Source organism: Dermacentor silvarum, chromosome 10 (assembly GCF_013339745.2).
Source record: "Dermacentor silvarum isolate Dsil-2018 chromosome 10, BIME_Dsil_1.4, whole genome shotgun sequence".
In the NCBI taxonomy this organism is placed as follows: Eukaryota; Metazoa; Arthropoda; class Arachnida; order Ixodida; family Ixodidae; genus Dermacentor; species Dermacentor silvarum.
In genome coordinates this window covers 71613992-71686080 of record NC_051163.1, presented here as the reverse complement: position 1 = coordinate 71686080, position 72089 = coordinate 71613992, and the positions used below count along the sequence as shown (strand labels likewise).

Sequence of the window (72089 nt, the reverse complement as noted above, 5' to 3'; positions counted from 1 at the left end):
ACGTGACGTCTCGATTGAGCAGGGAACAAACCGAAATTCCACATGTACGAATAACACTAATAAAATAAATTCATGAGCCATTCCACTCTGACGGTGGATGACCAGGTAAGCTGTTTAGGGCATGACACAAAGGTACGAACATGTTTATTGTCCCGATTGGTGGTCATCGTGGCGATAAGTACACACATACATTCGCGTATCACCTCTATTATTACATCTGTCTATCCCGTAAGACCCCCTTAAGCAATGGCTCATACCCCCGTAAACGCGGCCTCCTCATTACGACGACAGAAGAGGAATGAAATTCTACGCTACAATGATGAGTGGCAACTTAGCCAGCTTAGGAGAAGACGACGACGAAAGGACGAGCGCGTTCGCGCACTTGCGCCGAGTGCGCCAACCCTTTCCCCTTGGTCACCTTATCAGGCCAACTACGTCACACACTACGTCTTACAGTCACAGACACATCGTTTTAGACATAGGTGGCCGTTAAACCAAGCTACGATGTGAGCGGCCATAAGAGGGGAGATTTTTTCCGTGCGGACGCTATAAAATCACGTATGCCAACAATAAACACCTTCGCTGTAATAAGCGCAGGTTCTTTAAAGCGATGCTTTCTTTGCTTTTACAGCCCGTTTAGCGCCAAGCCAATGGACGAGCGCAGGTGGACTTGTCTCACATGACTACGTCGAGCGCTCGCCGTTATGCTCCGAGAGCCTGTAGAACTGCAAAAGCTATGGACTCCTCGACCAATGAGCAAGGCGAACACATCAGAAACATATCCCTCCAGGTTCTGTCATCTGCTACCCGCGCCGCCACCGACGCCTGCAGTGTCCGCACGGCCCTCAGCGTGCGTCATTGTGTAACGTAGCACAAACACCACCGAATTATATTTTAAACGCGAAAGAATCTGCGTTCACATGCCTTGTGGCTTCTTTAGTTTTGCGGAGCGCAGTTTATGAGACGGTATAGACGGCGGACCGTCTTCAAAGGGTATTTTCTACTATCGCGAGAAACAAACAGCTCCACTCGTCCACTTGTGAGCAGCAGAAGAAACCTTAGACAAATAACAATCAAAGCGTGCTCTTCGCAAGTAACGTGAAGCAGCAAGTAACGAAGCAGCAGGTATGCTGCTTCGAGATCCACGACGCCGGGTGGCAACCATGGGACACGAAAAATGCGCCGAGCAATTGTAACCACAGCCGAAAAAACTGACGCGCGGTGGCTATGACAGATAACTGTCGGTGGGAGTGTGTGTGTGTGTGTGGTTTTGTACACAATTCCAGTTACGCTAGCATTTGCGTACACATTTGCGTTATAGAGAGTTTCACTGAACATTTATTCTCACAGGTGCGTGGCATATCCTGCAACACTGCGTGGGTCTCGATTCTGCTGCGGAGGAGTGCTCTGAAAATGCGCCTTCAACGCGTCGGAGGAGATTTTTTTGTTAGGTGATCGTTTTATTGCTGCGTCCGGCGGGTTCATAGTTGCTTCAGTTGTTCATAGGAACAGTAGGCATGTTTCACGGGGTAGGTGTAACCTTTTATAATAATGCCACTGGGTACGTGCCACTTCCCAATGAGTCTCCTTCGCGCCAGCTTTCCTGCAGTGCATGGGGTGTGGATTATTTTTCCACAGAAAAAAAACCCCCACTGCCAGCATTCAAAGGTCAAGGAACCGGAGGACGACGAACTTAGTGACACGACTTGTGGACGGCCATGACCACACCACTTTCTAGATTCATCGTCTTCTCGCATCATCTATGGCACGGGCGCGGATTAATACGTCGCCGACTGACAGTCTATTCATTGGGTGCTCAGATTGGTTCACGCCGCATGGAACTTTCATTACACTGTAGGATGGTTTTGAGCTGGAGCATAAGTTTTTAAACTTCTGCCGATGCTTGCGATTTACGGGATTTGCATGCAATTATGCACGAAGTGTATAAACGATTTGGTGGTGTCATCAGCTAATTGAAGGCGCCCACTAGTTTATAGCTGCTGTCATGCCTCGTGTACACGCGATGTTAAACAATGTCGTACAACATTTGCAGTAAAATGCGTCTGAATGCTTGTGTTCGAAAATGTTCATGATGTCCGTTTCCCCTACGTGCATAGGTACCTATATATATATATATATATATATATATATATATATGTAACCGAGTATAAAGGGCGAACGTTGCCTTGAGCATATTTTAATATGGTTTTAAGTTAGCGGAGCGACAGACTTGAGTTGGCAGCTCCTCAGGGCATTCGTCATCAATATGACGAGTTAAATGATAGATCGGACTCTCTGACCCTCTGTAAAGGTAATAGAACGGAATACTTGCGCATAACACGACTGTCAATACGGGATGCTGCTTCCTCGCTTCCAAGTCGCGTTGGTCGTCTGCTCTTAAGAGAAACACGGTATGATCCAGAAACCGAACTAGTGGACTAGTCAACTAGTGCGAGACGAAGGATTTCTTTGTATCGAATGAAGCTCTCCTCCTTTGTCCGCAATGGCGAGCTTAGCAGCGCTGACTGAACCGCAAAACTATGCCTTGGCATCCTTGTCCGTCTCCCTTTGTCGCGTGGTTAACACTCGGCTTGAAGGTGAAGCAACTAGCTCAGTTAAGCGCAGGCGTAATACTTCTATATTCTAGAATCATTACAGTCCCGGTTTCTCCGCAGGTACAGAGCGCTTCGCATAACCTTTCTACGGCATGCCCATTAGTTTCATGCATTGAATTTTTCACCGCAGTGTAACTCTACCGCATGGTATGGACGGAAAATGCAAATTCACACTCAAAAGCGGTTTGCGTGTTATTCAACCCACCTTCAATTTTTGGGAGCTTTTGGCTGTCAGTTCGACATCCATTAAACCATGTGAATTACTGAGTTTCCATTCGTGGGTATTCACCATTCCTTCGAAAAACCTCTTGTCGTGCTCCTCTGGCATCGTCGTTCCAGTAATCAACATGTCTTTTAATTTTTTTATTGGCTTCAGGGGTTCCTGCTCTGTAATACAGAATCGAGGCACAGCATGGTAAACAGGGGCCATGTTGCGCGCATTTGAGGCCACCTTTCGACGCGCAGGCTCGCCGATATTGAAGTCATTGACTGCATGCATGTTAATCGTAAAAAGTTATCGCATACAGACCTTTTAGGTTTAGAGATTTTAAGAGCTGAGACTACATTACACTTCTCACACAATGGTTTGTAGCATCCCATGCAAGCACTGCAAAATAAGCAAATACCCCCGTGGTTCAAGTTTTCCACAGCTTGCGATCTCACTCAATTCCTTAAAGCACAGACACCACCCCGACCCATTATTCAGAAATTTCTTGCACTAGAGGAAAAATACAGCAGTTTCACAAGATTTTATTGTTATTTTTCTTTATTAATTCGAAAACGATCCAAGGGAACAGAGAAGAAACCGTTAGACTTCCGTAGTGTATATGTATCTTCACTGCTGAATGTTACATCATTTCCATAGCCGTGGCAAAAATATTATGGAAGGACCTCACAAATAGTATTATATACACAGACTCCCTAAGTGTCCCTATTGAGGGACATTATACACAATGTAATAAAAGCCACCACACAGTGACAGAACTTTCCGAGTTCCGAGCCACGTCGGAATTAGCGGCAATATTAGATCAGATGTACACGCGGCACAAGCACGGTATAAACAAATCAAGACAATAAATATACCTCCTAAAGACTACATCAAGTTCATACATTGTAAACTAAGGGATCAATGACAGTCTGCTTGGAACAATGAACTAAATAAGAAACTACACTTTGTAAAGCCCGTGTTAGGCGAACGGCAATCTTGCACACACCAGGAATGTTTCAAAGAAGTGATTTTATGCCGCCTTCGCATAGGACATACACACCTCACACATAACTACATGCTAACAAAGCAAGACTAGCCCCAATGTGAAACAGGTGGAGATGAACTAGGAGTAAATCAAGTCTTATTTTAATGCAGAAAACTTGGGACACCGAGAAAAAAATATTTTACTCTATTTTACAACGAACACATTCCTTTTCACCCAGCGTTGTTTTTAGGCGAACATGCGATTCTTCATATGTCATACGTTTGTAGCTGTTTAAAGGAAGCCGGTGTTCTCGAAAAACTCTGAATTCCCACCGTGTGCTTCGCTACTTATTGTGCTACACCTCATCCACCTTATCTCCGGAAGAAGGTCGAGGTCTTTGTTTAAAGGTCTTTGTTTAAAGACAAGGACTCCCTGAGCTGACGCAACCTTTCGGAACAATTATATCTTGTGTTTGGCGCATGATAGCCTTAGCTGCTTATGTGCCATTAACACGAACAACAGCAAAATAAGCAATTTAAGTAACGGTCACAAACAAGTGAATTATTAATGAGCAAAGGTGGGGCGCTGTAACACAAAGGTATTCCAAACTTTTATATTCCAACTTCACCTGTCTGTCACGCGGCATCACGAAAATTGCGATAGCTCCCCATCTGATATGACGTGTACCCACAGATTACGCATGATTAAACCCAACAAAAGCAAAGTAGTTATTCTTGTTTCGACGCTTTTTTGCTATGAGCCCTCTGTTATTGGTCCAAGGTTTTCGCGCTACGCCCACTTCGCCTGTTGGTCATGCGGCGTCATAAAACCGCGAAAACTCACCTTCTCAATGTGACGTGTACGTTTTAAAAATGCGTTACTTTGCCGAAGAAAACTGAATTTTTTTTCTGAATAGCCAGAGAGTGCCTCGTAGCGAAAGAAATCAAAGATGGCTGCCCGCCGGTCGGTCAGGCACTCGACACTAGCACCTGCCGGTCAGCGTGGACTTCCTTGCGTATAATAAACCTTGATGCGTGGCAGTAAAACGCTATCGAGTCCTTTCGGCAAGTATACGACATTGCTCTGCCAATTCTTTCTTGCTGAGGATCCGTTTAAGTGGCGTTCTTAACCTTCTGTTGCACGCCGCCGCGATTTTCGACCAGCAGCCACAGGTTAAGGTTCGGTTATCTATTTTCACTCCGCTGGCTCCGCCCCATCGAAACCCTCTCCGCTTGAGTGTGCTCCTCGCCTCTTGTCAACCAATTAAATAAGAAAAACCGCCCAGTGTAGGCAATGGATATTCGTTGTGAATGCTAACAAAAGTGAGCAATAAACGAGGAGAGCATTTGATTGGGCTGTTCAGACCACACTGCGGGTCACCGTCGATGATTCCGTAGTCGGTTACGTAAATTTCACGTCATGAGATTGAAATAAAAACAGATTGGAATAGTTTTACGTTATAGGGCCCGTGGTTGGCTCACTGGAAAAGATCGCTGTGCTAAGAGGTTTATTAGCAATGAACGCAGGCGAACGGGGAGCAGTCACAAGCATTCGGCCAAGGACACCAACCACGAGCTCATGCCGGTGGCGATGCCGCGGAGGCGCAAGCTACTCTTCTTCATTAGAATCACCCTCCTCAGAAAAAGGCGTCATCCTGGCGGCTTAAGGCGAAGACACTACTATTGGGTCGTAGTACGGCTTAATGCGGCAGACGTGGACAAGTTCGCAGCCGCGATGGCGCAGGTCTGTCGATGGCGTGAGGGGCTCCACGAGGTAATTGGCGGAGGACGTTTGCTCCAGAACGCGGTAGGGTCCGACATATTTTGTGACAAGTTTGCGGAAAGGCCGGGTGTCTTAGCGGGTACCCGAAGCCAGACCAGAGAGCCAGGGGAAAATGTTGGTGGAGAACGGTCAGGGGTTGATGGGATTGCTGCTTCCACTGGTACTCGGTGGAAAACGAGCAAGCTGGCCGCATTCCTCAGCATGTCGAACTGCTTCAGACAGGGGAGTACTTTCGGACGCATCAGGTTTGTATGAAAGAATTGTATCGAACGTATTAGATGGTACTCGTCCATATAGGAGAAAGTAGGGGGGAAATCCAGTAGTTGCTTGGGCCGCAGTATTGTACGCATACGTCACGAAAGGGAGAACTTGGTCCCAATTTGAATGATTAGAGGCGACGTACATTGAGAGAATATCACCAAGAGTACGGTTGAATCGCTCTGTCATGCCGTTAGTTTGCGGATGGTACGCTGTACTTGTACGGTGAACGATTCGGCATTGGTCGAGTAGTGCCTTCAAAGCATCAGAAAGAAAGGCTCGGCCTCTATCCTTCAAAAGAGCGCGAGGGGCACTATGGCGCAGAACGAAATGGTGTAACAGAAACGATGCAACGTCGCGGGCGGTGGCAGTATGGCGCAGAACGAAATGGTGTAACAGAAACGATGCAACGTCGCCGGCGGTGGCAGTCGGCAGAGCGGCTGTTTCAGCATACCGGGTCAAGTGATCCACTGCAACAATAATCCAGCGCTTCCCTGCCGGAGTGTATGGTAGCAGTCCGTATATGTCAATACCAACACGATCAAAGGGTCGACTAGGGCAGGGAAGGGGTTGGGACTGGTAGACTTGTCCGGGAGGTAATTTTCGGCGTTGGCACTGAGCACAGGAGCGAATGAAATTTCGCACGTAGTTATACAGCCGCGCCAATAAAATCCGCGGCGTAGTGGAGCGTAGATCTTGAAGAGGCCGGCATGCGCGCACTGTGGGTCTGCGTGGAAAGCTTCACAGATAACGTCACGGAGATAGCGGGGTATCACAAGGAGCCACTTGCGACCTTCAGAAAGGGAGTTTCGACGATAAAGAGGGTCATCGCGAATGCAGAAGTGGGTAGCCTGGCGGCGAAGAGCGCGAGGTGGTGAAGAGGTGGATGGATCAGAAAGGAGGCTGATGAGAGCACTGATCCAGGGATCCTTGCGCTGCTCGGACGGCGTGTTGCGCAGTGCATGGGTGGAACTGTGGGCTCAAAGGCGGATAGGCAAGCGCTGTCAGCTGAGACCGATGAGCGAGAAAGGGCGTCAGCGTCCGTGTGTTTGCGGCCGGAATGGTAAAGAACGGGGATGTCGGATCCTGTAGCTTAAGGGCCCAGCGAGCAAGTCGGCCAGATGGGTCCTTAAGGGTGGACAGCCAACAAAGGGCATGGTGGTCAGTGACGACGTCGAAAGTGTGACCATATAAATAAGGGCGAAATTTCCCAAGGGCCCCAATAATGGCTAAACACTTTCTCTGTAACCGAGTAATTAGCCTCGGCTTTTGTCAGAGTGCGGCTCGAGTAGGCTACGACATATTCATCGAACCCCGCTTTCCGTTGCGCGAGTACGGCGCAGAGTCCGACGCCGCTGGCATCGGTGTGGACCTCGCTGGGGGCTGCAGGGTCGAAGTGACGGAGGATAGGTGGCGAGGTTAGCAGACGGCGTAATTTCGTGAATGCGTCATTGCAGGCGAGCGACCAAGCCGAAAGTACTTTGTCGCCGCGTAGAAGGTCTGTCAGGGGTGCACTTATGGATGCGAAATTTCGAATGAAACGTCGGAAATATGAGCATAAACCTACGAAATATTGAAGCTCCTTTAACGTCGTTGGTTTGGAAAAGTCGATCGGCGGCTGCGCGGAGCTTGGCTGGATTCGGAAGAATGCCGTCTCGCGAGTCAACATGGCCAAGAATGGTGAGCTGTCGGGCACTAAAACGACATTTTTTAAAGTTTAGTTGAGTCCCGCATCAGTGAGGCGATTCAGAACGTTCTCGAGACGGCTGAGATGTGTGCGTAAATCAGAGGAAAAGACAACTATGTCATCCAGGTAGCACAGACATGTGTTCCATTTGAGGCGGCGTAAAATATTATCCATCATCCTCTAAAAAGTGGCTGCAGCGTTACACGGGCCGAAAGGCATCACGGTAAATTCGTATAATCCATCAGGTGTCACAAATGCTGTATTATGTCGATCAGATGGTGCCATAGGGACTTGCCAGTAGCCGGAACGTAAATCCAGCGAAGAAAAGAACTCCGCTCCCTGCAAACAGTCGAAGGCGTCGTCGATCCGCGGTAACGGGTAAACGTCCTTGCGTGTAATCTTGTTCAGACGTCGGTAGTCGACGCCAGAACCGAATATAACCATCCTTTTTCTTAACAAGAACGACCGGTGACGCCCAGGGAATGTTGAAAGGCTGCACAACGCCGCGCTTCAGCATATCAACCTGGTCGTCAATTGCACGGCGCTCCGAGGCGGATACCCGATAAGGGCGTTGCCGTAGAGGTGAATGACTGCCTGTATCAGTCTGGTGAAAAACGTCGACGTGCGACCCAAACCGGAAGCAGGGCTGTCAAAAGAAGCGCGGAACTTCGGCATTAGAGTGAGCAGCTGGCTTCGTTCGGAAGAGGTCGTTTCATCGTGAATGGAGCGGTGGAAAGCGTCAAGGAGGGACCCATGAACCGCAGAGTCACAAGTAAGTGCGCTAAGGTCCGTAGAAGTAGAAGCGGCAGGAGCGCCAAAGATGCAAAAGGTGTCGACTGGCTGAACGAGGCCTAGGCATTCGCCATGAAATAAAGGTAATGGGCACGCCGTGGGATTGTCGACGAGCATCTTCGTGAAGCCACTGTGAAGGGTAAGGAGAGCGAAGGGCAGCGGAGAACGTTCGGAGCGTGAACACTTCAGAGGGCGTAAAGAGAACACTGCCATCAGAAATAGCGAGCCACCCGCCGCGGTAGCTCAGTCAGCTAAGGCGTTGCGCTGCTGAGCTCGAGATCGCGGGATCGAATCCCGGCCGCGGCGGCCGCATTTCGATGGAGGCGAAATGCAAAAACGCCCGTGTGCTTGCGTTGTAGTGCACGTTAAAGAACCCCAGGTGGTCAAAATTAATCCGGAGCCCTCCACTACGGCGTGCCTCATAATCAGAACTGGTTTTGGCACGTAAAACACCAGAAAGAAGAAGAATAAATAGCGAGCCAGGACACAGGCACAAGTAGGGAAGAGCACGGAGGAACGGCATTGTCTTCGAACACCAACAGTTTAGCACTAGAAGGGCGGTTGTCGATTGTCTCGAAATCGTGAAGTGCAGAAAGTTCGAGTTCGGTGTGACAACAGTCAATAATGGCGTTATTTGCAAGGAAGTCTCAGCCCAATATAATGTCATGGGAACACGAGGGCAGCACGACGAATTCGACGGTATACAGAAGTCCTTGAAGACTCGAGGAGTACAGGCAACGAGAGGCGTAATGTTTTGAGCATTCGCGGTTCGAAGGGAAAGGTCGAAAAAAGGGAGTCTTAGTACGCAATACAGTTGGGCGGAAATTACGGATACGGCGGCTCCTGTATCGACAAGCGCCAGGACGGCGATCCCTTCGACACACTTCAATTGCGTTGGCTGGAGAGGTACGAGGACTTGTGCATTGCGACGGGGACGCAGTTCGTGCCTCGGGAACTGCGGCCATCAGTTTTCCTGCTCGGCGGGTCCGGTACGGCGACGCATGGGGGAAAGCAAGTGACGACGTGGAGACGGTGAGCAGCGGGTAGACGCGGGTAGGCAATCAGGGCAAAAGGAAGAGGTAGAAAGGCTGGAGGCGAAGAGGAAAACTGAGCGGGGAGGTGGCGCTCGCCAGATGTTCGGAAAAGGAAGCATATGCCGACGGCAATGGCGCGCCACATGACCAGCAGCACCACAAGAAAACATATTGGGCGGTTATCGAAGGTGCGCCATTGTTGGGGGTAAGCTTCGGCTCGTGGCTGAGAAGTCAGAAAATGCCGTCGGTCTGGTAGCGGCATGGGTGGCGGCGAAAACGTCGGTGGTCGATGCATAGGGGGTGGCGAGAGCATTTGTGGACGAGGCCGGGCTACTGCTTCTGCGTACGTGAGAGGTGCAGTGACTGGCGTCGGATCATGGGCTGGAGGAATTGCTTGGGAAACTTGCTCCTGGATGTAGTCGCGGATCGTAGGCGCCAAAGCGGGTGGTGATTCCGGGACGCAAGATATCATTGATAGCTGGCGAGCGACCTCTGCTCGAACAAATTGCTGAATCTTGAGTAACAGAGGAGCATGGTCGTCGCCAACTCCAAGGCAGGACAGAGTCCGCGGGCGCAGAAGATAGGGGGATCTCGCTGACGCAAGACACCCGCACAAATCAGGGTGGGCGGCGCTGGTGGAGGAGTTGGAGGAGTGCCGCTTGCGTCGTCAGGCATGATGGGGGGCTGAGTGCGACTCGAAGTTCCAGGGTGGTCGAAACCCACCCAGGCGAACGGGGAGCAGTCACAAGCATTCGGCCAAGGACAGCAACCACGAGCTCATACCGGTGGCGATGCCGCTGAGGCACAAGCTACTCTTCTTCATTAAAGCTGTTGGGTTATTTGTTACAAAGTCATTTGGAACGAACGCAAATCACGCTGGCGTGTCTGTCTTAACCGTTTTTCTTCGACCATTGAACTTTGAGCATGACGGCCATTTACCCCAAAATGCCCTCAATGACTATTTTTACTGTATGTATTTGTTTTATTGAGAATTAAACTAAGCTTCAAACTGGTGCACTAAATTGCTAATGATACTGACCTTCGCAAGTTCATGAATGTCAAAACTTCTTTTGCTTCTTAACGTTTGGTTGCGATGTTAACTGCTTTACAAGTGGCCAGTTGCTTGAATACAAGAAATGCTCATGATCTACGTGAATGTTCAGCGAGAAAGATAAAAACCGCGGTAGAAAATCAGTCTCGCCGTCCATACACACATATGTAGTTTGGGGAAACCGAGCAGTAGCAAGGTTGCGACGTGGCGCCGAATGCGTACACCTTTACCCCTTTCGTACTGCCGACTACACCGCGCTTTATCAACTCGTTACACCATTCAAGTCAATATTCACCACAGAGATGTGGAAACGGCAGTATTTGAAACTACGGCTTTAAAAAGCGTCATAATTAAACATATATCATCATTTCTCGTTTAATTATTGCAAACAAGTGTCTCCAGGATGATCTACACCAGTAGTGTAGTCTATAGTTGCTTGTCTCAACAGCAACTATCTCTCCGCACAGCTTCCCCAGAAAGCTATTGTGGTAAAGCTTGCAAATATACCAAGTGGCAACTTTCACTGCAGCCTCTAATGCAAGCATTCGCATCTGATCCACAATGGCTGATTCACTGCTGTTGAGCACTTCGTGATGCTTGAGGTGCAAACGAAGTTCTATATCCTGAGTGGCACTGACTAACCTTCGCTGTAGTACATACCCACACAGAGAAGTGGACATAGAACTGCCGCTGTCGTGGGTCCATTCGTAGTGCGTCGCAAACCTTCCCACCTTTTTTGTTCTCTGGGGGGGGGGGGGGTGCAGAGCGCAGAGCTTTTTGGGACAGAGCGAAGAAGTTGCCAGTTTATCCCCCACATTCTACGATTTCAACACAAAACGTTCCTAGTTGCTCCTCTACTTAGCTTCATCGACAGGTAGCTTCGCGTGGTCCTTGGCTGCTCGCCGCTTTCCCGTTAGCCCGCAAACAATTTGCAATACAGTGTATAACGGCACCGACTAAACGGCAAAACTAGACGAAAATAGGGCGATTCGAAATGAGGATGCCAATTTATAAACAATTTTGACTACTGCGTATTGGAAAACTAGGTAGACTTTTAGCGCTAATTTATGTTCCCGAATATTCTGTTCCAGCAAAACAGAACGAGAAGTTACAGCTGGATTTTTGCACAAAGAGTGTACTTACCTTGCCCTTCGTCTTCACTTTCTTCAGAGGCATGCTCTGCTTCTTTTCTTGGGTCAGAGCTCAACAAAACTAGAACTTTTGAACACTGCTTCTCAAGACCCTCCATGATGTGTTGGAGGACCTCTTGTTCTTCTATTAGCTTCGTGATGCAGATAATTGCACCTGAAACATTTTCGTAAATGTAGTTCACATCCGATGTTGCAAGGTGCCCTCCTCCCCAATCCCTTATATATCAGTGCACAAAAAGTAAAGGAAAGTTTTCATACCAACGTTGCCAGAAGACGAGAAGATTATTATACGCCAGTCACCTTAATTCTCTTCCTATACCCTCACACTTTTCCCACAATGCGAGAAGGGGGATTTTGTACCACGCTACTTTTTAGCACCTGCAACTCAACGTTAACTGTAGGAATAGTTGTGAAACTAAGAAAATATAGCGCTTGTTGACAAATGTGTATGCCCGTTTCATTTACAAAAAATAATTGTGTTGTTTTCAAGCAAGTACTTTGCTAAGCGACGTATATGCTGTAAACCGGAACAGACAATTTCCCTACGCTAACCACATCGTGCCGAATAACATTCAGCGTGTGTGAAAAGCAGTACGTATAAAGACTGCCGAAGCTGCTTCAGATTTAGTGTTCTTGAAGGCCAGTGAAAGTACGAAGCTTGTCTTTAACTTCGTACGTTGAAACAAAGAAACCACGACCATTATTTAGTAGCTGAAAGGGGGAAATAAACAGGTACTAGACCGTATACATTGGGAGGGGAGATATTTTCAAAAATACTTAACCTGTGGCAAGTACTGAAACCCTAATGCGTGACTCGGACTACTACAAGAGACATTCCATTCGAGGTGAACTGGTTTTATTGCTCAAGCCAGTAAGCAATTTTTAGAACTACTTTTTCTGTCGGTGTTTAGTCTTTTTGGAAATGTGTACGGTCAAGACTGGACTACTAGAGGCGATGACACTGCGATTCCTGAAGGGAGAAACACAAAACGCATCGGGATTTTGACTGTAATCGTAATACCCATCTTCGGCATGTAATCAAGAGTTTTTTTTAAGAAATAGTCTTTCTTGGCCTACCTATACGCGAAAAACGTTCTGTCTGTCTGTGTTTGTCACTCGATTCAACCGACCGGCCAAACCCAAGCGAGCTACTAGCACTGGTGGCACGGGGTCATACACGTCAACATTATACAGTGCAAAAGAAACCTCGCGCCTATTTGAGGCAAGATTTGTGTACATAACCGTGATCCGCAGCATTCATTCTATTAAGTATACACATTGGACTGGTTTTTACGTCAGTAACTGAAAAATGAACGGGTTAGAAATGGTTGCAATGGAAATGGCTATGCGAAAACTAAACACCGACACAGTTATAGACACGGATGAACGCGAACTTTCAACTGACAATTTTTTTTCTTCGTTGTCAATATATACTCGCAATTACGTATGTACAACAGCGGTGATCACATGACACAGATTACAACATGCCCCGCAAGAACATCATCTCAGTTTCCTTGTAAAGAAATTGATGTATCACTTATACAGGCATCTCCTTTTGACGAAATATAAAAAGCTTCCAACAGTTCACGGGCAGTGGTATCACGGCTTTTGCCCAAAATCTTGATGCCTCGGAAATTCGGTTCGCAAATGCAATGCCAGATCTGCGCAGGCAAATGCGCATTCTTTTTAGTGTTAATCAACAGCTCATGTTCCCTTGCACGAACGTTGATGCACCGGCCAGTTTGCCCTACGTACATCTTTCCACATAATAGCGGAATTTCATAAACAACGCCAACCGCGCATTTTACGTAGGGCAGCTCGTGCTTTTTGCCGCATCCTCCAGGAATCTTCTTCCTATCAGAACATATCCTCGGGCAGAACTGACCCTCCCTGGAAGGCAGAAGTGAAGTTAAGGTCCTTACGGACCTTTACTGCTCGTATGGTCGAAATTTGGTGGACAGCCTGCCTGAGAGAAAGATGACAAGAAAAGAGGGATGTCTGAGGTTTTGCTTCTAGGAGAGGATGCTAAAATCCTAGATAACGTTGAGTGCCTGCTCAAGAAAGGGCCGAAGTATAGCCTTGAGCCCGTTGTTCCACCTCATGAGTTGTTGGCGTTCAACAGGCGTATAGCTAATAGCACCTCAGGATCAACGGTCATGTTTGTTGGTCTTATAGCCTCCAAGTGCAAATGGCATTATTGTCATAATTCTGCGCAGTCTAAGCTAGTCAAGCGGGAGATTGTGAAACCTTGGGTTCTGCACACAGGAAATCGTGGCCACATGCTGTGCAGGATAGTTTTATTGTCCATGTTTGGTCTGTGTTGGATGCCGGTTACCCTTGCACGGTAGTTACGGCAGTTGCAGAGGCTCTTCTGCGAGAGTCAAAAGCAGCCCGCTCTGCTGCAAAACCTGGCACGCTTTAAAAGGACAGGGAATTTTTTGGACATCCTCAAAGAGACAGCGCCTCCTACCATTCAGACAGTGATGATCGCGCTGCTGAGCGTCAACATTTCAAGAAAGCCTACTCGCCGATATTGCCGTAATGGGCTGGATTATGTTAATGGTGTAACATCCTCGCATATGCGCCTTTGCAAACGAACAAGACCAGGAAATTGGCTTTTTTAGACATTTTATAAACACAGCATCACCAGTTAGCAAACGCTAACTGGAAATATAAAAGCATTTATTCTCTGCCGCAAAGAAAAGTTATCATAACCGCTTAAAATATAGTAAACATTTTACCTGCACCGGTTTTGGATGAGGATAGTTTTTATATGGCATCCTGTTTGTTGTAACCTAAGCTGAACGACAGGGACACTGACAGGCATATTTGACAAACACACAGCGCTGTGTGTGTGTCAAAGTATGAGGCTGACATACTTCCATTTTTTGTCACTTATATTGATATTTTTTGTGCAGTCAAGTAGAAACATGCGGATTAATACGAGCCAAATAGTGAGCGTTGCGAATAAGTTGTTAACGGGCCCTAATTGGTATATTACAGAGTCCGACTGTGCGTGCCCTATATTGAACGTTAGGATATATTACCTATATATAACCAATATATTACCAATATATTACCAAATGTACCAATATATTACCAGAAGCGCACGTTCAAAGTAGGACGGAACTGGGAGAAGGTGGACCTAATGCAACGGTCAGATGACTGGAAAAACAGTGCGTCCACTAAGGAATAGCTGCGCGCAGGTGCATGTCATGTAAAAGTTAATTAAAAGTGAATGAGGGGAATAATAATACGGGGTGGCGCTTTTGGACCATCTGTGCTCTCAGCACCAAATTATCGAAAAAGAACAATCCTCTTACCGGGCAAGAGCAGGCCGTGGTTTTCCGTCTCCCCTACTTCTTATTAATGCTCATGTTTTAGACAGTGATTCGTTAATGCACATCACGGCAGACTGCTCGCATCGTCTAGCTGATTATGAGTGCTGCTATGTTTAGGCACGTCACCATATCATATTGCCTGCGTTCCCTCCAACCAGGCTGGACGGCGCAGGCGATGTGTCTGTCTGCCCGATATAATGGGTAGACCACAGATAGCAGCAATGCTTTCTCTTTCTATGAGACCCATTGTCACTATCTCGGCGCACTCGCATTCTTATTGAAGGAAAACACGATGCAGTATATCATGTGTGCTAGCGAAGACCGCCGAACATTCTTAAAACGTTAGTCTGAGTATCAGAGCAAGTGCGAGAACCAAATAGTCGGTAATCCATATCGCTAGCTTTTCTCTATTGATAAGTTGATTAGTTACAGTAGTTAGATAATAACAAATGAAGGTTTTCTGCTGCTGACAATTTACCCCGCATTAGAAGAAAGATAACAAATTCAATTTACTGAGCACTGCGGAAAATCTGTAATCGAAACTAAGTAGCTGGTGAGCGCCGTGAACTAAGTGTGAAAATATCTGGTGGTGCTATCTGACGTCTGGCGCCCTCTGCTACGAAAAGCGCACCGCCTCTTGGCTGATGAAAAGGAAAGCGCTAGAAAAGCCTGTAGTGCCATGCGACGCCAAGGAGCTGGTAATATTGAATTTTTTAGCATCGGTGTATTACAGAACCACCTCCATGGAAAGTTTCGCTCCCGTAATACGGGTGTTTGCATTACAAACACCTTAGAGAAGGGAGCCTTTCAACAATGAATCTGAGAAAGTAAGGAAACAAAACAAAACGCCGGCATTGTCGCTTGACCGCATTCTCAAAACGATAAGCACCACTGCGGTTTGGGCACGTGTGATCATTTACGCCTTATCCTATAACCACCAGATGGGCGCGTTTTCTTATGCACTAGATATTCCTAACAAAAAATTGAACATTTGCCTACCTTTCAGCCTTGCCAACATTGAGTCAGTAATTACTCTTATTTATAAGCAATTTAGCTTACAGTAAACATTTAGTATAGTTGACCCTTAATGAACACGAAAACAAATAATCCGCCACCCTAACACGCGTGCAAACGTTGTTTACGAAGGGCAGACGTTAAAAAGTGAAACGTCTTTCCTAATCTTTATTCCAATTGGCTTTCGTCACTGCAAGTTTAGATATTAGGCTGAAAAAAACAACTACGGTTTAGCATTATTGAAGATTCGCACAAACCTGATGGGCTAAATAAAGCTCTCCTACCAGCATATTCTAGCCACCACGTATGCTAGACATTTTAGCGAAGGTGGGCGACAAATGGCAAACAGTACTCAGAAAAGTAAACCGTTCTTAGTTCGGCACGGTCGCATAAAGAAATTGTTTTCGGATGTGTTTGATGTACGCACAATCATATGGGGTGTACAGGACATTATCTATATCAACGAATTTTTTTACATAACCTAATCAAGCTTTTTTCAGCAGCGCAAGCATATGCTCCAGCACGAAAAAAATCTTGACTGACGCGAGATGGACAATACTTTTTACGTAATAGGAAAGTGTTGTGTATTTAACGGAGCATTCAAAATAAAAGTCCTTTTATATTTTTTAAACCATTACAGATTTTTACTGGCAGAAACAGGAGCCCAAAAAGTGCCATTTCGCGATTTTCAAATGTGCGTTGCATATGCGAGTTTCTCTCCAGAATTGTGATATGCATACTTGACTTCATGGTGAATTACTGTGAGAGCGTATATAGTCTATCTCATGCACGTGTTTTATTTGGAGCGATCTTCAAAACACTATAAATTCTGTTTCCACACAGGACATTACGCATACCCCTTCCCTTTTGCTGAAATTTCCCCCAGATCATCTCTTCACGTCGGTATTCTATATATAGAGAAACATATTTTATTATTTGCCCAGACTGCAGTTGAAAGCAGTGAAAGGTGATTCGGGGTTCAGCACCCAGAGGCCTTTTTTTTAGCATCGCGTAACCGGAAGCCAGGTTCAAACATTGCTTGCGTAATTACCGTTCCATGAATTAAGGAGCAACATGAAAGCGCTGCAGAAGAAGCATGTGATTTTATGTTACATAACATTAGCGCTGAGGATGTACCAGCTTTGTAGTGCACGCAATGTCCACTGTAGCTCCGTAACCGTCGTGGTATGCTAATAGGGATGAACGAAATGACGCTCCTGTACTTGGATTTTGCAAACAGGTGGTGTGACATGAGCCATTTTAAAGCGCGACGTTTTTTTTTTGTTTCTTTAGACAAGGTGTTGAACCGAGGGAACGAATTATATGAGCAATATCATGATCAGCCTATATCTTTATGTCCACTGAAGGACGAAGGCATCACCCTGCGATCTCCAATTACCCCCGTCTTGGGCTAGCCGACTCCAGCTTGCACCTCCCTCGCTCATATCAGCTACATACTCCACAATAATGTGTGAAAGTAGGAAATGTACATAAAGAAGTAAGAATTCATTCTTCAATTGCGTATTTTAATTCCATCGTGTATGCTCTATCATGACGCAAACAAAATGAAGCTTAAGGACATAAAAAGCCAGTGACTGTGATTTAGGGAAATTCGTAAGTACGAAACAATGTTGTGCGTCACGTGCAGCGCCATTGCATTGCGCCAGCTCTGCAGTGGCAGAGCTGGCAGAGCTGGCGACAGCGTGCCGGGACAGATAGCTCACTAACTCGTGCGGAGTCTTTGAAGGCGCTGCTTTCTGATGCGGGCGGACGGTTAGTCACGTGGTATTTTTAATTTCAGCCGAGAAGAATAAACCGGCAAAAGTTACTTGGCTGCAAACGTGCCAGTATTCCCTTAGAATTTCTACAATTTCTTCACCGACCGCAAGCCATTCAGAGCAGCATTGAAAAATGTGGCTACTTGTAATTCTTAAATTGAACGGCATCAATAAAAACTTCCGCCTTCTCTAGCTGTCGATGTGTCGATTCATCAGACGTCAGCGGTAATGGCACACTCCACTGTGCTCATCAAATGAATTCGCTGTATGTATAATGAATGCAAACGCCCTGGGCAGATAGTGTACATCAAATGCGTTAAGGAGTTTTAGTTCTCGTCTTGAAGCAATTCAGTAGGAGAATAGTTTCATGTCAACAGAAGATGATTTGATTGCGTTACACAGACCACGAGAAGAGAATAGTGCACTCTACTTAAAACTGTTTGATTGTAAAAACAAATATATGCGTATTCATAAATAACGAGCACTGTTCATTTTTGATCAGTGTTTTTCTCTGTTCTGTGTGCCTGTGAAGTGCAAAAAAGCAAGGACAAGAAGCCTCTTTCCTTGTACTGCGCTATCTCGCGCGCTTGATATTTACGATTTGAATGTACACTTACATTGTGTGTCTCGTCTGTTAGTGTTAAGTTATAACACCAGAAATATTGCAACGGTAATAGACAAGGCACTTCACAGACACATGGAACAGCGACAGACACGAACGCTTCTCGTTATTTTTTATGAATATATATATATATATATATATATATATATATATATGTATATATATGTGTGTGTGTGTGTGTGTGTTTACAATCAAACTTTACGGTGTTGGGCTGCTGAGCACGAGGTCGCGGGATCGAATCCCGGCCACGGCGGCCGCATTTCGATGGGGGTGAAATGCGAAAACACCCGTGTACTTAGATTTACGTGCACGTTAAGAACCCCAGGCGGTCAAAATTTCCGGAGTCCCCCACTACGGCGTGCCTCATAATCAGAAAGTGGTTTTGGCACGTAAAACCCCATAATTTATTTTTAATTTAGACAGTGTTGGGGTATATTTGTGTTCACCCACTTTAAATGCACGTAGAGCGCTCTATTGTTCTCTTCTCGTGGTCCGTGTGTTTTCGCGCTGGTTATTTATATATATGATGCAATCAAAACTTCTGCGCTTCTACCATAATTTCACATCATTTATGTAGCATCAGAGCGAGTCGCGAGGTGACATGCACCGATTTCAAGTCGGGACAGATAGCTCACTAACTCGTGCGGAGTCTTTGAAGCGAGTCAGCCCCCGTTCTTGGAGGTTTGCGATCTGCTACAGTGCTCAAGCACATGGTTACCTTTAATGAATACTGATATCGTTCTTTTAATAAGCAGCCGATCTCATAGTCAGTTTTTCGCTAATGCACCACCCAAGCAGGCTGCCATGCCACGACCCCGTACACGAACGCAACAACGTTCGTTGCATTTTGTGGCGCATTCTTTACCCTCAGCCACTTCCTCTTCATGCTTGAACCCTTTGCATTATTTGCATCGTGCCTCAAATAAAAAAAAAACTAGATTGTGGGGTTGTACGCGCCGAAACCACGATGCGATTATGAGGCATGCCAAACTGAAGGACTCGGGATTACCTCGAATCGTCTGGAACTCTTTAAAATGCGCTCAATGCAGGATGCACGGGTGTTTTTGCATTTCACCGTCATCGAAATGCAGCCACCGTAGCCGGGGTCCGATTCCGCAACCTCGTGTTTCGCAGCTTAACTCCAATGCCATTAAGCAACCACGGCCGGCATGCCCAAAATCAACAACACCGCTGTATGAAATACCGCAATGAAGGCTATGGAATATGCGATACCACCAGTCTTTCTTTACGCTTCGCTCAATAAAAGTACAGGCGCTTATTTTCGTCTGCTTGCAGAGCAGCACAGCCAGCACTGAAGGAAGTTGTACCCACGCCATTGCGTTCAGCAGGACAAATTCATAGAAACTGAGCTACCGCAAATCAACGTAGCCACGTTTTTGTATTAAAAGATTGACTTCAAGAAAAAAAAAACTCGCTGTTCTGCAGCGCTGCTGGTTGCTTCTTCGGTCATGGAAGAAAGGCAAGCAGTGTAACACATGTCACTCTTTTCACGATATTGATGAGCGGGCTGGCCAGAAGGGGTTGAATTGGACGGCCGATGTGAGCGAGAGGAGACGCATTCGAAATTCCATGGATCGACACCATGCGCATGCTTCGTTGCAAGTTGGCTAGCGCAAGTTGGCAAGTTGCGAGTTGGCAAGCGCTCGCCGGTGCCGCAATATTGAGTTCCCGCCTGTTGCCTGTACCTATATATTGTCAATTATGTTATGGTGTTTTACTAGTGCAATTGTGAACGCACTTGCATGTAACGAGCTTGAGGTAGATTTGCATGGATATATAAAGGAACCAGAGTAAGGCCTAACCAATATACAAATCAAAGTTATACATCAAAGTTATACAAAGTTATACATATCATTGAGAAAATGTTTAGTAAGATCAAAGCAAATGTTTCAAATGATGACAATTGGTCCCGTAAAGCAAATGGCCGTGCTGAGCTCGTCTGAAACTGCAATATTTTTTTTTTTTGGAACCACGCCAATCAGCACCGGATCGCTCGTACTTAGCACACTAGTAAATGCACATGCCGTGTCCGTCGCTGCTGATTTGGTTAAATATTAAGTTTTCTTTGACGGTTCGCCGTTAGTGGATAACGGCTGGGAGACCAACGCGAAATGTGCCTTGAAATGCAACAAGAAAAGAATACCAACATGAAGACAATTTCTCACTATAGAAAGCCTCCAAATAACTTCTATAGTTATTCGCAAATAAAAAGGTAGTGACGTTTCACTTCGTGAAAGCGGGCTACGCGCAAGCGTATGAACGACGCGAACATGCACAGCGAGCACCATGGCGTCGAAGCACGAACGACAAGGAACCAAACCGGGTGGTTCTGTTTCTCTTCTCCACCTCCAGGCGCCTTCTTCCTCCGGGGCTTGCTTCCCACACGGTCACGCATAGCTCGCCGTTTTCACAGAAGAGGGGGGGGGGGGGGGAGGTCTTATACGCTCGCGCGTAAGAAAACAACACTGCTGCACGGGATCGCATTTGATGGACAAAAGAGGCACATACACGAAGCACTATGTGTTGTGCATGGGCCCATCTATGCATGTGCTCTCTGTGTTGTGTGGATTAACGTGCCGTCCATCGACACGTTTGCGGAACCCGCCACAATCTAATTCCCGCTAATATTTATCGCTCCATGGTTCTTTGCGATGCGTCGTGTTCTCAACTCTCACCTGGAATGTCTGGAGCCTTCGTAGTCGTAGGGTTAGTTGTTTCCAGCTATGCTGGAGACCCCGCAGTCGTGACGGCAGTCGATGTCGGGCCGGCACCTTGAACGCAATTGTGAAGCAATATCGATGCCTTTTCAATATAGCAAGTTATACGACGCCTTTTCAATATATTTCCAACCCGATATACGTCAAGATGAAAATTTTGTCCATTTTTCCTACACTACGGAGGCTCAGTTCATGTACTGGAGGTAGACATGCAATCCCCACGAATCGGACCGCAGCAGTTGCTAATCCTACACAGTTCCTTTGACCTCGAACACCATGATATTCCCGTTTTACCAGAAATAAGGTGTGTTCCGTCGTTAACCAGTTCTTGAAGCGCAAGCCTTAAGGCCCTATAGAAGCCGGACACAAATTTCTTAAAACAGACAAACAAATATCTTTTGTGTATCTTTCCACTATATGCCACTATCTCTACCGGAACTCTCGGTAACGTTGGAGGAGCTTTTAGCAATGCGTGAATTTACGAAATAAAATGTCTGGTAGAAATAGCCCTTGGAAACTAGTCACCTACTATGTGGCGATGCGTGCCTTTGGTAATCTGGCCGTTGGGTGTAGATTTTTGTCAGACTCAGGCCGCGCGGACCACAATACGCATCACATCGTTAAAAGTAGAGGTAGCTGTATCGCTTCCCTTCCTAAAACGCAATATGCGTTTTTTTCTGGTGGTGCACTATTCGGAAACTGTTGCAAGGTTCACGAAAAACAGATAACCTATACATAGTACTATTACAGCGCTCGTCCACTAATTTTATTATTTTTACAATATACAAATTTAGAAATCTTTCAAGAAGACAGGTCACATTCCCTTGAAATAGTCGCGTTTCTTTGAACGGCTCGTAGGTAAAAAAGAATGCGAACGCTTGCTGGATTCCCGAACTACTGAAAACATTCATTATAAAACGCCTCATTTCCGGCATTTTTTTGAAAGCAAGTTTGAAACCATGCAGTGATATTCACCAGAACACTCACCATAACACACCAGAAACGGGTTTAGATACACAACTTCCAGTACTTCCTAGACAACCAAGTTATAGTTAATACAGTTATAAGGTGTTCCCTATAGAACCGTGTTCTTGAAACTGAACCCACTGTATACTCTTAAAAGCAATCTAAAGCAAAGCACATATGAGCTCCAGTTATTCGGGCTTAATAATGCGGGAGCATTAAAAAGTTTCACTCATTCGATTTGTTTTGCAAGTTTAGGTTGTGTTATGTTAAGCTTAGGTTAGGTTAGGCACCTTGCCGACAGTAGTGCGATAGTCCTGGTATGCTCGTACCACGTGTCGCCGACCAGCGGACAAGTTCATTTAAAACTATTCACAGGGCCTCCTAATTATTGCTGCGTCAGCGACCGAATGAACAAACTCCTAAATGGCGCATCTGCACAGGAATAAAGCGCCTTCTTTGTAAAGATACACCCGCCTTCATGACACCCAGCCCGCTCTATACTCCGGAAGGCCTTCGTAAGCACAGAACGTAAGGGCGTCATCCAGCCATTTGCGCTCGTTATCGTGGCACACGTTCATGTGCAGAAACTTGTGGCAGTCTACCAAGCGACACGTAGCGTTTAAGTCGTACACCCCTCCCCTCCTTCATTCCCCCTACCTCTCAGTCAATGCCGCATAACGCCGTTTAACGAAGCTTGAAGTTTTTGACTTACGATCTGTCGTCGTGAAGATGTAGCCCAGCGCCAGGGCTCGATGCACAGCACGATGACTGTGCTGGCCACGTACTGCGAGCGGTCGCTGCATTGCCAGTTAACAACAGTAGGTTAATTTAGCTTGCAACACTTCTCGACGGAGGCTGCATTTTGCATGCATCCCCGTCGTAAATCTAGCCGCCCCCTCTCATGTACCGACGGTATTACGTTGGGCCATTAAACCAGGGAAGGAGATCTCAACAGTTTAGGACGCTGGGAAGCTGCGACCACCGTTCGTAAACATTGGCGATGATTATTGATGGATTAAGGGACATACCTGTAGTGCTGCACTGCCGATCCGGGCAGCATTGCATGTGTTGCGTGCGTTGGAAAATGTGGCCCGACTATTACTAACTGAATGAACAAGCGTGGTGTGAGCGCGCGCAAACAAACAGGAATAGATCACACTGAACGACTGCAGACAACGACTGTCAAAACGCTGGCAGCGAGCGTATATACGCCGCAGCGGGCGAAGGTACGTACGGTCTATCGCTTCAACGGAAACTGAGCGGCGAATGCACGGCGCATAAACGTCAGAGCCGTGTGGAGATACGAGACGGTGCGGACGAGCGACGAGCGTGGTTGTTGGCAGCGTAGAAGCGCGCGTCCCCGCACGCTTCCGCTCGGGCATACGGCGCGCGGCGAAGATTTTATCTATAGGGAACCTCACGGCGACGGCGACGGCGACGGCAGAAATCCGGTAGAAGTGTCCATATAATTGCTATCGCAATAAAATCTGCAGACTTCAGTGACCCCTTCGGTAGAGTCTTCTATCAACGGCGTGTGAAAAGCACGTGAGTGATATGTGTCTCAATATTGATTCTCTTTCCAGTAGGCAATGCTAACGACTGCCGACAAAATAAAGAAAAAAAAGCTCTTCTAATTATTTACAACTTTTACGCGTTAGTGATGGAAACATCGCTTCTTGCATGCAGAGGCCATAAATAAGGGGTGTTCCAGCAAACACTTTCAAAAAATATTTAAAGGTTGCCTGTGGCAGATAGCATAATTCTAGTTCATGAGCTGGTCTACTCGAAGAGGTGGACGTTACTTGCACAAAAATTGAAATGCATAATCGACTAATTAAGAAAATCACCAATTAGGTTGACCAACTTATGGCTCGTGTGGCAATTTACAAGTTCTAGCCGTGGAATTCGCAAGGCGGATGCTCTAGGAACTAATTCTCAGGATGGCACCAGTTTCCGAACTCGTGTAAGGGCCACACTTTTCCGTCGCAATTTTGACGAGCCTTTCATGGCACCGGGCCATGTGACCTCATTTTTCCAACTACGCGTATGAAATCCGCCGTAAACCTCCACGATCGCCTCCTCTCGACAGTCCAGTAGCGACGCGCGAAAGTACGCTGCGTACTTTCGCTTGGTCTAAGAGTACTATCAAGCAGTTGCGCGAAGAAAAAAAAATGAATGGCAAACATAAATGAATCTGTGTAAGACACTGCGACGATTATCGTCTTATCGGCTGTGGGACGATACCATATTATCGGCGAAATGACGTAAGCTGCTGCTTTGTAGAAATGCCAGCTTGGTGGGAGTGCCACAGCTAGTGGAAGAGCGCCCCCCTTTCCCCTTTTGTTTTTCACAGCGCCATCCCCGTATCGCTCAAACCCTGTTTCGAGGGTGTTTGCTACGCGTTCCTGCGTTCCCTTCCATATTGCTCATAATAGTACACGCTGGCTGGTCAACTAACTATTAACAGCTGCGCTGCAAAATTCGGAGATCATTCAACACATCCTAATGGAATGCGAACGGATTTACCCAGTGACACCCGTAAGTAACCTACACCTTGCAGAAGCGCTTGGGTTTAACGTGGACGGAAGCATCAACCGGTCAGCAGTCAAGATGTTTAGACGTTTAGAGTATTAATCAAAAAAAAAGAGGGAAGAGGTTGATACAACCTGATTTGCTCTCACAGTCATAGGTACAAGATATTTAGAAGCGCGTCGTGGTGTGGCAGTCGAGATAGAGACGTTTAGAGTATTAATATAAATAAAAGCAGGGAAGAGATTGATACAACACTGACTCACAGTGAAGGAAGAAAACTAGGAAGCTTACGAGCAAGTATGCGACCAGTATGGTCAGCAACGCGGCAACAAAGAACGTCAAACGCAAAGCGAGAGAGGCTGAGACAATTGCATGGGTCGCGGTAATGGAAAAGAAACCTATGATTACCTCAAAGGAAAAAAACGAAATCACGAAAGAAACAATTTATGACTTTATTCCCCCCGCTGCTGTTTATTATGTACTACATGGTAAGAAGGGAAAGGGCGCTAGAAGGAATCAATATCGGGTTTAATCTCTCATACAAACTATACGGCACAATAGTAAGGAGCACCTTCCAGGTTTATATTATGCGGGCGACGTTGTGTTGCTTGCTGACAAGCAACACAACTTCAAGGAAGGCGTATCTTCCTTGAATGAACGAATGCTAGATATCTGATTATATCAACCAGGCTAGGTGACTATTTTGTCAAAGCCCCGTTTCAAAGGGGATGCCGTTAAAACATTAACTCACTGCAGTACATGCCCACCGACAGAAGTGGACATAGGAACTGCCGCTGTTGTGGGTGTATTGGTAGCGCTTCGCACACACAATGTGGGGTTTACGGTTCGATTACGGGGTGCAGAGGGGCATACATTGCCAGTTTATCCTAGGGAGCCTACATTCACCCTGTTTTAGGGTGGTGACAGCCTTTGTAAGGGTACTTGCCACCGTCACCTGAATTGGCCCGGTTAAATCTGGGGCACAAAATGGTGAAAGACCAGCCGACAGACCACATTTCCCGCAACCCTTGGTGACGTAAAATCACCTTTTTAATAAACTTTGGCCTCAGCAGCCCGAAACAAATAGCGCGTCTGAGCGCCGTACACTGCACGTCTAGGTTTTAGTTGAATAGACTAGTAAGGACAGTCTTATTACAGCACACTTCGAAAAACACCCTTTACATATTATGTACAACTGGACGGTAACTACAATGCTTAATACAGTTCCCGTTCTTGGCGTGAGATAATGCTACCACGAGCACGCCATCGTGCCTTATAACTTGTTGCTTTACATGTGTCGCACGACATGCAATAGAAAAGTAAGTTTGATGGGTTAAAATAAAAGGAAAAGGCAACTACTATATTAAACGAGTACATCACAGTACATGAGAGCGTGCCAAAAAACAAAGGATTGGGGACCAAAATGGCTAACCACCAAATTTGGCGGTAAATAGCGCTCAAAATGTTGGTGTCACCACCCTAAATCCCCCACATACTATGTTTTCAACTCAAAAAGTTCCTATTTCCTTTCCTTGGCATCACTGACGCTTGGATTCACGCGGTCCTTCGCTATTCGCCGCTTTACCGTTAACGCGGAAAAAACAATTTGCGTCAGCTGAAGCGCTCCTTCATTGACAGCCCCGACTAAACGACAAATCTAGACGAAAATAGTGCGACAAGAGATGAGGGTGCCAATTTATCACCAATTTTGGCGCTGCTGCATCGGTGAAAGCTGGAATGCTTTATAGCGTTAATTTATTATGCTCCTGCAAATTCAGGTCGAGAAATACAAAACGAGACGTTGCAGCTGACTTTTTGCAGACTAAGTGTACTTACGTTCCTTTTCGCCACTTGTCTCGGAGCTCTGCGTCAAGTTTTTCGTTGCGTCATAGTTGAACAAAACCAAAATTTTCGAACACAGCTCATTGAGAGCCTTCTTGGTCTTGTTGATCTCATCGTCTACCTTGATCCCTGTTGTGATGCATATGACCGTGCCTGAAACATTTGCGTGAATGTAGTCCACATCCGATGTTGCAAGGTGCGCCCACCCCGATCCCTTACGTACGAGTGATAAATCTATTGCACAAAATCACGAAGACGAGAGGATTATTACATGCCAATCGCCTTAATTCTCTTCCTATACACTCACTTATCCCACAACGCGAGAAGGGGCTTTTGTATCGCGCTATATTCATACCTGCACCACAGCGTAACTATAGGACTACTTGGTGAAACTGTTAGAAAATATAGAGCTTGCTGACAGACGCGTAGGCCTGTTTTACTTAGAAAACATAATTGGGTCATCTTCAAGCAAGTACTTTGCTAAGTGACGTAGATCTGTAAACCGAACAGGCACTTTTGCTGCGCTATCCGCATCGTGCCGAATAACATTCAGTGTGTGTGAAACGCAGTATGTACTCGTATAAGGAATACAGAAAGTGCTTCAGATTTAGTGTTTGTGAGGGCCAGTGAAAGTACGAAGCTTGTGTCTAACTGCGTACGTTGAAACAAAGAAACCACGACCATTATTTGGTAGCTGCAAGGGGAAACTAAACAGGTACTAGAGCGTATATATTTGGAGGGGAGACATTTTCAAAAATACTTCACATATGGCATGTACTGAAACCCTAACGTACGACTAGGACTACTACAACAGGCCAACCCTATTTCTACGATGAAGGGAGAAACAGAATTCGCAAAATAATATTAGGTTTCTAGCTTATTGATTTAGGCCACGTATTGTAGTTTAAGAATTGCATCCCCTGACATTGCAAGGCATAACTTCCTTGAATGAACGAATTCTGATAAATCTATTTTGCAAACAGAGTGCAAGAAAGTTTAAGACTGCTACCCATACGGTGCGACTAATTACGTTAATATTTTAGGTATTTTTGCTACTTCATGCATAAAAAAACTGTTAAAGGGACTGTACCGTTCATCAAGGAAGTATATTTTCGCACAACTGAAGGCATTTCATTCGAGGTGAACTGGTTTTATTGCTTGAGCCAGTAAGCAATTTTTTAAGCAGTATTTTTTTCTGTGGGTGTAGTCTTCTCAGAACTGTCTACGGGCACAACTGACTACTAAACGCGACGGCACTGCGATGCCTGCAGAAGGGAGAAACACAAAGCGCATCCGTATTATGACTAATCGTAATACCCATCCTCGGCATGTAATCTCTAGCATAGGTTAAGAGTTGTTTTTTAAGACTATAGTCTTTCTAGGCCTACCTAAACGTGAAAACATTGTCTGTGTCTCTCTGTGTGTGAATTCTGTGTCTGTGTCTGTCGTGTCTGTCTGTCTTGTCTGTCGTGTCTTGTCTGTGTGTGAATTCTGTGTCTGTCGTGTCTGTCTGTATTGTCTGCCGTGTCTTGTCTGCGTGAGAATTCTGTGTCTGTCTGTCTTGTCTGTGTGTGAATTCTGTGTCTTTCTGTGTGTGAATTCTTTGTCTGTGTCTGTGTCTGTCGTATCTGTCTGTGTCTGTGTGTCTGTGTCTCGCCGTGAATCGTCTTGGCATCTTGTCCCTTCAAATACAGAAAGTGGATCACTGCACGTGCTTCGACTTCGCACTGTCGAAGCACTGTCAAACTGTTTGTCTTGTCTTGTCGTTCTGTGTCTTGTCGTTCTGTGTCGTGTCTTGTCGTTCTGTGTCGTGTCTTGTCGTTCTGTGTCGTGTCTTGTCGTGTATGTGTCGTGTCTGTCGTGTCTGTGTCATGTCCGGCGTGTCTTGTGTCTGTCCGGCGTGTCTTGTGTCTGTCCGGCGTGTCTTTCTGTCCGGCGTGTCTTGTGTCTGTCCGGCGTGTCTTGTGTCTGTCCGGCGTGTCTTGTGTGTGTCCGGCGTGTCTTGTGTGTGTCCGGCGTGTCTTGTGTGTGTCCGGCGTGTCTTGTGTCTGTCCGGCGTGTCTTGTGTCTGTCCGGCGTGTCTTGTGTCTGTCCGGCGTGTCTTGTGTCTGTCCGGCGTGTCTTGTGTCTGTCCGTCATGTTGTGTCTGTCAGTCGTGTCTGTCTGTCTGTCACTCGATTCAACCGACCGGCCAAAACCAAGCGACCTACTAGCACTGGTGGCAAGGGGTCATACACGTCAACATTATATAGCGCAAAAGAAATGTCAGGCCTATTTGAGGCAAGATATATGTGCATAACCGTAATCCGCGGCATTCATTAAGTATGCACCGTGCACTGGTTTTTACGTTAGTAAATGAACATCTCTTGCACAATATACATCAAAATGAATGTGCGTCTGTCTAGTTTTAGCATAATATAAAACTAATGTTCTATATAATACTGCGCGACACCGCTAGGCGGCCAAAACAAAAATGGCAGCACACATCGGGAAAACAATCCCACTGAAGCAGCGGCTCTGTATCTGGCTTTAACCTAACAGTAATAAAATGTTCCAACAGATGGCGCAAGAGCAGGGCGAACCCGGGTCACCTGAAGTGCCACGCTTTTTCCGACTGGAACAGTCTGTGCAGTGAATTCAAACTGTTTGTCCGACGTTGTTGCATGGCGGCACATCGTTGCATGATGGCTGCTTTGTGGTAAATAATGCCGAGACTGATGTGACGACGCTGGCACGCTTTAAAAGGACAGGGAATTTTTCGGACATCTTCAAAAAGACAGCGGCTCCTACCACTAAGACAAGAATGGTGACGCTCGCGCTGCTGAGCGTCACGATGAGACCTGGCTTCCGATACTGCGATGCTGAAAAACAAGGCCTCAAAGCGCTGAACACCACATCGCCTTTCACTGCTTTCAACTGCAGTCTGGGCAAATATCAGTAAAACTCGCTGACTGTTCCGAGTCCAACTGTGCGTGCCTGAGGCCCTGTTTTTTAGTATCGCATAATCGGAAGCCAGGTTGAATCATGGCTTCCGTTTGTTTCCTTAGTTCCGAGTCCAAGTGTACATGCCCTAGGTTTAACTTTAGGATATATTACTGTAAATTACCAAATGTACCAATATATTGCCAGACACGCTCGTTCAGAGATACACAGTAGAACGGAAATGGGACATTCTCGGCCTAATACAACGGTCAGATGACTGCAAAAGCAGTTTGCCCACTAAGGAATAGCTGCGTGCAGCTGCGTCATGTGAAAAAGTTAATTGAAAGTGAATGACTGGAATAATAATGCGGGGTGCCCCTTTTGGACCATCTCTACTTTCTGCACCAGATTATCGAACAAGAACCTCTAGAATGAATGAGAACTGAGTTTTCAGGCCAGCTCGCAACTCGAACTCCAACAAGGCCAACTCGAAGCCAACATTTCTGGTATCTATCTCGTCTGAGAAAGCGTTAAGAAATGAAAATTTTTCAGAATCTTCTTACCGGGAAAGGGCAGGCCGTAGTTTTCCGGATCTCCTACTTATTATTAGTGCTCATGTTTTAGACAGTGATTGGTTAATACACATCACGGCAGACGGCTCGCATCGTCTCGCTGATTATGAGTGCTGCTATGTTTAGGTACGTCACCTTATCATATTGCCTGCGTTCCATCCGCCCAGGCTGGACAGCGCAGGCGATGTGTCTGCCCGCCCGATATAATGGGTAGACCATAGATAGCAGCAATGCTTTCTTTTTCTATGGGACCCGTTAGCACTATGTCGGCCCACTCGCATTCTTATTGCAGGAAAATCAGATGCAGTATATCGTGTGTGCTAGCGAAGACCACCGAACATTCCTGAAACGTTAGTGTGAGCATCAGAGCAAGTGCTAGAACGAAATAGCCGGTAATCCATATCGGTAGCTTTCCTCCAATGATAAGTTCATTAGTTACAGTAGGTAGATAATAACAATTGAATGCTTTCTGCTGCTCACAATTTACCCCGCATTAGAAGAAAGAGCAGAAATTCAATTTACTCACCACTGCGGGAAAAAAAATGTTTTATCTGTAATCGAAACTGAGTAGCTGGTGAGTGCCGTGAACTAAGTGTGAAAAGATTATGTGGTGACGCTATCTGACATCTGCCGCTCACTGCTACGCAAAGCGCACGGCGTCTTAGTTAATGAAAAGGAAATCGCGAGAAAAGCCTGCAGTGCCACGCGACGCCAAGGAGCTGGTAATATTAAGTTTTTCAGCGAAATACGGGTGTTAGCATTACAAACACCTTAACGAAGGGATCTTTTCAACAATAAAGCTCAGAAGAGGCAAGGAAACAAACAAACAAAAAAAACGCCGGCATAATCGCGTGGAAGAAGTATCGCATGACCAAAACGATGAGCAATACTGCGGTTCGGGCACGTGTGAGCGTTTATGCCTTATCCTATAACGACCAGATGAACGCGTTTTCTTATGTACTAGATATTCCTAACAAAAATTGAACATTTGCCTGCCTTTCAGCCTTGCCAACGTTGAATGAGTAAATAATACTTATTTATAAGCAATTTAGCTTACAGTAAACTTATAATGTGGTTGACGCTTGATGAACACTGAAAACAGCAATACTCCGCCCCGCTAACACGCGTAAGTAAGTTAAACCAATCATAGTTTACGAAGGACAGACGTTACAAAGTTATTCCCATTGGCTTTCACCGTAGCAAGTTTAGATATTAGGCTGAAAAAAAGGAGAACTCCGCTTTAGGATTATTGAAGAATCGCACAAACCTGTTGGGCTAAATAAAGGTCTCCTACCCGCATATTCTAGCCACCACGTATGCCAGACATTTTAGAGAAGGAGGGCGGCATAGGCGCCGACCACGGGGGGGGGGGGGGGGGGGGGCTCCGGGGCTCGAGCGCCCTCCGGAATTTTCCCGGGGGGGGGGGGGGCTGAGCCCCATGCCCCATAAAATGTCATTAGCGGAGTTCTGTTACCCACATAATTTGACGAATCTCTTGCGTTGCCTCCACATTTTCACTTTTGTTGTGGCTAAAAGCTTACGGCACCGTTGTTGGTGTGGACGTGCACGGCTTTTAATTTATACTTTCGCTTTACTTCGGCAAATCCTGACAATAGGAGGACAAGCGCCTGAGAAGCACTAGCGGCGGCTACCTCACCCGTGTTTCCTCACTTTTTTACATTTTTTAACATTTTTTTAATTTCCACTGAGAAGACCATGCACAGACACTTTTCTTTAAATATATACATAGGACAAAGTTGTATTATATTATTGAAAGAGAAGGAGGTAGCCAACTAAATAGCCTATATCTAGAGAATATGTTGATGTTATGTTCACCTCACTTCAAAATACTTTGCGTGCTTTTTTGACCCTGAAAAAAACCTGCCAGTTACCAACAGCTAGATACGGCACGCGGGCCCCACAAACTTCAGCCGCGCACAATCATTCACAGCTACGGCAGGGCTAGAGGAGAAGACGCGTGCTCTCCTTCCCATTCGCGCTTGATTACGTGACCTACAACTAACCCGAATATTGAGTGCGTGGGAAATAATGCCCATCAAGCCGCCATCCTTTTCGGCTCACTGTTGCGTGCTTCCCGCACCCACAGGGTATGGGTCGTTTATGTATATGACTTTTGGATTTAATGCGGAACATCACGGCGACGACAACCGCGACAATTTGCCTGAAGTTACCATAAAGCTAGAAATAGAAAATTGTTAGGCGAGGGTATATATATATATATATATATATATATATAGTAACTGGATTTTTCAATGGTCCAAGCGTATTTAGGCAAATCAGAAGCACAACTTCGCGGTTATCTTAGGTTTAGTATTTACCCAACAGTTTCGGTCGGTGTCCGACCTTGAAAAGGTCGGTCCACCGACCGAAACTGTTGGGTAAATAATAAACCTAAGATAACCGCGAAGTTGTGCTTCTGATTTTCCTTCTTATATATATATATATATATATATATATATATATATGTGTGTGTGTGTGTGTGTGTGTGTGTGTGTGTGTGTGTGTATACGGGTAGGTTTCGGAAAGCTGGTCGTGCCCCAGCACCCCCGGAAAAATAAATTTTCGCCTATGGATGGCGGCAAATGGCAAACAGTACTAAGTAAACCGTTGTTAGTTCGGCACGGCCCAATAAAGAAATTTCGGGGGTGCTTGATGTACGGACAGTTGCACTGGGTGTACAGGACATCACATCAACGTAATTTTTTACTTAACCTAACCAACCAATTTTTTCAGCAGCGCACGCATATGCTCCAGCACGAAAAAACCCTCGACTGAGGTGAGATGGACAATACTTTTTTTTTACGCAATACGAAACTGTTGCGTATTTGACAGAGCTTTCAAAAGAAAAGTACTTTTATATTTTTTAAACCATCACACACTTTTACTGGCACGAACAGGAGGCCAAAAAAGTAGCATTTCGCGATTTCCTAATGTGCGTTGCCTATGCAAGTTTTCTCTCCGGATCTGTAATATGCATACTTGACTTCATGGTGAATTACTGTGAGAGCGTATATAGTCCATCTCATGCACGCGTTTTATTTCGAGCGATCTTCAAAACACTTCGCAAAACGCTATTAATTCTGTTTACACACAGGACATTACGCATACCCCTTCCCTTTTGTTGAAATTTCCCCAGATCACGTCTGTTCACGTTGGTTTTTTGTATATAGAGAAACATGTTTTAATATTTGTCCAGACTGCAGTAGAATGCAGCGAAAGGCGATTCGGATTTGGTGTTCAGCGCCCCAAGGCATTTTTTGCGTCGCGTAACCGGAAGCCAGGTTCAAACATGGCTTGCGTTTGTTTCCCGCGTTCCATGAATTAAGGAGCAACATGAAAGCGCTGCAGAAGAGGAATGCGATTTTATATTACATAACATTAACGCAGAGAATGTACCAGCTTTGTAGTGCACGCAATGTCCACTGTAACTCCGTACAAAGGTCGCGGTATGCTAATAGGGACGAACGAAATGACGCTCCTGTACTTGGATTTTGCAGAACAGGCGGTATGACATGAGCCATTTCAAAGCGTGCCGTTTTTTTTTTGGTAGACAAGGTTTTGAACCGAGGAAACGAATTATATGAGCAATATCATGATCAGCCTATATCTTTATGTCCACTGAAGGACGAAGGCATCACCCTGCGATCTCCAATTACCCCTGTCTTGCGCTAGCCGACTCCAGCTTGCACCTCCCTCGCTCATATCAGCTACATACTCCACAATAATGTGTGAAAGCAGGAAATGTACATAAAGAAATAAGAATTCATTCTTCTATTGCGTATTTTAATTCCATCGTGTATGCTCTATCATGACGCAAACAAAATGAAGCTTAAGGACATAAAAAGCCAGTGACTGTGATTTAGGGAAATCGCAGGTACGAAGCAATGTTCTGCGTCATGTGCAGCGCCATTGCATTGCGCCAGCTCTGCAGTGGCAGAGCTGGCAGAGCTGGCGACAGCGTGCCGGGACAGATAGCTCACTAACTCGTGCGGAGTCTTTGAAGGCGCTGCTTTCTGATGCGGGCGGACGGTTAGTCACGTGGTATTTTTAATTTCAGCCGAGAAGAATAAACCGGCAAAAGTTACTTGGCTGCAAACGTGCCAGTATTCCCTTAGAATTTCTACAATTTCTTCACCGACCGCAAGCCATTCAGAGCAGCATTGAAAAATGTGGCTACTTGTAATTCTTAAATTGAACGGCATCAATAACTGCCGCCTTCTCTAGCTGTCGATGTGTCGATTCATCAGACGTCAGCGGTAATGGCACACTCCACTGTGCTCATCAAATGAATTCGCTGTATGTATAATGAATGCAAACGCCCTGGGCAGATAGTGTACATCAATTCCGTTAAGGAGTTTTAGTTCTCGTCTTGAAGCAATTCAGTAGGAGAATAGTTTCACGCCAACAGAAGATGATTTGATTGCGTTACAAATAACCAGCGCGAAAACACAGACCACGAGAAGAGAATAGTGCACTCTACTTAAAACTGTTTGATTGTAAAAACAAATATATGCGTATTCATAAATAACGAGCAGTGTTCATTTTTGATCAGTGTTTTTCTCTGTTCTGTGTGCCTGTGAAGTGCAAAAAAGCAAGGACAAGAAGCCTCTTTCCTTGTACTGCGCTATCTCGCGCGCCTGATATTTACGATTTGAATGTACACTTACATTGTGTGTCTCGTCTGTTAGTGTTAAGTTATAACACCAGAAATATTGCAACGGTAATAGACAAGGCACTTCACAGACACATGGAACAGCGACAGACACGAACCAAAAAAGAGCGCTTCTCGTTATTTTTTATGAATATATATATATATATATATATATATATATATATATGTGTGTGTGTGTGTTTACAATCAAACTTTACGGTGTTGGGCTGCTGAGCACGAGGTCGCGGGATCGAATCCCGGCCACGGCGGCCGCATTTCGATGGGGGTGAAATGCGAAAACACCCGTGTACTTAGATTTAGGTGCACGTTAAGAACCCCAGGTGGTCAAAATTTCCGGAGTCCCCCACTACGGCGTGCCTCATAATCAGAAAGTGGTTTTGGCACGTAAAACCCCATAATTTATTTTTAATTTAGACAGTGTTGGGGTATATTTGTGTTCACCCACTTTAAATGCACGTAGAGCGCTCTATTGTTCTCTTCTCGTGGTCCGTGTGTTTTCGCGCTGGTTATTTATATATATGATGCAATCAAAACTTCTGCGCTTCTACCATAATTTCACATCATTTATGTAGCATCAGAGCGAGTCGCGAGGTGACATGCACCGATTTCAAGTCTCGAGTCAGCCCCCGTTCTTGGAGGTTTGCGATCTGCTACAGTGCTCAAGCACATGGTTACCTTTAATGAATACTGATATCGTTCTTTTAATAAGCAGCCGATCTCATAGTCAGTTTTTCGCTAATGCACCACCCAAGCAGGCTGCCATGCCACGACCCCGTACACGGACGCAACAACGTTCGTTGCATTTTGTGGCGCATTCTTTACCCTCAGCCACTTCCTCTTCATGCTTGAACCCTTTGCATTATTTGCATCGTGCCTCAAATAAAAAAAAAACTAGATTGTGGGGTTGTACGCGCCGAAACCACGATGCGATTATGAGGCATGCCAAACTGAAGGACTCGGGATTACTTCGAATCGTCTGGAACTCTTTAAAATGCGCTCAATGCAGGATGCACGGGTGTTTTTGCATTTCACCGTCATCGAAATGCAGCCACCGTAGCCGGGGTCCGATTCCGCAACCTCGTGTTTCGCAGCTTAACTCCAATGCCATTAAGCAACCACGGCCGGCATGCCCAAAATCAACAACACCGCTGTATGAAATACCGCAATGAAGGCTATGGAATATGCGATACCACCAGTCTTTCTTTACGCTTCGCTCAATAAAAGTACAGGCGCTTATTTTCGTCTGCTTGCAGAGCAGCACAGCCAGCACTGAAGGAAGTTGTACCCACGCCATTGCGTTCAGCAGGACAAATTCATAGAAACTGAGCTACCGCAAATCAACGTAGCCACGTTTTTGTATTAAAAGATTGACTTCAAGAAAAAAAAACTCGCTGTTCTGCAGCGCTGCTGGTTGCTTCTTCGGTCATGGAAGAAAGGCAAGCAGTGTAACACATGTCACTCTTTTCACGATATTGATGAGCGGGCTGGCCAGAAGGGGTTGAATTGGACGGCCGATGTGAGCGAGAGGAGACGCATTCGAAATTCCATGGATCGACACCATGCGCATGCTTCGTTGCAAGTTGACTAGCGCAAGTTGGCAAGTTGCGAGTTGGCAAGCGCTCGCTGGTGCCGCAATATTGAGTTCCCGCCTGTTGCCTGTACCTATATATTGACAATTATGTTATGGTGTTTTACTAGTGCAATTGTGAACGCACTTGCATGTAACGAGCTTGAGGTAGATTTGCATGGATATATAAAGGAACCAGAGTAAGGCCTAAGCAATATACAAATCAAAGTTATACATATCATTGAGAAAATGTTTAGTAAGATCAAAGCAAATGTTTCAAATGATGACAATTGGTCCCGTAAAGCAAATGGCCGTGCTGAGCTCGTCTGAAACTGCAATATTTTTTTTTTTTGGAACCACGCCAATCAGCACCGGATCGCTCGTACTTAGCACACTAGTAAATGCACATGCCGTGTCCGTCGCTGCTGATTTGGTTAAATATTAAGTTTTCTTTGACGGTTCGCCGTTAGTGGATAACGGCTGGGAGACCAACGCGAAATGTGCCTTGAAATGCAACAAGAAAAGAATACCAACATGAAGACAATTTCTCACTATAGAAAGCCTCCAAATAACTTCTATAGTTATTCGCAAATAAAAAGGTAGTGACGTTTCACTTCGTGAAAGCGGGCTACGCGCAAGCGTATGAACGACGCGAACATGCACAGCGAGCACCATGGCGTCGAAGCACGAACGACAAGGAACCAAACCGGGTGGTTCTGGTTCTCTTCTCCACCTCCAGGCGCCTTCTTCCTCCGGGGCTTGCTTCCCACACGGTCACGCATAGCTCGCCGTTTTCACAGAAGAGGGGGGGGGGGGGGGGAGGTCTTATACGCTCGCGCGTAAGAAAACAACACTGCTGCACGGGATCGCATTTGATGGACAAAAGAGGCACATACACGAAGCACTATGTGTTGTGCATGGGCCCATCTATGCATGTGCTCTCTGTGTTGTGTGGATTAACGTGCCGTCCATCGACACGTTTGCGGAACCCGCCACAATCTAATTCCCGCTAATATTTATCGCTCCATGGTTCTTTGCGATGCGTCGTGTTCTCAACTCTCACCTGGAATGTCTGGAGCCTTCGTAGTCGTAGGGTTAGTTGTTTCCAGCTATGCTGGAGACCCCGCAGTCGTGACGGCAGTCGATGTCGGGCCGGCACCTTGAACGCAATTGTGAAGCAATATCGATGCCTTTTCAATATAGCAAGTTATACGACGCCTTTTCAATATATTTCCAACCCGATATACGTCAAGATGAAAATTTTGTCCATTTTTCCTACACTACGGAGGCTCAGTTCATGTACTGGAGGTAGACATGCAATCCACACGAATCGGACCGCAGCAGTTGCTAATCCCACACAGTTCCTTTGACCTCGAACACCATGATATTCCCGTTTTACCAGAAATAAGGTGTGTTCCGTCGTTAACCAGTTCTTGAAGCGCAAGCCTTAAGGCCCTATAGAAGCCGGACACAAATTTCTTAAAACAGACAAACAAATATCTTTTGTGTATCTTTCCACTATATGCCACTATCTCTACCGGAACTCTCGGTAACGTTGGAGGAGCTTTTAGCAATGCGTGAATTTACGAAATAAAATGTCTGGTAGAAATAGCCCTTGGAAACTAGTCACCTACTATGTGGCGATGCGTGCCTTTGGTAATCTGGCCGTTGGGTGTAGATTTTTGTCAGACTCAGGCCGCGCGGACCACAATACGCATCACATAGTTAAAAGTAGAGGTAGCTGTATCGCTTCCCTTCCTAAAACGCAATATGCGTTTTTTTCTGGTGGTGCACTATTCGGAAACTGTTGCAAGGTTCACGAAAAACAGATAACCTATACATAGTACTATTACAGCGCTCGTCCACTAATTTTATTATTTTTACAATATACAAATTTAGAAATCTTTCAAGAAGACAGGTCACATTCCCTTGAAATAGTCGCGTTTCTTTGAACGGCTCGTAGGTAAAAAAGAATGCGAACGCTTGCTGGATTCCCGAACTACTGAAAACATTCATTATAAAACGCCTCATTTCCGGCATTTTTTTGAAAGCAAGTTTGAAACCATGCAGTGATATTCACCAGAACACTCACCATAACACACCAGAAACGGGTTTAGATACACAACTTCCAGTACTTCCTAGACAACCAAGTTATAGTTATTACAGTTATAAGGTGTTCCCTATACACCCGTGTTCTTGAAACTGAACCCACTGTATACTCTTAAAAGCAATCTAAAGCAAAGCACATATGAGCTCCAGTTATTCGGGCTTAATAATGCGGGAGCATTAAAAAGTTTCACTCATTCGATTTGTTTTGTAAGTTTAGGTTCTGTTATGTTAAGCTTAGGTTAGGTTAGGCACCTTGCCGACAGTAGTGCGATAGTCCTGGTATGCTCGTACCACGTGTCGCCGACCAGCGGACAAGTTCATTTAAAACTATTCACAGGGCCTCCTAATTATTGCTGCGTCAGCGACCGAATGAACAAACTCCTAAATGGCGCATCTGCACAGGAATAAAGCGCCTTCTTTGTAAAGATACACCCGCCTTCATGACACCCAGCCCGCTCTATACTCCGGAAAGCCTTCGTAAGCACAGAACGTAAGGGCGTCATCCAGCCATTTGCGCTCGTTATCGTGGCACACGTTCATGTGCAGAAACTTGTGGCAGTCTACCAAGCGACACGTAGCGTTTAAGTCGTACACCCCTCCCCTCCTTCATTCCCCCTACCTCTCAGTCAATGCCGCATAACGCCGTTTAACGAAGCTTGAAGTTTTTGACTTACGATCTGTCGTCGTGAAGATGTAGCCCAGCGCCAGGGCTACGATGCACAGCACGATGACTGTGCTGGCCACGTACTGCGAGCGGTCGCTGCATTGCCAGTTAACAACAGTAGGTTAATTTAGCTTGCAACACTTCTCGACGGAGGCTGCATTTTGCATGCATCCCCGTCGTAAATCTAGCCGCCCCCTCTCATGTACCGACGGTATTACGTTGGGCCATTAAACCAGGGAAGGAGATCTCAACAGTTTAGGACGCTGGGAAGCTGCGACCACCGTTCGTAAACATTGGCGATGATTATTGATGGATTAAGGGACATACCTGTAGTGCTGCACTGCCGATCCGGGCAGCATTGCATGTGTTGCGTGCGTTGGAAAATGTGGCCCGACTATTACTAACTGAATGAACAAGCGTGGTGTGAGCGCGCGCAAACAAACAGGAATAGATCACACTGAACGACTGCAGACAACGACTGTCAAAACGCTGGCAGCGAGCGTATATACGCCGCAGCGGGCGAAGGTACGTACGGTCTATCGCTTCAACGGAAACTGAGCGGCGAATGCACGGCGCATAAACGTCAGAGCCGTGTGGAGATACGAGACGGTGCGGACGAGCGACGAGCGTGGTTGTTGGCAGCGTAGAAGCGCGCGTCCCCGCACGCTTCCGCTCGGGCATACGGCGCGCGGCGAAGATTTTATCTATAGGGAACCTCACGGCGACGGCGACGGCAGAAATCCGGTAGAAGTGTCCATATAATTGCTATCGCAATAAAATCTGCAGACTTCAGTGACCCCTTCGGTAGAGTCTTCTATCAACGGCGTGTGAAAAGCACGTGAGTGATATGTGTCTCAATATTGATTCTCTTTCCAGTAGGCAATGCTAACGACTGCCGACAAAATAAAAGAAAAAAAAAGCTCTTCTAATTATTTACAACTTTTACGCGTTAGTGATGGAAACATCGCTTCTTGCATGCAGAGGCCATAAATAAGGGGTGTTCCAGCAAACACTTTCAAAAAATATTTAAAGGTTGCCTGTGGCAGATAGCATAATTCTAGTTCATGAGCTGGTCTACTCGAAGAGGTGGACGTTACTTGCACAAAAAATTGAAATGCATAATCGACTAATTAAGAAAATCACCAATTAGGTTGACCAACTTATGGCCCGTGTGGCAATTTACAAGTTCTAGCCGTGGAATTCGCAAGGCGGATGCTCTAGGAACTAATTCTCAGGATGGCACCAGTTTCCGAACTCGTGTAAGGGCCACACTTTTCCGTCGCAATTTTGACGAGCCTTTCATGGCACCGGGCCATGTGACCTCATTTTTCCAACTACGCGTATGAAATCCGCCGTAAACCTCCACGATCGCCTCCTCTCGACATCCAGTAGCGACGCGCGAAAGTACGCTGCGTACTTTCGCTTGGTCTAAGAGTACTATCAAGCAGTTGCGCGAAGAAAAAAAAAATGAATGACAAACATAAATGAATCTGTGTAAGACACTGCGACGATTATCGTCTTATCGGCTGTGGGACGATACCATATTATCGGCGAAATGACGTAAGCTGCTGCTTTGTAGAAATGCCAGCTTGGTGGGAGTGCCACAGCTAGTGGAAGAGCGCCCCCCTTTCCCCTTTTGTTTTTCACAGCGCCATCCCCGTATCGCTCAAACCCTGTTTCGAGGGTGTTTGCTACGCGTTCCTGCGTTCCCTTCCATATTGCTCATAATAGTACACGCTGGCTGGTCAACTAACCATTAACAGCTGCGCTGCAAAATTCGGAGATCATTCAACACATCCTAATGGAATGCGAACGGATTTACCCAGTGACACCCGTAAGTAACGTACACCTTGCAGAAGCGCTTGGGTTTAACGTGGACGGAAGCATCAACCGGTCAGCAGTCAAGATGTTTAGACGTTTAGAGTATTAATCAAAAAAAAAGAGGGAAGAGGTTGATACAACCTGATTTGCTCTCACAGTCATAGGTACAAGATATTTAGAAGCGCGTCGTGGTGTGGCAGTCGAGATAGAGACGTTTAGAGTATTAATATAAATAAAAGCAGGGAAGAGATTGATACAACGCTGACTCACAGTGAAGGAAGAAAACTAGGAAGCTTACGAGCAAGTATGCGACCAGTATGGTCAGCAACGCGGCAACAAAGAACGTCAAACGCAAAGCGAGAGAGGCTGAGACAATTGCATGGGTCGCGGTAATGGAAAAGAAACCTATGATTACCTCAAAGGAAAAAAACGAAATCACGAAAGAAACAATTTATGACTTTATTCCCCCCGCTGCTGTTTATTATGTACTACATGGTAAGAAGGGAAAGGGCGCTAGAAGGAATCAATATCGGGTTTAATCTCTCATACAAACTATACGGCACAATAGTAAGGAGCACCTTCCAGGTTTATATTATGCGGGCGACGTTGTGTTGCTTGCTGACAAGCAACACAACTTCAAGGAAGGCGTATCTTCCTTGAATGAACGAATGCTAGATATCTGATTATATCAACCAGGCTAGGTGACTATTTTGTCAAAGCCCCGTTTCAAAGGGGATGCCGTTAAAACATTAACTCACTGCAGTACATGCCCACCGACAGAAGTGGACATAGGAACTGCCGCTGTTGTGGGTGTATTGGTAGCGCTTCGCACACACAATGTGGGGTTTACGGTTCGATTACGGGGTGCAGAGGGGCATACATTGCCAGTTTATCCTAGGGAGCCTACATTCACCCTGTTTTAGGGTGGTGACAGCCTTTGTAAGGGTACTTGCCACCGTCACCTGAATTGGCCGGTTAAATCTGGGGCACAAAATGGTGAAAGACCAGCCGACAGACCACATTTCCCGCAACCCTTGGTTACGTAAAATCACCTTTTTAATAAACTTTGGCCTCAGCAGCCCGAAACAAATAGCGCGTCTGAGCGCCGTGCACTGCACGTCTAGGTTTTAGTTGAATAGACTAGTAAGGACAGTCTTATTACAGCACACTTCGAAAAACACCCTTTACATATTATGTACAACTGGACGGTAACTACAATGCTTAATACAGTTCCCGTTCTTGGCGTGAGATAATGCTACCACGAGCACGCCATCGTGCCTTATAACTTGTTGCTTTACATGTGTCGCACGACATGCAATAGAAAAGTAAGTTTGATGGGTTAAAATAAAAGGAAAAGGCAACTACTATATTAAACGAGTACATCACAGTACATGAGAGCGTGCCAAAAAACAAAGGATTGGGGACCAAAATGGCTAACCACCAAATTTGGCGGTAAATAGCGCTCAAAATGTTGGTGTCACCACCCTAAATCCCCCACATACTATGTTTTCAACTCAAAAAGTTCCTATTTCCTTTCCTTGGCATCACTGACGCTTGGATTCACGCGGTCCTTCGCTATTCGCCGCTTTACCGTTAACGCGGAAAAAACAATTTGCGTCAGCTGAAGCGCTCCTTCATTGACAGCCCCGACTAAACGACAAATCTAGACGAAAATAGTGCGACAAGAGATGAGGGTGCCAATTTATCACCAATTTTGGCGCTGCTGCATCGGTGAAAGCTGGAATGCTTTATAGCGTTAATTTATTATGCTCCTGCAAATTCAGGTCGAGAAATACAAAACGAGACGTTGCAGCTGACTTTTTGCAGACTAAGTGTACTTACGTTCCTTTTCGCCACTTGTCTCGGAGCTCTGCGTCAAGTTTTTCGTTGCGTCATAGTTGAACAAAACCAAAATTTTCGAACACAGCTCATTGAGAGCCTTCTTGGTCTTGTTGATCTCATCGTCTACCTTGATCCCTGTTGTGATGCATATGACCGTGCCTGAAACATTTGCGTGAATGTAGTCCACATCCGATGTTGCAAGGTGCCCCCACCCCGATCCCTTACGTACGAGTGATAAATCTATTGCACAAAATCACGAAGACGAGAGGATTATTACATGCCAATCGCCTTAATTCTCTTCCTATACACTCACTTATCCCACAACGCGAGAAGGGGCTTTTGTATCGCGCTATATTCATACCTGCACCACAGCGTAACTATAGGACTACTTGGTGAAACTGTTAGAAAATATAGAGCTTGCTGACAGACGCGTAGGCCTGTTTTACTTAGAAAACATAATTGGGTCATCTTCAAGCAAGTACTTTGCTAAGTGACGTAGATCTGTAAACCGAACAGGCACTTTTGCTGCGCTATCCGCATCGTGCCGAATAACATTCAGTGTGTGTGAAACGCAGTATGTACTCGTATAAGGAATACAGAAAGTGCTTCAGATTTAGTGTTTGTGAGGGCCAGTGAAAGTACGAAGCTTGTGTCTAACTGCGTACGTTGAAACAAAGAAACCACGACCATTATTTGGTAGCTGCAAGGGGAAACTAAACAGGTACTAGAGCGTATATATTTGGAGGGGAGACATTTTCAAAAATACTTCACATATGGCATGTACTGAAACCCTAACGTACGACTAGGACTACTACAACAGGCCAACCCTATTTCTACGATGAAGGGAGAAACAGAATTCGCAAAATAATATTAGGTTTCTAGCTTATTGATTTAGGCCACGTATTGTAGTTTAAGAATTGCATCCCCTGACATTGCAAGGCATAACTTCCTTGAATGAACGAATTCTGATAAATCTATTTTGCAAAAAGAGTGCAAGAAAGTTTTAAGACTGCTACCCATACGGTGCGACTAATTACGTTAATATTTTAGGTATTTTTGCTACTTCATGCATAAAAAAACTGTTAAAGGGACTGTACCGTTCATCAAGGAAGTATATTTTCGCACAACTGAAGGCATTTCATTCGAGGTGAACTGGTTTTATTGCTTGAGCCAGTAAGCAATTTTTTAAGCAGTATTTTTTTCTGTGGGTGTAGTCTTCTCAGAACTGTCTACGGGCACAACTGACTACTAAACGCGACGGCACTGCGATGCCTGCAGAAGGGAGAAACACAAAGCGCATCCGTATTATGACTAATCGTAATACCCATCCTCGGCATGTAATCTCTAGCATAGGTTAAGAGTTGTTTTTTAAGACTATAGTCTTTCTAGGCCTACCTAAACGTGAAAACATTGTTTGTCTGTGTCTCTCTGTGTGTGAATTCTGTGTCTGTGTCTGTCGTGTCTGTCTGTCTTGTCTGTCGTGTCTTGTCTGTGTGTGAATTCTGTGTCTGTCGTGTCTGTCTGTATTGTCTGCCGTGTCTTGTCTGCGTGAGAATTCTGTGTCTGTCTGTCTTGTCTGTGTGTGAATTCTGTGTCTTTCTGTGTGTGAATTCTTTGTCTGTGTCTGTGTCTGTCGTATCTGTCTGTGTCTGTGTGTCTGTGTCTCGCCGTGAATCGTCTTGGCATCTTGTCCCTTCAAATACAGAAAGTGGATCACTGCACGTGCTTCGACTTCGCACTGTCGAAGCACTGTCAAACTGTTTGTCTTGTCTTGTCGTGTCTTGTCTTGTCGTTCTGTGTCTTGTCTTGTCGTTCTGTGTCGTGTCTTGTCGTTCTGTGTCGTGTCTTGTCGTTCTGTGTCGTGTCTTGTCGTTCTGTGTCGTGTCTTGTCGTGTCTGTGTCGTGTCTTGTCGTGTCTGTGTCATGTCTGTCGTGTCTTGTGTCTGTCTGTCGTGTCTTGTGTCTGTCCGGCGTGTCTTGTGTCTGTCCGGCGTGTCTTGTGTCTGTCCGGCGTGTCTTGTGTGTGTCCGGCGTGTCTTGTGTGTGTCCGGCGTGTCTTGTGTGTGTCCGGCGTGTCTTGTGTGTGTCCGGCGTGTCTTGTGTCTGTCCGGCGTGTCTTGTGTCTGTCCGTCATGTTGTGTCTGTCAGTCGTGTCTGTCTGTCTGTCACTCGATTCAACCGACCGGCCAAAACCAAGCGACCTACTAGCACTGGTGGCAAGGGGTCATACACGTCAACATTATATAGCGCAAAAGAAATGTCAGGCCTATTTGAGGCAAGATATATGTGCATAACCGTAATCCGCGGCATTCATTAAGTATGCACCGTGCACTGGTTTTTACGTTAGTAAATGAACATCTCTTGCACAATATACATCAAAATGAATGTGCGTCTGTCTAGTTTTAGCATAATATAAAACTAATGTTCTATATAATACTGCGCGACACCGCTAGGCGGCCAAAACAAAAATGGCAGCACACATCGGGAAAACAATCCCACTGAAGCAGCGGCTCTGTATCTGGCTTTAACCTAACAGTAATAAAATGTTCCAACAGATGGCGCAAGAGCAGGGCGAACCCGGGTCACCTGAAGTGCCACGCTTTTTCCGACTGGAACAGTCTGTGCAGTGAATTCAAACTGTTTGTCCGACGTTGTTGCATGGCGGCACATCGTTGCATGATGGCTGCTTTGTGGTAAATAATGCCGAGACTGATGTGACGACGCTGGCACGCTTTAAAAGGACAGGGAATTTTTCGGACATCTTCAAAAAGACAGCGGCTCCTACCACTAAGACAAGAATGGTGACGCTCGCGCTGCTGAGCGTCACGATGAGACCTGGCTTCCGATACTGCGATGCTGAAAAACAAGGCCTCAAAGCGCTGAACACCACATCGCCTTTCACTGCTTTCAACTGCAGTCTGGGCAAATATCAGTAAAACTCGCTGACTGTTCCGAGTCCAACTGTGCGTGCCTGAGGCCCTGTTTTTTAGTATCGCATAATCGGAAGCCAGGTTGAATCATGGCTTCCGTTTGTTTCCTTAGTTCCGAGTCCAAGTGTACATGCCCTAGGTTTAACTTTAGGATATATTACTGTAAATTACCAAATGTACCAATATATTGCCAGACACGCTCGTTCAGAGATACACAGTAGAACGGAAATGGGACATTCTCGGCCTAATACAACGGTCAGATGACTGCAAAAGCAGTTTGCCCACTAAGGAATAGCTGCGTGCAGCTGCGTCATGTGAAAAAGTTAATTGAAAGTGAATGACTGGAATAATAATGCGGGGTGCCCCTTTTGGACCATCTCTACTTTCTGCACCAGATTATCGAACAAGAACCTCTAGAATGAATGAGAACTGAGTTTTCAGGCCAGCTCGCAACTCGAACTCCAACAAGGCCAACTCGAAGCCAACATTTCTGGTATCTATCTCGTCTGAGAAAGCGTTAAGAAATGAAAATTTTTCAGAATCTTCTTACCGGGAAAGGGCAGGCCGTAGTTTTCCGGATCTCCTACTTATTATTAGTGCTCATGTTTTAGACAGTGATTGGTTAATACACATCACGGCAGACGGCTCGCATCGTCTCGCTGATTATGAGTGCTGCTATGTTTAGGTACGTCACCTTATCATATTGCCTGCGTTCCATCCGCCCAGGCTGGACAGCGCAGGCGATGTGTCTGCCCGCCCGATATAATGGGTAGACCATAGATAGCAGCAATGCTTTCTTTTTCTATGGGACCCGTTAGCACTATGTCGGCCCACTCGCATTCTTATTGCAGGAAAATCAGATGCAGTATATCGTGTGTGCTAGCGAAGACCACCGAACATTCCTGAAACGTTAGTGTGAGCATCAGAGCAAGTGCTAGAACGAAATAGCCGGTAATCCATATCGGTAGCTTTCCTCCAATGATAAGTTCATTAGTTACAGTAGGTAGATAATAACAATTGAATGCTTTCTGCTGCTCACAATTTACCCCGCATTAGAAGAAAGAGCAGAAATTCAATTTACTCACCACTGCGGGAAAAAAATGTTTTATCTGTAATCGAAACTGAGTAGCTGGTGAGTGCCGTGAACTAAGTGTGAAAAGATTATGTGGTGACGCTATCTGACATCTGCCGCTCACTGCTACGCAAAGCGCACGGCGTCTTAGTTAATGAAAAGGAAATCGCGAGAAAAGCCTGCAGTGCCACGCGACGCCAAGGAGCTGGTAATATTAAGTTTTTCAGCGAAATACGGGTGTTAGCATTACAAACACCTTAACGAAGGGATCTTTTCAACAATAAAGCTCAGAAGAGGCAAGGAAACAAACAAACAAAAAAAAACGCCGGCATAATCGCGTGGAAGAAGTATCGCATGACCAAAACGATGAGCAATACTGCGGTTCGGGCACGTGTGAGCGTTTATGCCTTATCCTATAACGACCAGATGAACGCGTTTTCTTATGTACTAGATATTCCTAACAAAAATTGAACATTTGCCTGCCTTTCAGCCTTGCCAACGTTGAATCAGTAAATAATACTTATTTATAAGCAATTTAGCTTACAGTAAACTTATAAAGTGGTTGACGCTTGATGAACACTGAAAACAGCAATACTCCGCCCCGCTAACACGCGTAAGTAAGTTAAACCAATCATAGTTTACGAAGGACAGACGTTACAAAGTTATTCCCATTGGCTTTCACCGTAGCAAGTTTAGATATTAGGCTGAAAAAAAGGAGAACTCCGCTTTAGGATTATTGAAGAATCGCACAAACCTGTTGGGCTAAATAAAGGTCTCCTACCCGCATATTCTAGCCACCACGTATGCCAGACATTTTAGAGAAGGAGGGCGGCATAGGCGCCGACCACGGGGGGGGGCTCCGGGGCTCGAGCGCCCTCCGGAATTTTCCCGGGGGGGGGGGGGGCTGAGCCCCATGCCCCATAAAATGTCATTAGCGGAGTTCTGTTACCCACATAATTTGACGAATCTCTTGCGTTGCCTCCACATTTTCACTTTTGTTGTGGCTAAAAGCTTACGGCACCGTTGTTGGTGTGGACGTGCACGGCTTTTAATTTATACTTTCGCTTTACTTCGGCAAATCCTGACAATAGGAGGACAAGCGCCTGAGAAGCACTAGCGGCGGCTACCTCACCCGTGTTTCCTCACTTTTTTACATTTTTTAACATTTTTTTTAATTTCCACTGAGAACACCATGCACAGACACTTTCTTTAAATATATACATAGGACAAAGTTGTATTATATTATTGAAAGAGAAGGAGGTAGCCAACTAAATAGCCTATATCTAGAGAATATGTTGATGTTATGTTCACCTCACTTCAAAATACTTTGCGTGCTTTTTTGACCCTGAAAAAAACCTGCCAGTTACCAACAGCTAGATACGGCACGCGGGCCCCACAAACTTCAGCCGCGCACAATCATTCACAGCTACGGCAGGGCTAGAGGAGAAGACGCGTGCTCTCCTTCCCATTCGCGCTTGATTACGTGACCTACAACTAACCCGAATATTGAGTGCGTGGGAAATAATGCCCATCAAGCCGCCATCCTTTTCGGCTCACTGTTGCGTGCTTCCCGCACCCACAGGGTATGGGTCGTTTATGTATATGACTTTTGGAGATATGCGGAACATCACGGCGACGACAACCGCGACAATTTGCCTGAAGTTACCATAAAGCTAGAAAAAGAAAATTGTTAGGCGAGGGTATATATATATATATATATATATAGTAACTGGATTTTTCAATGGTCCAAGCGTATTTAGGCAAATCAGAAGCACAACTTCGCGGTTATCTTAGGTTTAGTATTTACCCAACAGTTTCGGTCGGTGTCCGACCTTTAAAGGTCGGTACACCGACCGAAACTGTTGGGTAAATACTAAACCTAAGATAACCGCGAAGTTGTGCTTCTGATTTTCCTTCTTATATATATATATATATATATATATATATATATATATATATGTGTGTGTGTGTGTGTGTGTGTGTGTGTGTGTGTGTGTATACGGGTAGGTTTCGGAAAGCTGGTCGTGCCCCAGCACCCCCGGAAAAATAAATTTTCGCCTATGGATGGCGGCAAATGGCAAACAGTACTAAGTAAACCGTTGTTAGTTCGGCACGGCCCAATAAAGAAATTTCGGGGGTGCTTGATGTACGGACAGTTGCACTGGGTGTACAGGACATCACATCAACGTAATTTTTTACTTAACCTAACCAACCAATTTTTTCAGCAGCGCACGCATATGCTCCAGCACGAAAAAACCCTCGACTGAGGTGAGATGGACAATACTTTTTTTTTACGCAATACGAAACTGTTGCGTATTTGACAGAGCTTTCAAAAGAAAAGTACTTTTATATTTTTTAAACCATCACACACTTTTACTGGCACGAACAGGAGGCCAAAAAAGTAGCATTTCGCGATTTCCTAATGTGCGTTGCCTATGCAAGTTTTCTCTCCGGATCTGTAATATGCATACTTGACTTCATGGTGAATTACTGTGAGAGCGTATATAGTCCATCTCATGCACGCGTTTTATTTCGAGCGATCTTCAAAACACTTCGCAAAACGCTATTCTGTTTACACACAGGACATTACGCATACCCCTTCCCTTTTGTTGAAATTTCCCCAGATCACGTCTGTTCACGTTGGTTTTTTGTATATAGAGAAACATGTTTTAATATTTGTCCAGACTGCAGTAGAATGCAGCGAAAGGTGATTCGGATTTGGTGTTCAGCGCCCCAAGGCATTTTTTGCGTCGCGTAACCGGAAGCCAGGTTCAAACATGGCTTGCGTTTGTTTCCCGCGTTCCATGAATTAAGGAGCAACATGAAAGCGCTGCAGAAGAGGAATGCGATTTTATATTACATAACATTAACGCAGAGAATGTACCAGCTTTGTAGTGCACGCAATGTCCACTGTAACTCCGTACAAAGGTCGCGGTATGCTAATAGGGACGAACGAAATGACGCTCCTGTACTTGGATTTTGCAGAACAGGCGGTATGACATGAGCCATTTCAAAGCGTGCCGTTTTTTTTGGTAGACAAGGTTTTGAACCGAGGAAACGAATTATATGAGCAATATCATGATCAGCCTATATCTTTATGTCCACTGAAGGACGAAGGCATCACCCTGCGATCTCCACTTACCCCTGTCTTGCGCTAGCCGACTCCAGCTTGCACCTCCCTCGCTCATATCAGCTACATACTCCACAATAATGTGTGAAAGCAGGAAATGTACATAAAGAAATAAGAATTCATTCTTCTATTGCGTATTTTAATTCCATCGCGTATGCTCTATCATGACGCAAACAAAATGAAGCTTAAGGACATAAAAAGCCAGTGACTGTGATTTAGGGAAATCGCAGGTACGAAACAATGTTCTGCGTCATGTGCAGCGCCATTGCATTGCGCCAGCTCTGCAGTGGCAGAGCTGGCAGAGCTGGCGACAGCGTGCCGGGACAGATAGCTCACTAACTCGTGCGGAGTCTTTGAAGGCGCTGCTTTCTGATGCGGGCGGACGGTTAGTCACGTGGTATTTTTAATTTCAGCCGAGAAGAATAAACCGGCAAAAGTTACTTGGCTGCAAACATGCCAGTATTCCCTTAGAATTTCTACAATTTCTTCACCGACCGCAAGCCATTCAGAGCAGCATTGAAAAATGTGGCTACTTGTAATTCTTAAATTGAACGGCATCAATAACAACTGCCGCCTTCTCTAGCTGTCGATGTGTCGATTCATCAGACGTCAGCGGTAATGGCACACTCCACTGTGCTCATCAAATGAATTCGCTGTATGTATAATGAATGCAAACGCCCTGGGCAGATAGTGTACATCAATTCCGTTAAGGAGTTTTAGTTCTCGTCTTGAAGCAATTCAGTAGGAGAATAGTTTCACGCCAACAGAAGATGATTTGATTGCGTTACAAATAACCAGCGCGAAAACACAGACCACGAGAAGAGAATAGTGCACTCTACTTAAAACTGTTTGATTGTAAAAACAAATATATGCGTATTCATAAATAACGAGCAGTGTTCATTTTTGATCAGTGTTTTTCTCTGTTCTGTGTGCCTGTGAAGTGCAAAAAAGCAAGGACAAGAAGCCTCTTTCCTTGTACTGCGCTATCTCGCGCGCCTGATATTTACGATTTGAATGTACACTTACATTGTGTGTCTCGTCTGTTAGTGTTAAGTTATAACACCAGAAATATTGCAACGGTAATAGACAAGGCACTTCACAGACACATGGAACAGCGACAGACACGAACCAAAAAAGAGCGCTTCTCGTTATTTTTTATGAATATATATATATATATATATATATATATATATATGTGTGTGTGTGTGTTTACAATCAAACTTTACGGTGTTGGGCTGCTGAGCACGAGGTCGCGGGATCGAATCCCGGCCACGGCGGCCGCATTTCGAAGGGGGTGAAATGCGAAAACACCCGTGTACTTAGATTTACGTGCACGTTAAGAACCCCAGGTGGTCAAAATTTCCGGAGTCCCCCACTACGGCGTGCCTCATAATCAGAAAGTGGTTTTGGCACGTAAAACCCCATAATTTATTTTTAATTTAGACAGTGTTGGGGTATATTTGTGTTCACCCACTTTAAATGCACGTAGAGCGCTCTATTGTTCTCTTCTCGTGGTCCGTGTGTTTTCGCGCTGGTTATTTATATATATGATGCAATCAAAACTTCTGCGCTTCTACCATAATTTCACATCATTTATGTAGGATCAGAGCGAGTCGCGAGGTGACATGCACCGATTTCAAGTCTCGAGTCAGCCCCCGTTCTTGGAGGTTTGCGATCTGCTACAGTGCTCAAGCACATGGTTACCTTTAATGAATACTGATATCGTTCTTTTAATAAGCAGCCGATCTCATAGTCAGTTTTTCGCTAATGCACCACCCAAGCAGGCTGCCATGCCACGACCCCGTACACGAACGCAACAACGTTCGTTGCATTTTGTGGCGCATTCTTTACCCTCAGCCACTTCCTCTTCATGCTTGAACCCTTTGCATTATTTGCATCGTGCCTCAAATAAAAAAAAACTAGATTGTGGGGTTGTACGCGCCGAAACCACGATGCGATTATGAGGCATGCCAAACTGAAGGACTCGGGATTACTTCGAATCGTCTGGAACTCTTTAAAATGCGCTCAATGCAGGATGCACGGGTGTTTTTGCATTTCACCGTCATCGAAATGCAGCCACCGTAGCCGGGGTCCGATTCCGCAACCTCGTGTTTCGCAGCTTAACTCCAATGCCATTAAGCAACCACGGCCGGCATGCCCAAAATCAACAACACCGCTGTATGAAATACCGCAATGAAGGCTATGGAATATGCGATACCACCAGTCTTTCTTTACGCTTCGCTCAATAAAAGTACAGGCGCTTATTTTCGTCTGCTTGCAGAGCAGCACAGCCAGCACTGAAGGAAGTTGTACCCACGCCATTGCGTTCAGCAGGACAAATTCATAGAAACTGAGCTACCGCAAATCAACGTAGCCACGTTTTTGTATTAAAAGATTGACTTCAAGAAAAAAAAAAAACTCGCTGTTCTGCAGCGCTGCTGGTTGCTTCTTCGGTCATGGAAGAAAGGCAAGCAGTGTAACACATGTCACTCTTTTCACGATTTTGATGAGCGGGCTGGCCAGAAGGGGTTGAATTGGACGGCCGATGTGAGCGAGAGGAGACGCATTCGAAATTCCATGGATCGACACCATGCGCATGCTTCGTTGCAAGTTGGCTAGCGCAAGTTGGCATGTTGCGAGTTGGCAAGCGCTCGCCGGTGCCGCAATATTGAGTTCCCGCCTGTTGCCTGTACCTATATATTGTCAATTATGTTATGGTGTTTTACTAGTGCAATTGTGAACGCACTTGCATGTAACGAGCTTGAGGTAGATTTGCATGGATATATAAAGGAACCAGAGTAAGGCCTAAGCAATATACAAATCAAACTTATACATATCATTGAGAAAATGTTTAGTAAGATCAAAGCAAATGTTTCAAATGATGACAATTGGTCCCGTAAAGCAAATGGCCGTGCTGAGCTCGTCTGAAACTGCAATATTTTTTTTTGGAACCACGCCAATCAGCACCGGATCGCTCGTACTTAGCACACTAGTAAATGCACATGCCGTGTCCGTCGCTGCTGATTTGGTTAAATATTAAGTTTTCTTTGACGGTTCGCCGTTAGTGGATAACGGCTGGGAGACCAACGCGAAATGTGCCTTGAAATGCAACAAGAAAAGAATACCAACATGAAGACAATTTCTCACTATAGAAAGCCTCCAAATAACTTCTATAGTTATTCGCAAATAAAAAGGTAGTGACGTTTCACTTCGTGAAAGCGGGCCACGCGCAAGCGTATGAACGACGCGAACATGCACAGCGAGCACCATGGCGTCGAAGCACGAACGACAAGGAACCAAACCGGGTAGTTCTGGTTCTCTTCTTCACCTCCAGGCGCCTTCTTCCTCCGGGGCTTGCTTCCCACACGGTCACGCATAGCTCGCCGTTTTCACAGAAGAGGGGGGGGGGGGGGAGGTCTTATACGCTCGCGCGTAAGAAAACAACACTGCTGCACGGGATCGCATTTGATGGACAAAAGAGGCACATACACGAAGCACTATGTGTTGTGCATGGGCCCATCTATGCATGTGCTCTCTGTGTTGTGTGGATTAACGTGCCGTCCATCGACACGTTTGCGGAACCCGCCACAATCTAATTCCCGCTAATATTTATCGCTCCATGGTTCTTTGCGATGCGTCGTGTTCTCAACTCTCACCTGGAATGTCTGGAGCCTTCGTAGTCGTAGGGTTAGTTGTTTCCAGCTATGCTGGAGACCCCGCAGTCGTGACGGCAGTCGATGTCGGGCCGGCACCTTGAACGCAATTGTGAAGCAATATCGATGCCTTTTCAATATAGCAAGTTATACGACGCCTTTTCAATATATTTCCAACCCGATATACGTCAAGATGAAAATTTTGTCCATTTTTCCTACACTACGGAGGCTCAGTTCATGTACTGGAGGTAGACATGCAATCCCCACGAATCGGACCGCAGCAGTTGCTAATCCTACACAGTTCCTTTGACCTCGAACACCATGATATTCCCGTTTTACCAGAAATAAGGTGTGTTCCGTCGTTAACCAGTTCTTGAAGCGCAAGCCTTAAGGCCCTATAGAAGCCGGACACAAATTTCTTAAAACAGACAAACAAATATCTTTTGTGTATCTTTCCACTATATGCCACTATCTCTACCGGAACTCTCGGTAACGTTGGAGGAGCTTTTAGCAATGCGTGAATTTACGAAATAAAATGTCTGGTAGAAATAGCCCTTGGAAACTAGTCACCTACTATGTGGCGATGCGTGCCTTTGGTAATCTGGCCGTTGGGTGTAGATTTTTGTCAGACTCAGGCCGCGCGGACCACAATACGCATCACATCGTTAAAAGTAGAGGTAGCTGTATCGCTTCCCTTCCTAAAACGCAATATGCGTTTTTTTCTGGTGGTGCACTATTCGGAAACTGTTGCAAGGTTCACGAAAAACAGATAACCTATACATAGTACTATTACAGCGCTCGTCCACTAATTTTATTATTTTTACAATATACAAATTTAGAAATCTTTCAAGAAGACAGGTCACATTCCCTTGAAATAGTCGCGTTTCTTTGAACGGCTCGTAGGTAAAAAAGAATGCGAACGCTTGCTGGATTCCCGAACTACTGAAAACATTCATTATAAAACGCCTCATTTCCGGCATTTTTTTGAAAGCAAGTTTGAAACCATGCAGTGATATTCACCAGAACACTCACCATAACACACCAGAAACGGGTTTAGATCCACAACTTCCAGTACTTCCTAGACAACCAAGTTATAGTTATTACAGTTATAAGGTGTTCCCTATACACCCGTGTTCTTGAAACTGAACCCACTGTATACTCTTAAAAGCAATCTAAAGCAAAGCACATATGAGCTCCAGTTATTCGGGCTTAATAATGCGGGAGCATTAAAAAGTTTCACTCATTCGATTTGTTTTGTAAGTTTAGGTTGTGTTATGTTAAGCTTAGGTTAGGTTAGGCACCTTGCCGACAGTAGTGCGATAGTCCTGGTATGCTCGTACCACGTGTCGCCGACCAGCGGACAAGTTCATTTAAAACTATTCACAGGGCCTCCTAATTATTGCTGCGTCAGCGACCGAATGAACAAACTCCTAAATGGCGCATCTGCACAGGAATAAAGCGCCTTCTTTGTAAAGATACACCCGCCTTCATGACACCCAGCCCGCTCTATACTCCGGAAAGCCTTCGTAAGCACAGAACGTAAGAGCGTCATCCAGCCATTTGCGCTCGTTATCGTGGCACACGTTCATGTGCAGAAACTTGTGGCAGTCTACCAAGCGACACGTAGCGTTTAAGTCGTACACCCCTCCCCTCCTTCATTCCCCCTACCTCTCAGTCAATGCCGCATAACGCCGTTTAACGAAGCTTGAAGTTTTTCACTTACGATCTGTCGTCGTGAAGATGTAGCCCAGCGCCAGGGCTACGATGCACAGCACGATGACTGTGCTGGCCACGTACTGCGAGCGGTCGCTGCATTGCCAGTTAACAACAGTAGGTTAATTTAGCTTGCAACACTTCTCGACGGAGGCTGCATTTTGCATGCATCCCCGTCGTAAATCTAGCCGCCCCCTCTCATGTACCGACGGTATTACGTTGGGCCATTAAACCAGGGAAGGAGATCTCAACAGTTTAGGACGCTGGGAAGCTGCGACCACCGTTCGTAAACATTGGCGATGATTATTGATGGATTAAGGGACATACCTGTAGTGCTGCACTGCCGATCCGGGCAGCATTGCATGTGTTGCGTGCGTTGGAAAATGTGGCCCGACTATTACTAACTGAATGAACAAGCGTGGTGTGAGCGCGCGCAAACAAACAGGAATAGATCACACTGAACGACTGCAGACAACGACTGTCAAAACGCTGGCAGCGAGCGTATATACGCCGCAGCGGGCGAAGGTACGTACGGTCTATCGCTTCAACGGAAACTGAGCGGCGAATGCACGGCGCATAAACGTCAGAGCCGTGTGGAGATACGAGACGGTGCGGACGAGCGACGAGCGTGGTTGTTGGCAGCGTAGAAGCGCGCGTCCCCGCACGCTTCCGCTCGGGCATACGGCGCGCGGCGAAGATTTTATCTATAGGGAACCTCACGGCGACGGCGACGGCGACGGCAGAAATCCGGTAGAAGTGTCCATATAATTGCTATCGCAATAAAATCTGCAGACTTCAGTGACCCCTTCGGTAGAGTCTTCTATCAACGGCGTGTGAAAAGCACGTGAGTGATATGTGTCTCAATATTGATTCTCTTTCCAGTAGGCAATGCATGCAGAGGCCATAAATAAGGGGTGTTCCAGCAAACACTTTCAAAAAATATTTAAAGGTTGCCTGTGGCAGATAGCATAATTCTAGTTCATGAGCTGGTCTACTCGAAGAGGTGGACGTTACTTGCACAAAAAATTGAAATGCATAATCGACTAATTAAGAAAATCACCAATTAGGTTGACCAACTTATGGCTCGTGTGGCAATTTACAAGTTCTAGCCGTGGAATTCGCAAGGCGGATGCTCTAGGAACTAATTCTCAGGATGGCACCAGTTTCCGAACTCGTGTAAGGGCCACACTTTTCCGTCGCAATTTTGACGAGCCTTTCATGGCACCGGGCCATGTGACCTCATTTTTCCAACTACGCGTATGAAATCCGCCGTAAACCTCCACGATCGCCTCCTCTCGACATCCAGTAGCGACGCGCGAAAGTACGCTGCGTACTTTCGCTTGGTCTAAGAGTACTATCAAGCAGTTGCGCGAAGAAAAAAAAATGAATGACAAACATAAATGAATCTGTGTAAGACACTGCGACGATTATCGTCTTATCGGCTGTGGGACGATACCATATTATCGGCGAAATGACGTAAGCTGCTGCTTTGTAGAAATGCCAGCTTGGTGGGAGTGCCACAGTTAGTGGAAGAGCGCCCCCCTTTCCCCTTTTGTTTTTCACAACGCCATCCCCGTATCGCTCAAACCCTGTTTCGAGGGTGTTTGCTACGCGTTCCTGCGTTCCCTTTCATATTGCTCATAATAGTACACGCTGGCTGGTCAACTAACCATTAACAGCTGCGCTGCAAAATCCGGAGATCATTCAACACATCCTAATGGAATGCGAACGGATTTACCCAGTGACACCCGTAAGTAACGTACACCTTGCAGAAGCGCTTGGGTTTAACGTGGACGGAAGCATCAACCGGTCAGTAGTCAAGATGTTTAGACGTTTAGAGTATTAATGAAAAAAAAAGAGGGAAGAGGTTGATACAACCTGATTTGCTCTCACAGTCATAGGTACAAGATATTTAGAAGCGCGTCGTGGTGTGGCAGTCGAGATAGAGACGTTTAGAGTATTAATATAAATAAAAGCAGGGAAGAGATTGATACAACACTGACTCACAGTGAAGGAAGAAAACTAGGAAGCTTACGAGCAAGTATGCGACCAGTATGGTCAGCAACGCGGCAACAAAGAACGTCAAACGCAAAGCGAGAGAGGCTCAGACAATTGCATGGGTCGCGGTAATGGAAAAGAAACCTATGATTACCTCAAAGGAAAAAAACGAAATCACGAAGGAAACAATTTATGACTTTATTCCCCCCGCTGCTGTTTATTATGTACTACATGGTAAGAAGGGAAAGGGCGCTAGAAGGAATCAATATCGGGTTTAATCTCTCATACAAACTATACGGCACAATAGTAAGGAGCACCTTCCAGGTTTATATTATGCGGGCGACGTTGTGTTGCTTGCTGACAAGCAACACAACTTCAAGGAAGGCGTATCTTCCTTGAATGAACGAATGCTAGATATCTGATTATATCAACCAGGCTAGGTGACTATTTTGTCAAAGCCCCGTTTCAAAGGGGATGCCGTTAAAACATTAACTCACTGCAGTACATGCCCACCGACAGAAGTGGACATAGGAACTGCCGCTGTTGCGGGTGTATTGGTAGCGCTTCGCACACACAATGTGGGGTTTACGGTTCGATTACGGGGTGCAGAGGGGCATACATTGCCAGTTTATCCTAGGGAGCCTACATTCACCCTGTTTTAGGGTGGTGACAGCCTTTGTAAGGGTACTTGCCACCGTCACCTGAATTGGCCGGTTAAATCTGGGGCACAAAATGGTGAAAGACCAGCCGACAGACCACATTTCCCGCAACCCTTGGTTACGTAAAATCACCTTTTTAATAAACTTTGGCCTCAGCAGCCCGAAACAAATAGCGCGTCTGAGCGCCGTACACTGCACGTCTAGGTTTTAGTTGAATAGACTAGTAAAGACAGTCTTATTACAGCACACTTCGAAAAACACCTTTTACATATTATGTACAACTGGACGGTAACTACAATGCTTAATACAGTTCCCGTTCTTGGCGTGAGATAATGCTACCACGAGCACGCCATCGTGCCTTATAACTTGTTGCTTTACATGTGTCGCACGACATGCAATAGAAAAGTAAGTTTGATGGGTTAAAATAAAAGGAAAAGGCAACTACTATATTAAACGAGTACATCACAGTACATGAGAGCGTGCCAAAAAACAAAGGATTGGGGACCAAAATGGCTAACCACCAAATTTGGCGGTAAATAGCGCTCAAAATGTTGGTGTCACCACCCTAAATCCCCCACATACTATGTTTTCAACTCAAAAAGTTCCTATTTCCTTTCCTTGGCATCACTGACGCTTGGATTCACGCGGTCCTTCGCTATTCGCCGCTTTACCGTTAACGCGGAAAAAACAATTTGCGTTAGCTGAAGCGCTCCTTCATTGACAGCCCCGACTAAACGACAAATCTAGACGAAAATAGTGCGACAAGAGATGAGGGTGCCAATTTATCACCAATTTTGGCGCTGCTGCATCGGTGAAAGCTGGAATGCTTTATAGCGTTAATTTATTATGCTCCTGCAAATTCAGGTCGAGAAATACAAAACGAGACGTTGCAGCTGACTTTTTGCAGACTAAGTGTACTTACGTTCCTTTTCGCCACTTGTCTCGGAGCTCTGCGTCAAGTTTTTCGTTGCGTCATAGTTGAACAAAACCAAAATTTTCGAACACAGCTCATTGAGAGCCTTCTTGGTCTTGTTGATCTCATCGTCTACCTTGATCCCTGTTGTGATGCATATGACCGTGCCTGAAACATTTGCGTGAATGTAGTCCACATCCGATGTTGCAAGGTGCCCCCACCCCGATCCCTTACGTACGAGTGATAAATCTATTGCACAAAATCACGAAGACGAGAGGATTATTACATGCCAATCGCCTTAATTCTCTTCCTATACACTCACTTATCCCACAACGCGAGAAGGGGCTTTTGTATCGCGCTATATTCATACCTGCACCACAGCGTAACTATAGGACTACTTGGTGAAACTGTTAGAAAATATAGAGCTTGCTGACAGACGCGTAGGCCTGTTTTACTTAGAAAACATAATTGGGTCATCTTCAAGCAAGTACTTTGCTAAGTGACGTAGATCTGTAAACCGAACAGGCACTTTTGCTGCGCTATCCGCATCGTGCCGAATAACATTCAGTGTGTGTGAAACGCAGTATGTACTCGTATAAGGAATACAGAAAGTGCTTCAGATTTAGTGTTTGTGAGGGCCAGTGAAAGTACGAAGCTTGTGTCTAACTGCGTACGTTGAAACAAAGAAACCACGACCATTATTTGGTAGCTGCAAGGGGAAACTAAACAGGTACTAGAGCGTATATATTTGGAGGGGAGACATTTTCAAAAATACTTCACATATGGCATGTACTGAAACCCTAACGTACGACTAGGACTACTACAACAGGCCAACCCTATTTCTACGATGAAGGGAGAAACAGAATTCGCAAAATAATATTAGGTTTCTAGCTTATTGATTTAGGCCACGTATTGTAGTTTAAGAATTGCATCCCCTGACATTGCAAGGCATAACTTCCTTGAATGAACGAATTCTGATAAATCTATTTTGCAAAAAGAGTGCAAGAAAGTTTTAAGACTGCTACCCATACGGTGCGACTAATTACGTTAATATTTTAGGTATTTTTGCTACTTCATGCATAAAAAAACTGTTAAAGGGACTGTACCGTTCATCAAGGAAGTATATTTTCGCACAACTGAAGGCATTTCATTCGAGGTGAACTGGTTTTATTGCTTGAGCCAGTAAGCAATTTTTTAAGCAGTATTTTTTTCTGTGGGTGTAGTCTTCTCAGAACTGTCTACGGGCACAACTGACTACTAAACGCGACGGCACTGCGATGCCTGCAGAAGGGAGAAACACAAAGCGCATCCGTATTATGACTAATCGTAATACCCATCCTGGGCATGTAATCTCTAGCATAGGTTAAGAGTTGTTTTTTAAGACTATAGTCTTTCTAGGCCTACCTAAACGTGAAAACATTGTTTGTCTGTGTCTCTCTGTGTGTGAATTCTGTGTCTGTGTCTGTCGTGTCTGTCTGTCTTGTCTGTCGTGTCTTGTCTGTGTGTGAATTCTGTGTCTGTCGTGTCTGTCTGTATTGTCTGCCGTGTCTTGTCTGCGTGAGAATTCTGTGTCTGTCTGTCTTGTCTGTGTGTGAATTCTGTGTCTTTCTGTGTGTGAATTCTTTGTCTGTGTCTGTGTCTGTCGTATCTGTCTGTGTCTGTGTGTCTGTGTCTCGCCGTGAATCGTCTTGGCATCTTGTCCCTTCAAATACAGAAAATGGATCACTGCACGTGCTTCGACTTCGCACTGTCGAAGCACTGTCAAACTGTTTGTCTTGTCTTGTCGTGTCTTGTCTTGTCGTTCTGTGTCTTGTCTTGTCGTTCTGTGTCTTGTCTTGTCGTTCTGTGTCGTGTCTTGTCGTTCTGTGTCGTGTCTTGTCGTTCTGTGTCGTGTCTTGTCGTGTCTGTGTCGTGTCTTGTCGTGTCTGTGTCATGTCTGTCGTGTCTTGTGTCTGTTTGTCGTGTCTTGTGTCTGTCCGGCGTGTCTTGTGTTCCGGCGTGTCTTGTGTCTGTCCGGCGTGTCTTGTGTGTGTCCGGCGTGTCTTGTGTGTGTCCGGCGTGTCTTGTGTGTGTCCGGCGTGTCTTGTGTGTGTCCGGCGTGTCTTGTGTGTGTCCGGCGTGTCTTGTGTCTGTCCGGCGTGTCTTGTGTCTGTCCGTCATGTTGTGTCTGTCAGTCGTGTCTGTCTGTCTGTCACTCGATTCAACCGACCGGCCAAAACCAAGCGACCTACTAGCACTGGTGGCAAGGGGTCATACACGTCAACATTATATAGCGCAAAAGAAATGTCAGGCCTATTTGAGGCAAGATATATGTGCATAACCGTAATCCGCGGCATTCATTAAGTATGCACCGTGCACTGGTTTTTACGTTAGTAAATGAACATCTCTTGCACAATATACATCAAAATGAATGTGCGTCTGTCTAGTTTTAGCATAATATAAAACTAATGTTCTATATAATACTGCGCGACACCGCTAGGCGGCCAAAACAAAAATGGCAGCACACATCGGGAAAACAATCCCACTGAAGCAGCGGCTCTGTATCTGGCTTTAACCTAACAGTAATAAAATGTTCCAACAGATGGCGCAAGAGCAGGGCGAACCCGGGTCACCTGAAGTGCCACGCTTTTTCCGACTGGAACAGTCTGTGCAGTGAATTCAAACTGTTTGTCCGACGTTGTTGCATGGCGGCACATCGTTGCATGATGGCTGCTTTGTGGTAAATAATGCCGAGACTGATGTGACGACGCTGGCACGCTTTAAAAGGACAGGGAATTTTTCGGACATCTTCAAAAAGACAGCGGCTCCTACCACTAAGACAAGAATGGTGACGCTCGCGCTGCTGAGCGTCACGATGAGACCTGGCTTCCGATACTGCGATGCTGAAAAACAAGGCCTCAAAGCGCTGAACACCACATCGCCTTTCACTGCTTTCAACTGCAGTCTGGGCAAATATCAGTAAAACTCGCTGACTGTTCCGAGTCCAACTGTGCGTGCCTGAGGCCCTGTTTTTTAGTATCGCATAATCGGAAGCCAGGTTGAATCATGGCTTCCGTTTGTTTCCTTAGTTCCGAGTCCAAGTGTACATGCCCTAGGTTTAACTTTAGGATATATTACTGTAAATTACCAAATGTACCAATATATTGCCAGACACGCTCGTTCAGAGATACACAGTAGAACGGAAATGGGACATTCTCGGCCTAATACAACGGTCAGATGACTGCAAAAGCAGTTTGCCCACTAAGGAATAGCTGCGTGCAGCTGCGTCATGTGAAAAAGTTAATTGAAAGTGAATGACTGGAATAATAATGCGGGGTGCCCCTTTTGGACCATCTCTACTTTCTGCACCAGATTATCGAACAAGAACCTCTAGAATGAATGAGAACTGAGTTTTCAGGCCAGCTCGCAACTCGAACTCCAACAAGGCCAACTCGAAGCCAACATTTCTGGTATCTATCTCGTCTGAGAAAGCGTTAAGAAATGAAAATTTTTCAGAATCTTCTTACCGGGAAAGGGCAGGCCGTAGTTTTCCGGATCTCCTACTTATTATTAGTGCTCATGTTTTAGACAGTGATTGGTTAATACACATCACGGCAGACGGCTCGCATCGTCTCGCTGATTATGAGTGCTGCTATGTTTAGGTACGTCACCTTATCATATTGCCTGCGTTCCATCCGCCCAGGCTGGACAGCGCAGGCGATGTGTCTGCCCGCCCGATATAATGGGTAGACCATAGATAGCAGCAATGCTTTCTTTTTCTATGGGACCCGTTAGCACTATGTCGGCCCACTCGCATTCTTATTGCAGGAAAATCAGATGCAGTATATCGTGTGTGCTAGCGAAGACCACCGAACATTCCTGAAACGTTAGTGTGAGCATCAGAGCAAGTGCTAGAACGAAATAGCCGGTAATCCATATCGGTAGCTTTCCTCCAATGATAAGTTCATTAGTTACAGTAGGTAGATAATAACAATTGAATGCTTTCTGCTGCTCACAATTTACCCCGCATTAGAAGAAAGAGCAGAAATTCAATTTACTCACCACTGCGGGAAAAAAAATGTTTTATCTGTAATCGAAACTGAGTAGCTGGTGAGTGCCGTGAACTAAGTGTGAAAAGATTATGTGGTGACGCTATCTGACATCTGCCGCTCACTGCTACGCAAAGCGCACGGCGTCTTAGTTAATGAAAAGGAAATCGCGAGAAAAGCCTGCAGTGCCACGCGACGCCAAGGAGCTGGTAATATTAAGTTTTTCAGCGAAATACGGGTGTTAGCATTACAAACACCTTAACGAAGGGATCTTTTCAACAATAAAGCTCAGAAGAGGCAAGGAAACAAACAAACAAACAAAAAAAAACGCCGATATAATCGCGTGGAAGAAGTATCGCATGACCAAAACGATGAGCAATACTGCGGTTCGGGCACGTGTGAGCGTTTATGCCTTATCCTATAACGACCAGATGAACGCGTTTTCTTATGTACTAGATATTCCTAACAAAAATTGAACATTTGCCTGCCTTTCAGCCTTGCCAACGTTGAATCAGTAAATAATACTTATTTATAAGCAATTTAGCTTACAGTAAACTTATAAAGTGGTTGACGCTTGATGAACACTGAAAACAGCAATACTCCGCCCCGCTAACACGCGTAAGTAAGTTAAACCAATCATAGTTTACGAAGGACAGACGTTACAAAGTTATTCCCATTGGCTTTCACCGTAGCAAGTTTAGATATTAGGCTGAAAAAAAGGAGAACTCCGCTTTAGGATTATTGAAGAATCGCACAAACCTGTTGGGCTAAATAAAGGTCTCCTACCCGCATATTCTAGCCACCACGTATGCCAGACATTTTAGAGAAGGAGGGCGGCATAGGCGCCGACCAAGGGGGGGGCTCCGGGGCTCGAGCGCCCTCCGGAATTTTCCCGGGGGGGGGGGGGGGGCTGAGCCCCATGCCCCATAAAATGTCATTAGCGGAGTTCTGTTACCCACATAATTTGACGAATCTCTTGCGTTGCCTCCACATTTTCACTTTTGTTGTGGCTAAAAGCTTACGGCACCGTTGTTGGTGTGGACGTGCACGGCTTTTAATTTATACTTTCGCTTTACTTCGGCAAATCCTGACAATAGGAGGACAAGCGCCTGAGAAGCACTAGCGGCGGCTACCTCACCCGTGTTTCCTCACTTTTTTACATTTTTTAACATTTTTTTTAATTTCCACTGAGAACACCATGCACAGACACTTTCTTTAAATATATACATAGGACAAAGTTGTATTATATTATTGAAAGAGAAGGAGGTAGCCAACTAAATAGCCTATATCTAGAGAATATGTTGATGTTATGTTCACCTCACTTCAAAATACTTTGCGTGCTTTTTTGACCCTGAAAAAAACCTGCCAGTTACCAACAGCTAGATACGGCACGCGGGCCCCACAAACTTCAGCCGCGCACAATCATTCACAGCTACGGCAGGGCTAGAGGAGAAGACGCGTGCTCTCCTTCCCATTCGCGCTTGATTACGTGACCTACAACTAACCCGAATATTGAGTGCGTGGGAAATAATGCCCATCAAGCCGCCATCCTTTTCGGCTCACTGTTGCGTGCTTCCCGCACCCACAGGGTATGGGTCGTTTATGTATATGACTTTTGGAGATATGCGGAACATCACGGCGAAGACAACCGCGACAATTTGCCTGAAGTTACCATAAAGCTAGAAATAGAAAATTGTTAGGCGAGGGTATATATATATATATATATATATATATATATATATATACTAACTGGATTTTTCAATGGTCCAAGCGTATTTAGGCAAATCAGAAGCACAACTTCGCGGTTATATTAGGTTTAGTATTTACCCAACAGTTTCGGTCGGTGGACCGACCTTTTCAAGGTCAGACACCGACCGAAACTGTTGGGTAAATACTAAACCTAAGATAACCGCGAAGTTGTGCTTCTGATTTTCCTTCTTATATATATATATATATATATATATATATATATATATGTGTGTGTGTGTGTGTGTGTGTGTGTGTGTGTGTGTGTGTGTATACGGGTAGGTTTCGGAAAGCTGGTCGTGCCCCAGCACCCCCGGAAAAATAAATTTTCGCCTATGGATGGCGGCAAATGGCAAACAGTACTAAGTAAACCGTTGTTAGTTCGGCACGGCCCAATAAAGAAATTTCGGGGGTGCTTGATGTACGGACAGTTGCACTGGGTGTACAGGACATCACATCAACGTAATTTTTTACTTAACCTAACCAACCAATTTTTTTCAGCAGCGCACGCATATGCTCCAGCACGAAAAAACCCTCGACTGAGGTGAGATGGACAATACTTTTTTTTTACGCAATACGAAACTGTTACGTATTTGACAGAGCTTTCAAAAGAAAAGTACTTTTATATTTTTTAAACCATCACACACTTTTACTGGCACGAACAGGAGGCCAAAAAAGTAGCATTTCGCGATTTCCTAATGTGCGTTGCCTATGCAAGTTTTCTCTCCGGATCTGTAATATGCATACTTGACTTCATGGTGAATTACTGTGAGAGCGTATATAGTCCATCTCATGCACGCGTTTTATTTCGAGCGATCTTCAAAACACTTCGCAAAACGCTATTCTGTTTACACACAGGACATTACGCATACCCCTTCCCTTTTGTTGAAATTTCCCCAGATCACGTCTGTTCACGTTGGTTTTTTGTATATAGAGAAACATGTTTTAATATTTGTCCAGACTGCAGTAGAATGCAGCGAAAGGTGATTCGGATTTGGTGTTCAGCGCCCCAAGGCATTTTTTGCGTCGCGTAACCGGAAGCCAGGTTCAAACATGGCTTGCGTTTGTTTCCCGCGTTCCATGAATTAAGGAGCAACATGAAAGCGCTGCAGAAGAGGAATGCGATTTTATATTACATAACATTAACGCAGAGAATGTACCAGCTTTGTAGTACACGCAATGTCCACTGTAACTCCGTACAAAGGTCGCGGTATGCTAATAGGGACGAACGAAATGACGCTCCTGTACTTGGATTTTGCAGAACAGGCGGTATGACATGAGCCATTTCAAAGCGTGCCGTTTTTTTTTGGAAGACAAGGTTTTGAACCGAGGAAACGAATTATATGAGCAATATCATGATCAGCCTATATCTTTATGTCCACTGAAGGACGAAGGCATCACCCTGCGATCTCCACTTACCCCTGTCTTGCGCTAGCCGACTCCAGCTTGCACCTCCCTCGCTCATATCAGCTACATACTCCACAATAATGTGTGAAAGCAGGAAATGTACATAAAGAAATAAGAATTCATTCTTCTATTGCGTATTTTAATTCCATCGCGTATGCTCTATCATGACGCAAACAAAATGAAGCTTAAGGACATAAAAAGCCAGTGACTGTGATTTAGGGAAATCGCAGGTACGAAACAATGTTCTGCGTCATGTGCAGCGCCATTGCATTGCGCCAGCTCTGCAGTGGCAGAGCTGGCAGAGCTGGCGACAGCGTGCCGGGACAGATAGCTCACTAACTCGTGCGGAGTCTTTGAAGGCGCTGCTTTCTGATGCGGGCGGACGGTTAGTCACGTGGTATTTTTAATTTCAGCCGAGAAGAATAAACCGGCAAAAGTTACTTGGCTGCAAACATGCCAGTATTCCCTTAGAATTTCTACAATTTCTTCACCGACCGCAAGCCATTCAGAGCAGCATTGAAAAATGTGGCTACTTGTAATTCTTAAATTGAACGGCATCAATAACAACTGCCGCCTTCTCTAGCTGTCGATGTGTCGATTCATCAGACGTCAGCGGTAATGGCACACTCCACTGTGCTCATCAAATGAATTCGCTGTATGTATAATGAATGCAAACGCCCTGGGCAGATAGTGTACATCAATTCCGTTAAGGAGTTTTAGTTCTCGTCTTGAAGCAATTCAGTAGGAGAATAGTTTCACGCCAACAGAAGATGATTTGATTGCGTTACAAATAACCAGCGCGAAAACACAGACCACGAGAAGAGAATAGTGCACTCTACTTAAAACTGTTTGATTGTAAAAACAAATATATGCGTATTCATAAATAACGAGCAGTGTTCATTTTTGATCAGTGTTTTTCTCTGTTCTGTGTGCCTGTGAAGTGCAAAAAAGCAAGGACAACAAGCCTCTTTCCTTGTACTGCGCTATCTCGCGCGCCTGATATTTACGATTTGAATGTACACTTACATTGTGTGTCTCGTCTGTTAGTGTTAAGTTATAACACCAGAAATATTGCAACGGTAATAGACAAGGCACTTCACAGACACATGGAACAGCGACAGACACGAACCAAAAAAGAGCGCTTCTCGTTATTTTTTATGAATATATATATATATATATATATATATATATATATATATGTGTGTGTGTGTGTTTACAATCAAACTTTACGGTGTTGGGCTGCTGAGCACGAGGTCGCGGGATCGAATCCCGGCCACGGCGGCCGCATTTCGAAGGGGGTGAAATGCGAAAACACCCGTGTACTTAGATTTACGTGCACGTTAAGAACCCCAGGTGGTCAAAATTTCCGGAGTCCCCCACTACGGCGTGCCTCATAATCAGAAAGTGGTTTTGGCACGTAAAACCCCATAATTTATTTTTAATTTAGACAGTGTTGGGGTATAGTTGTGTTCACCCACTTTAAATGCACGTAGAGCGCTCTATTGTTCTCTTCTCGTGGTCCGTGTGTTTTCGCGCTGGTTATTTATATATATGATGCAATCAAAACTTCTGCGCTTCTACCATAATTTCACATCATTTATGTAGGATCAGAGCGAGTCGCGAGGTGACATGCACCGATTTCAAGTCTCGAGTCAGCCCCCGTTCTTGGAGGTTTGCGATCTGCTACAGTGCTCAAGCACATGGTTACCTTTAATGAATACTGATATCGTTCTTTTAATAAGCAGCCGATCTCATAGTCAGTTTTTCGCTAATGCACCACCCAAGCAGGCTGCCATGCCACGACCCCGTACACGAACGCAACAACGTTCGTTGCATTTTGTGGCGCATTCTTTACCCTCAGCCACTTCCTCTTCATGCTTGAACCCTTTGCATTATTTGCATCGTGCCTCAAATAAAAAAAAACTAGATTGTGGGGTTGTACGCGCCGAAACCACGATGCGATTATGAGGCATGCCAAACTGAAGGACTCGGGATTACTTCGAATCGTCTGGAACTCTTTAAAATGCGCTCAATGCAGGATGCACGGGTGTTTTTGCATTTCACCGTCATCGAAATGCAGCCACCGTAGCCGGGGTCCGATTCCGCAACCTCGTGTTTCGCAGCTTAACTCCAATGCCATTAAGCAACCACGGCCGGCATGCCCAAAATCAACAACACCGCTGTATGAAATACCGCAATGAAGGCTATGGAATATGCGATACCACCAGTCTTTCTTTACGCTTCGCTCAATAAAAGTACAGGCGCTTATTTTCGTCTGCTTGCAGAGCAGCACAGCCAGCACTGAAGGAAGTTGTACCCACGCCATTGCGTTCAGCAGGACAAATTCATAGAAACTGAGCTACCGCAAATCAACGTAGCCACGTTTTTGTATTAAAAGATTGACTTCAAGAAAAAAAAACTCGCTGTTCTGCAGCGCTGCTGGTTGCTTCTTCGGTCATGGAAGAAAGGCAAGCAGTGTAACACATGTCACTCTTTTCACGATTTTGATGAGCGGGCTGGCCAGAAGGGGTTGAATTGGACGGCCGATGTGAGCGAGAGGAGACGCATTCGAAATTCCATGGATCGACACCATGCGCATGCTTCGTTGCAAGTTGGCTAGCGCAAGTTGGCATGTTGCGAGTTGGCAAGCGCTCGCCGGTGCCGCAATATTGAGTTCCCGCCTGTTGCCTGTACCTATATATTGTCAATTATGTTATGGTGTTTTACTAGTGCAATTGTGAACGCACTTGCATGTAACGAGCTTGAGGTAGATTTGCATGGATATATAAAGGAACCAGAGTAAGGCCTAAGCAATATACAAATCAAACTTATACATATCATTGAGAAAATGTTTAGTAAGATCAAAGCAAATGTTTCAAATGATGACAATTGGTCCCGTAAAGCAAATGGCCGTGCTGAGCTCGTCTGAAACTGCAATATTTTTTTTTTGGAACCACGCCAATCAGCACCGGATCGCTCGTACTTAGCACACTAGTAAATGCACATGCCGTGTCCGTCGCTGCTGATTTGGTTAAATATTAAGTTTTCTTTGACGGTTCGCCGTTAGTGGATAACGGCTGGGAGACCAACGCGAAATGTGCCTTGAAATGCAACAAGAAAAGAATACCAACATGAAGACAATTTCTCACTATAGAAAGCCTCCAAATAACTTCTATAGTTATTCGCAAATAAAAAGGTAGTGACGTTTCACTTCGTGAAAGCGGGCCACGCGCAAGCGTATGAACGACGCGAACATGCACAGCGAGCACCATGGCGTCGAAGCACGAACGACAAGGAACCAAACCGGGTAGTTCTGGTTCTCTTCTTCACCTCCAGGCGCCTTCTTCCTCCGGGGCTTGCTTCCCACACGGTCACGCATAGCTCGCCGTTTTCACAGAAGAGGGGGGGGGGGGGGAGGTCTTATACGCTCGCGCGTAAGAAAACAACACTGCTGCACGGGATCGCATTTGATGGACAAAAGAGGCACATACACGAAGCACTATGTGTTGTGCATGGGCCCATCTATGCATGTGCTCTCTGTGTTGTGTGGATTAACGTGCCGTCCATCGACACGTTTGCGGAACCCGCCACAATCTAATTCCCGCTAATATTTATCGCTCCATGGTTCTTTGCGATGCGTCGTGTTCTCAACTCTCACCTGGAATGTCTGGAGCCTTCGTAGTCGTAGGGTTAGTTGTTTCCAGCTATGCTGGAGACCCCGCAGTCGTGACGGCAGTCGATGTCGGGCCGGCACCTTGAACGCAATTGTGAAGCAATATCGATGCCTTTTCAATATAGCAAGTTATACGACGCCTTTTCAATATATTTCCAACCCGATATACGTCAAGATGAAAATTTTGTCCATTTTTCCTACACTACGGAGGCTCAGTTCATGTACTGGAGGTAGACATGCAATCCCCACGAATCGGACCGCAGCAGTTGCTAATCCTACACAGTTCCTTTGACCTCGAACACCATGATATTCCCGTTTTACCAGAAATAAGGTGTGTTCCGTCGTTAACCAGTTCTTGAAGCGCAAGCCTTAAGGCCCTATAGAAGCCGGACACAAATTTCTTAAAACAGACAAACAAATATCTTTTGTGTATCTTTCCACTATATGCCACTATCTCTACCGGAACTCTCGGTAACGTTGGAGGAGCTTTTAGCAATGCGTGAATTTACGAAATAAAATGTCTGGTAGAAATAGCCCTTGGAAACTAGTCACCTACTATGTGGCGATGCGTGCCTTTGGTAATCTGGCCGTTGGGTGTAGATTTTTGTCAGACTCAGGCCGCGCGGACCACAATACGCATCACATCGTTAAAAGTAGAGGTAGCTGTATCGCTTCCCTTCCTAAAACGCAATATGCGTTTTTTTCTGGTGGTGCACTATTCGGAAACTGTTGCAAGGTTCACGAAAAACAGATAACCTATACATAGTACTATTACAGCGCTCGTCCACTAATTTTATTATTTTTACAATATACAAATTTAGAAATCTTTCAAGAAGACAGGTCACATTCCCTTGAAATAGTCGCGTTTCTTTGAACGGCTCGTAGGTAAAAAAGAATGCGAACGCTTGCTGGATTCCCGAACTACTGAAAACATTCATTATAAAACGCCTCATTTCCGGCATTTTTTTGAAAGCAAGTTTGAAACCATGCAGTGATATTCACCAGAACACTCACCATAACACACCAGAAACGGGTTTAGATCCACAACTTCCAGTACTTCCTAGACAACCAAGTTATAGTTATTACAGTTATAAGGTGTTCCCTATACACCCGTGTTCTTGAAACTGAACCCACTGTATACTCTTAAAAGCAATCTAAAGCAAAGCACATATGAGCTCCAGTTATTCGGGCTTAATAATGCGGGAGCATTAAAAGTTTCACTCATTCGATTTGTTTTGTAAGTTTAGGTTGTGTTATGTTAAGCTTAGGTTAGGTTAGGCACCTTGCCGACAGTAGTGCGATAGTCCTGGTATGCTCGTACCACGTGTCGCCGACCAGCGGACAAGTTCATTTAAAACTATTCACAGGGCCTCCTAATTATTGCTGCGTCAGCGACCGAATGAACAAACTCCTAAATGGCGCATCTGCACAGGAATAAAGCGCCTTCTTTGTAAAGATACACCCGCCTTCATGACACCCAGCCCGCTCTATACTCCGGAAAGCCTTCGTAAGCACAGAACGTAAGAGCGTCATCCAGCCATTTGCGCTCGTTATCGTGGCACACGTTCATGTGCAGAAACTTGTGGCAGTCTACCAAGCGACACGTAGCGTTTAAGTCGTACACCCCTCCCCTCCTTCATTCCCCCTACCTCTCAGTCAATGCCGCATAACGCCGTTTAACGAAGCTTGAAGTTTTTCACTTACGATCTGTCGTCGTGAAGATGTAGCCCAGCGCCAGGGCTACGATGCACAGCACGATGACTGTGCTGGCCACGTACTGCGAGCGGTCGCTGCATTGCCAGTTAACAACAGTAGGTTAATTTAGCTTGCAACACTTCTCGACGGAGGCTGCATTTTGCATGCATCCCCGTCGTAAATCTAGCCGCCCCCTCTCATGTACCGACGGTATTACGTTGGGCCATTAAACCAGGGAAGGAGATCTCAACAGTTTAGGACGCTGGGAAGCTGCGACCACCGTTCGTAAACATTGGCGATGATTATTGATGGATTAAGGGACATACCTGTAGTGCTGCACTGCCGATCCGGGCAGCATTGCATGTGTTGCGTGCGTTGGAAAATGTGGCCCGACTATTACTAACTGAATGAACAAGCGTGGTGTGAGCGCGCGCAAACAAACAGGAATAGATCACACTGAACGACTGCAGACAACGACTGTCAAAACGCTGGCAGCGAGCGTATATACGCCGCAGCGGGCGAAGGTACGTACGGTCTATCGCTTCAACGGAAACTGAGCGGCGAATGCACGGCGCATAAACGTCAGAGCCGTGTGGAGATACGAGACGGTGCGGACGAGCGACGAGCGTGGTTGTTGGCAGCGTAGAAGCGCGCGTCCCCGCACGCTTCCGCTCGGGCATACGGCGCGCGGCGAAGATTTTATCTATAGGGAACCTCACGGCGACGGCGACGGCGACGGCAGAAATCCGGTAGAAGTGTCCATATAATTGCTATCGCAATAAAATCTGCAGACTTCAGTGACCCCTTCGGTAGAGTCTTCTATCAACGGCGTGTGAAAAGCACGTGAGTGATATGTGTCTCAATATTGATTCTCTTTCCAGTAGGC

At 45.6% G+C, this 72089-nt stretch overlaps 1 protein-coding gene and 1 long non-coding RNA gene across 4 annotated transcripts in view; both read right to left on the bottom strand.

Moving 5' to 3' along the window:
• The window catches only part of LOC125941042 (uncharacterized), a 22187-nt gene extending 10499 nt beyond the window's left edge, over positions 1 to 11688 (bottom strand). Inside the window, exons 1-2 of the mRNA XM_049657954.1 lie at positions 11556 to 11688; positions 2821 to 3002 (exon numbers count right to left, since the gene is read on the bottom strand). Coding sequence (XP_049513911.1) covers positions 2821 to 3002; positions 11556 to 11661 — 288 coding nt within the window. The 5' untranslated portion in view covers positions 11662 to 11688. The remainder of the gene's footprint in view (positions 1 to 2820; positions 3003 to 11555) is intronic.
• A 9083-nt stretch (positions 11689 to 20771) lies between these two features.
• LOC125940639 (uncharacterized) lies at positions 20772 to 71469 on the bottom strand. 3 transcript variants are annotated; one of them, XR_007463837.1, is made up of 7 exons: positions 71213 to 71469; positions 69494 to 69589; positions 53375 to 53470; positions 42587 to 42745; positions 38934 to 39019; positions 37214 to 37309; positions 20772 to 21110 (listed from the first exon to the last, which is right to left on the bottom strand). It is a non-coding gene; the product is annotated as an uncharacterized LOC125940639 (long non-coding RNA). The 3 variants fall into 3 exon arrangements; XR_007463835.1 differs by lacking the exons at positions 69494 to 69589; positions 71213 to 71469 and adding exons at positions 55095 to 55180; positions 58664 to 58817; XR_007463836.1 differs by lacking the exons at positions 20772 to 21110; positions 69494 to 69589; positions 71213 to 71469 and adding exons at positions 26486 to 26549; positions 55095 to 55180; positions 58664 to 58817.
• Positions 71470 to 72089: the final 620 nt, after the last annotated feature.